This window comes from Crassostrea angulata, chromosome 6 (assembly GCF_025612915.1).
Source record: "Crassostrea angulata isolate pt1a10 chromosome 6, ASM2561291v2, whole genome shotgun sequence".
NCBI lineage: Eukaryota > Metazoa > Mollusca > Bivalvia > Ostreida > Ostreidae > Magallana > Magallana angulata.
In genome coordinates this window covers 58,597,672-58,669,760 of record NC_069116.1, presented here as the reverse complement: position 1 = coordinate 58,669,760, position 72,089 = coordinate 58,597,672, and the positions used below count along the sequence as shown (strand labels likewise).

The 72,089-nt window shown below is 34.6% G+C and overlaps 5 protein-coding genes and 1 long non-coding RNA gene across 12 annotated transcripts in view; 5 read left to right on the top strand and 1 right to left on the bottom strand.

The window, feature by feature from the left end:
• Positions 1 to 643, top strand: part of LOC128188186 (uncharacterized) — a 679-nt gene extending 36 nt beyond the window's left edge. The window contains exons 1-2 of the long non-coding RNA XR_008244130.1: positions 1 to 144; positions 321 to 643. The exon at positions 1 to 144 is cut by the window's left edge and continues 36 nt beyond it. This is a non-coding gene — a long non-coding RNA (uncharacterized LOC128188186). The remainder of the gene's footprint in view (positions 145 to 320) is intronic.
• A 2,217-nt stretch (positions 644 to 2,860) lies between these two features.
• Positions 2,861 to 12,677, top strand: LOC128188162 (beta-glucuronidase-like). Of its 2 annotated transcripts, XM_052859040.1 has the most exons (12): positions 2,861 to 3,093; positions 3,663 to 3,839; positions 4,039 to 4,211; positions 4,494 to 4,636; positions 4,971 to 5,170; positions 5,332 to 5,475; positions 5,723 to 5,895; positions 6,242 to 6,391; positions 6,750 to 6,834; positions 7,204 to 7,380; positions 7,809 to 7,944; positions 9,748 to 12,677. In XM_052859040.1, exons 1-12 carry the CDS (start codon positions 2,896 to 2,898, stop codon positions 9,936 to 9,938), a joined length of 1,947 nt encoding a protein of 648 aa, XP_052715000.1. In that variant the 5' UTR covers positions 2,861 to 2,895; the 3' UTR covers positions 9,939 to 12,677. The 2 variants fall into 2 exon arrangements, with proteins under 2 accessions (XP_052715000.1, XP_052715001.1); XM_052859041.1 differs by lacking the exons at positions 2,861 to 3,093; positions 3,663 to 3,839 and adding an exon at positions 3,853 to 3,882.
• Positions 12,678 to 12,688: 11 nt separating this feature from the next.
• LOC128188178 (uncharacterized) lies at positions 12,689 to 16,278 on the bottom strand. The gene is made up of 4 exons (XM_052859074.1): positions 16,202 to 16,278; positions 15,660 to 15,717; positions 14,884 to 15,234; positions 12,689 to 14,656 (listed from the first exon to the last, which is right to left on the bottom strand). Exons 2-4 carry the CDS (start codon positions 15,715 to 15,717, stop codon positions 14,313 to 14,315), a joined length of 753 nt encoding a protein of 250 aa, XP_052715034.1. The 5' UTR covers positions 16,202 to 16,278; the 3' UTR covers positions 12,689 to 14,312.
• A 12,785-nt stretch (positions 16,279 to 29,063) lies between these two features.
• Positions 29,064 to 37,905, top strand: LOC128188173 (uncharacterized). Of its 5 annotated transcripts, none has more exons than XM_052859068.1 (4): positions 29,064 to 29,251; positions 33,638 to 33,747; positions 33,952 to 34,689; positions 36,909 to 37,905. In XM_052859068.1, exons 3-4 carry the CDS (start codon positions 33,984 to 33,986, stop codon positions 37,286 to 37,288), a joined length of 1,086 nt encoding a protein of 361 aa, XP_052715028.1. In that variant the 5' UTR covers positions 29,064 to 29,251; positions 33,638 to 33,747; positions 33,952 to 33,983; the 3' UTR covers positions 37,289 to 37,905. The 5 variants fall into 5 exon arrangements, with proteins under 5 accessions (XP_052715028.1, XP_052715026.1, XP_052715025.1 ...); XM_052859066.1 differs by having other exon boundaries at positions 33,638 to 33,842; XM_052859065.1 differs by lacking the exon at positions 33,638 to 33,747.
• Positions 37,906 to 44,184: 6,279 nt separating this feature from the next.
• On the top strand, positions 44,185 to 47,652 carry LOC128188168 (uncharacterized). The gene has a single exon (XM_052859055.1). The coding sequence runs from the start codon at positions 44,968 to 44,970 to the stop codon at positions 46,420 to 46,422; it is 1,455 nt and encodes a 484-aa protein (XP_052715015.1). The 5' UTR covers positions 44,185 to 44,967; the 3' UTR covers positions 46,423 to 47,652.
• A 3,455-nt stretch (positions 47,653 to 51,107) lies between these two features.
• LOC128188177 (ryncolin-1-like) lies at positions 51,108 to 63,636 on the top strand. Of its 2 annotated transcripts, none has more exons than XM_052859073.1 (6): positions 51,108 to 51,243; positions 51,400 to 51,679; positions 56,889 to 57,019; positions 57,245 to 57,341; positions 59,271 to 59,435; positions 60,895 to 63,636. In XM_052859073.1, exons 2-6 carry the CDS (start codon positions 51,421 to 51,423, stop codon positions 61,140 to 61,142), a joined length of 900 nt encoding a protein of 299 aa, XP_052715033.1. In that variant the 5' UTR covers positions 51,108 to 51,243; positions 51,400 to 51,420; the 3' UTR covers positions 61,143 to 63,636. The 2 variants fall into 2 exon arrangements, with proteins under 2 accessions (XP_052715033.1, XP_052715032.1); XM_052859072.1 differs by having other exon boundaries at positions 51,129 to 51,190.
• Positions 63,637 to 72,089: the final 8,453 nt, after the last annotated feature.

The window sequence follows — 72,089 nt, the reverse complement described above, 5'->3', positions numbered from 1 at the left end:
GATTATTCAATTTATCCCTGAAACATTAACCTGTGTATATAAGGGCCCCAAAGAGTTTACAGGCCGCATTTGTTCATTGGATAGAATTCCTGTAACACAGCGATATGAAGGCATCTCTAGTTTTATTGGTATCGTTGGCTTTGGGTAGGTATAGAATTATAATATCAACTTTAGCATTACCAAAACTTTAAGTTGTTTTCAAGCAAGAAACTAAGTTTTGCATCATGAGCTTCTTTACTAGTAGATGTATTATTGAATATAATTCAACAGACTTTGCATGTTTTAAATTGTTATAACTGTCCTTTTCCACGTTTTACAAGTGTCCCTGGCGCTTGGTCAGCATCACAATTCATGCTTCAGTGACGCCGACTGTGATAAGATCTGCGGGGACGGGATGGTGGGTCACTGCGAATTCAACACGTGCCACTGCCACTTTGCGAACGAGTGCGTGCACGCCAGTGACTGCTCATGCGGTGGAGGTCAGATTGCCACGTGTGACAACCACCAATGTCACTGTCACCACCACCGGATGTGAGATATCACCTGCGTGCCGGATCGACATTCATCATGTATCCAAAACGTCATTGTTATCACACTTAAATTTGGATTATATTTCCTGGAAAATAAACCCAACTGAGATGTTTTTATTTTATTTTTAAATATTTAGTTTAGTCCCTGTTTTGTCTGCATGTATAATTGTTCGAGAAAAACTCTAGTAATAAATACAGAAAGCAATACAAGGTCATAAGTACGAAAAACAAAACAAGGATTCTATAAAACGTTGTATGATGTTACATTTGGTTCTCAGGCTCATATGTTACAAAGCATCAAGGTGTGGGGGGGGGGGGGGGGGCTTGTATACCTATCACGCCAATTTTCAATATTACTATTAATATTTTCTTGTTTTAATTTCAGTTCCTTACCATTCTACCGAAAGGGGGGGGGGGCTGGCCCCTTCCTGATGCTATGTGCCTGATGGTTTGGTCTAACTTTGCAAAAGAAAAGCCCCCCTTCCGGTTTTTCCGTTTTTCCGAGCCTGCCGGAAAGGCCAGAGAAGTTGCGATTGCCTGTAAAGTGCGAAACGAAATAAAAACAAAACGAAATTTACTGAAACGAAACAAAAAGGAAATTTTCCGAGAAGAATCGAAACACAACGAAACAATTTCGAAACAAAACGAAACGAAATCAAAATGAAACCTACCAAAATGAGATCAAGTGAATCTTGTAAAACGAATACCGATCGACTTGTACATTTTCCGTGGGTCACAGTATATCCCCCACTCGGATCAATGAAGACAAAAGAATTTCAATTTAAGTTAGAATATTAATTTTTGGCTTGTGTGTATTGTTTTTAGTATTAATTTCAAGATGGAAGTCAAGATTGTGCTTTCATTCTGTAAACACGACAGGTAGAGGTTTCCAAATTAAGCTGCACGGCGTTTTATGCCAAAATCTTGGACCATTTACTGTTCTAAATTGTAAAATTTAGGTATAAATGGGTCTTGACTCCATCCTAAAATTACTTTTATTTAAAGAAGAAGTTTCCATTTATTTTTATAATTGATTTATTAAAATTGAGTCTAGACCCATAATGTGTCAAATTCGTGGTTTTTTTACCAAAAATGTTTCACTTTATTAATTGTTGTCAAACAGTTAAATCTATTCACCTGTACTCTAATGTGTCAACGTAGCTCACTGTGATAGGCGGAGGCTCGTAGTCAATCCTTCCTGATTGAGAGGGTGTTCGAAAAGTGTAGACGGCGTTTTAGTTTTAATTCATTTGCTTTTGAGTTAAACATTTTTTGCTTTTTTTATTGAATTATTATAAAAAAAATATCCAATACAATTATTATGATGTTCATGTTCTGTACACAAAATGTCGGATAAAAATAGCGCTATCACAGATAAGAGATCATGCTGTAATGTTTAGAAAGCAAACAAATAAAACGAAGACAAGTACCAAGTACATGTATAAATGTATATTATTTATTCGTCAGAGAATGCATATTTATATTATACATGTACTGATACACTTTTTATATTATACATGTACTGATGCACTTTTTATATTATACATGTACTGATGCACTTTTTATATTATACATGTACCGATGCACTTTTTATATTATACATGTACTGATGCACTTTTTATATTATACATGTACTGATGCACTTTTTCAAATGTAAAGATTCTTTTATGCCATTTCAAAATCCTGGGTACGGGGGATTTGTCAGGCCTTGTACGCTCTTGTCCTTTATCTTCTTAATATTCAAGTGCAAAGAAGAAGACTGTCAAAGAATTAATTAATTTTTTCTATATAATCATTAGAGCCCCGCCCTAATACAAAAATCCCCGACCCAGGGGTCATGAAATTCATATTCTCGGACACGTGTTCAGGCTATAAATGGTTGTACATGTATATCTCATTAATCTGTCTTTTTTTCATCGATATTCATCTTTCTATCAAAGATCTAGAGATAAAAATAGCGCAAAATGTGATTTGTGTTATATCCGTGCATCTAGCGAAAATGATTCTTGGTAATAAACAGTCAATACTAAACAATTATTGCTGGAGTGTTTTTTTAAGGTCAATACGATGATTTAGCTACCTGAGAAGTACGAGCCGGTCGAGGCGAGGTGAATATTGTACTTTGAGGGTACAGTATATACATCTAAATCATCGTATTGGTCGAAAACAAAAACTCAGCAACGCTTATACTACAGTTATTGACTTGGTATGAGGACAACATATATGAATTGTTGTGCTTGAAGGTGAAAATGTTGCCTGAGGCGAATTTGAAGATTTCTACACACGTCCCAAAAAAAAGGAAGGGGGGGGGGGGGGGGGGGGTAGTCACATGATTCTTGTCATGTGACTTAAAATTATTTTCAAAATGGCTGCGCCCATAGGCTTCTTGTTTGTATTATGCTTACAAATAGTGTTAGTGTTTTCGGGGATGTTGTATCCAAGGAATTCGATGTCTCGCACAGTTTTTCAGAATATAGACGGCATGTGGAACTTTAGAATCGATGCATCAGAGAGTCGATTCCAGGGATTCAGTGAAAAATGGTACACAAGACCCCTTAAACAGGTACAAGCTATACATTGTTTACGTCCATTGTTTACATTCATTTATGATAAGCTACAAAATGGAAAAGAATAATCTAACATTGTGACTTTGACTTAGTACCAGTTTTCGCGTGCATACACAATAATTAAATGACGTGTCACTGTGTTTCTGTGGGTTTTTTTTTTAATTAACGTGGCTCACTATATACACTTTGAAATAGTTACTCAAATAAAACCCCAGTGAAAATTACTTGATTGTGAAAGATAGCATAATGTATAAGAAGTATATGTCAAATAGACGAAAAAATATGCAATTTTGAATAAAAGATAATGGTTTTCAAAAACTTGATTCATGCAGTGAATAATAAGACAATTAACCCCCAGGCAGGTTTATATAAATTGATATCTGCAGTTGACAAGTCTGATATTTTAACCTCTGAGATATTTATCTAATGAACTATATAATCTTTATAGTTCAGATTTAGTTTGGGGTTCCCTAGCTAGACCATAGTTTTGTTTTACAGTTTACTTTTTGTTCTTTTAATCTCTAACATGTTTCATTGAAATGTCGGACTTTTCCAATGTTTATAGAGTGGGCCAGTTATTCCTATGCCAGTCCCAGCCAGCTACAATGACATCACCCAGAGCAAAGAGCTGAGGGACTTTGTGGGATGGGCGTGGTACGACAACGAATTCTACGTCCCTCCAGAGCTTACAACAAAAAGAGTAGTGCTACGCATCGACAGTGCTCATTACAATACCATAGTTGTAAGTTCTACACACTGACAGTGCTCATTACAATACCATAGTCGTAAGTTCTACACAAGCCAGCATCTCTTTTAGAGACTTTTCTGATAACTTTATAACCTTCAGGTTATATTGTAAATTGCATGGTAAATAAGAACTTTTCACTTTAAAGTTTTAAGTGTTTGTGTAGAGTAGATTACAATGTCTGGATTCATTGCAGTGGGTGAATGGACAAGAGGTGATGCAACATTTTGGGGGGCACCTGCCGTTTGAGGTGGAGTTGACCAAGTATGATGTACAAGGTCCAAATAGAGTGACTGTAGCCATAAATAACACCCTGACCCCCACAACACTACCCCCGGGGACAATAGAATACAAAAATGACCCCCTTAAGTAAGTAGTAGGTAGTAACATTAGTATTGTATATTGCTCATTATCATACAAGTCAAGTATCTATGATATTCTGACTACCATTTAGATGATAAGGAAATTTATAATCATGCTGTTTTAATATCTTTAAAATTTGAATCAAGTTCTGTTTGAAATTCAAAGGTCCTTGGATTCATATAATGATTGATCATTGATTATTGATACATTCATGTAGTGCCGGCCTAATGATAGAATTACATCTCCAACTGTAGGCACGATTTTGACACATATTTTATTTATTCTTAGGTACCCAAAAGGATATTTTGTCCAAAATCTTCAGATGGATTTTTTCAATTATGCAGGAATTCACAGATCAGTTAAAGTATATACCACCCCAAAAGTTTATATTGATGACATCACCATAGTTACTGGAATTCAGGGAACCAATGGTAATATACCTTGTTACTTTATATAGACTTTATATAGATTATGTTTTGTATTAAACTTTAGGATCTATGATCTGAATGCTTTTTGCATGATGATGTCATGTAATTTTACATCAGCTTGTCTAGTATTACCGGTATGTTTTATTTGGCCTAAGCTTCTTTCACAGTCAGTCATCAAAAAGGCATTTCTTTTTATAGGTACATAATATCCTGTACTATAATGATAACTTTAGTACATGTATTATTTTACAGGAAATTATCTACCTACAAACTACAAAAAGAACTCTCTTTGATATTAAATGCTTGTCATCCATCACTTTTCTTCCCATCTGTGTAGGCGTGGTGAGTTATACAGTGAAGTCGACTCCAGCCTCCTCGGCCCAGTCTGTCCATGTGGTCATCTTGGATAGGGAGGGGAGATCCGTGGGAGAAAGCGGACAGAGTCAGGGGCAGATAACTGTTCACAATGCCAATCTATGGTGGCCCTACTCGATGGTTACTTCAGCCAATGAGACTGCTTACCTCTACACGTTCAAGGTCAGGTAACATAAGAGTGAATATCTGTAGATTAATTTGTTTAATTAATGAATAATCTGATATCAAGATTGAGCGAATTGAATAAGATAGAGATTTTTACCATATATACTGTTACAATAGAAATTTGCTACTATATTTTACAGTAGGATTTTTTTCTTCAGGTGACCTTGACCTCAAACTCGGGGGTGACTGACCAATACAGTCTACCATTTGGAATCCGCACTGTGTCAGCCACTAGCACTCAGCTACTTCTAAACAATAAACCGTTCTACTGCCACGGAGTGGCCAAGCATGAGGACGCAGATGTAAGAGTTGTTTTCTCTGTAAATTTCTGCTTCAAATTAGTTTACTTCTGAAAAATAAACTATGCAGTTGCTACAGAGTGGCCAAGCAGAGGCAGCTCAATTGTTTTCTTTAATTATATCTGCCCCTCTGAACAAACATTACTGATGTTGGAGTTATTTCCCTTTAGTCACATATAAATGCATTGATATAGCTACATTTTAACTTCTATGAAGTGAATTAAACCCTGCGTAATTCCTATTGACACAGATCAGAGGTAAAGGGCTGGACTTCCCTCTGATAGCCAAGGACTTTAACCTGCTGAGATGGCTGGGGGCCAACTGTATCCGGACCTCTCATTATCCGTACGCGGAGGAAATCATGGACCAAGCGGACCAGCAGGGAGTGGTGGTGATTGATGAAAGCCCCGGGGTGGGGATCCAGTGAGTACTTGCCACCTTAATACCTGTATACCTGTATAATCCACACACCTGACTGAAAACAAATCTGAATATTTCTAGATTAAAATGGGAAATTACTGTTATGAATAAAACTGTCTACTCTTTTTCTTTAACTCTAACATAAGTGTTATCATTAACTCTTTAAAAAAACTTTCTATATATATTTCATTATCTGAGACAAGTTTATTTATTTGTGTTCTCTTCTTTATGTACAATAATTTGAGAACGAAGATTATCACACATTATTATGATGTGTCTTGGTTCATACGAGTACATGTATCTGACAAGTCTTATCTATGTTAACATATTTTTATTTTGACTTGTTCAGTAAAGGAAATTTCGGGAACGAGTCTCTTTCGCACCACCTGCAGGTCATGGAGGAGATGATCCAGCGGGACAAGAATCGGCCGGCGGTCATCATGTGGTCCATGGCCAACGAACCCCAGTCTGGACTCCCTGAGGCAGAGTTTTATTTCAAGTAACAAAATAAGTCTTAATTCAAGTTAGAAATAAGTTTCATTTCATGTAACAAAATAAATATTTTTTGAAGTCTGACACACAATAGACATTATACAGTGTTTTATTTCAAGTATCAAAATTATGATTGCACAGTCTTATTCTAACTAATTAACAAAATAAACATTTAAGCTTCAGAGCCTCTCTGAAAAAAACATAGCTTTACAATCTGAAATCAGAGTTGTGTTTGATACTATTTATCATCTAAATTGTTGAATTTGCAATTGTTTTTCTTTTATCTCTAAGTTTGCCTGACTGAATAATAGTTTTCTTCAGTTGTATGATTTAATGTTCAATAAGATAAACATTTGATTTGACAGAACGATATCTCAGTTTGTCAAGAAGATGGACCCCACTCGACTCGTCACGTTCGTGGCTAATGCTGACTACCAGGAAGAGAAGGCTGTAAGATTTCTTATACAGTGAGAGATGTCTCTAACCAAGAATAAGGATAAAGAAATGATCTCAGAGGTTTCTGATTTCAGAGATAAAAAATCTCTTAGATCTATAAAAAGAGATATAGACAACATGTCAAGTTCAATTGTAGAATCTACTGTATCATCAACTAACATCAAATGTATATGTTAAATACATTTACATGTTCATACCACAGTATAAAATACATTTTATTTATCGATATACATTACCCAACATCACCTTTGAAAATGAATATTACTGTAATATAATGTAATTCAATTCCAATGATGTTTTGATTTTCTCTCACTAACCTACAAGTAGTTAGTTTCAGCTGAGTGTTTGTTTGTTTGTCTTAAGGCCCAGTACAATGACATTCTGTGTATCAACCGGTACTTTGCGTGGTACTCTGACTGTTCCCACACAGAGCTCATCAACCTACAACTGACCAATGACCTGCAAGCCTTCCACAGCAAATACAGAAAACCAGTTATTGTCACAGAGTATGGGGCAGACACCATTCCGGGACTTCACCAGGTGAGGTGACCCATGCATTAATGATTATTTCAAATAAATATATCCCTCATTAAAATCTAGAATTTGCATTTCTTGCTTGCCACTATAGCTAGTAATTTTGATTGGACATTTCTATTATAAAAAATCACCTGATCTAAAGTCTTGACTGAATTTATCTCATCAAAATCTGTATTGTTTATTATGCTCTGATCCCCCAGAACCAGGATTTTTGTGTGTTTTTAACCACATTAAGGGTTAAGGTAATAATATTAATAAGGAAATGTAGAGGATCATCCTATGAGAAATGTTACAAATAATTAATTACTCAGGTGAGCAATGTGGCCACCTAATTATAATTTACATAAAATGGACAACTTATTACCGGTACTATTTCTCATTCCATTAGCAAGCTAACAAAGGACATACCATGATTTTGGTTTTGTTTTCAGGATCCATCTTTCGTGTTTACAGAGGAATTTCAGGTGGAGTTTCTTACGGAATATCACAAGGTTTTTGACAGATTGAAGAAAGAGTTCTTGGTTGGTGAGATGGTGTGGAACTTTGCTGACTTCATGACACTGCAACGTACGTTTAATTTCTCATTGGCCAGAGAGCACAATTAAAATTGCGAAATGAATTTAAGGAATAAGAAATCACTTTTTGAGTATTATGAGGTGATAATTTTGGTTGGGGCAGGATCAAATCCAATAATTTATGATAGATTTGATCATGCTCTGACCAAATTTATCACCTCATAATATTCAAAGAATGATTCTTTATTCCTTATATTTAAATAGTTTTCAGCCATTGTATGGTTAAATGATTAAATATCAATAAGCAAATCCCGCTGGTGCCCCAATTTTTATGGCGTCGAGCGAAGCTCGAAAGCCATCTAGGGATCGTACGTCCGGAAGTTTGCAAATTTTTAAGGAGCCAAACAACTCAAATGAGTGCAAAGTTTTCTTACGTGTTTGAAGAAAAACAGATGACATACTTCAACTTCGAGCAGAACTGTACGTCAACAAAACGAGTCGGCAGATACGAAATGGTTGATGTCTATGAAAATGTTCATATTTTATTGTAAACAACATGTCTGGTGTTTCAGCAGTTCAGCGGACGAATACACTTGCACGGAGACACATGCGATAGTTAGGCCTACATACTCAATTTGGTTATGAAATATACCAGCCTGCAAATCAGATTATTTTGTATCCATATCGAATATTGACAATGCACAAAAGTTTGATCTTTTAGAAACAAAACTTCCTACATTGAGCGATAAGTATATCTACAACCAAAAGTTATTTTAAACCAACTAGTGAACTACTTTCACTTTGTAAACAACGTGAATGGGTGCTTTCTTTTATCTACCCCTGATGTTTTCGGCCCGTGTCATTTGGACCCATGTGAATTTTAAATCAAATTGATAATAAGAGACAGTGTGTTTATCAGCAGTATACAAATTACAATATATAGAATTAAACACAATCATAATTTAAATATTCAATTCTATATGAATAGAGAGAAAAAAATCTAACAACAATTTAAATCCTAAGATATTGATATTTCTAAACTTAGATTTTTAATTAACATTCAAAATTTTTTAAGAATTAGGTGAGTCAATTTGTAATGAATTGTAATTTAATTAGTTATGGGATAAAAACATAATTTTTTTTTATTTTTGAAAGTTGACTAATGTATTTGTCTTTATATTTGTTTTTAAAAAGTAAGTATAATTGATACCAATTTCTAAATGAATGGCCAATAACCAAATCAGATTGATTTTTGAAAATATAAAAAAAATGACACTTAATTTTAATATTTCTATTATTTTAGTTGACTGCGTAAAATTTATATTAAATTTCATTTTTGTTAAATTGACCGCCCAACTCAATTTTTATAAAATTAATCTCCAGCAAACAAGAAAAGTTGGTCTCATGTTAAGTACACACATTACTATTAAAGAGTTACAAAATCATGATCATACTTTGTTTTCAGGATTTTTTTTTAATCTACAGTAACTAAGTGTGCATTTGATCAATGAAGGAGAGCCATAAATAACAAAAATAAAAAATATATGTATTTTTGTAATAGTGGAGATTATTTTGACTTTTAAAAAAAATTATTTAGATTTTTATTCTTCAAATTAACTTTAACTCGACGCCATTGTGGCCCTTCAGGCCTTTGATTAATTATTGGAGTGTATTATACAAAATCATTATGTAGTATTATCACAGTCAAAGACACTGAAAAATGTAAATATTTGTATTTCTAGGTGTGGTGTAGGCTTAAGTTCAAAATTCTCTGTTACCGATACTGCTTCATGTATTCATGTTTCTTGCATCCATGTACAAGTAGTTAAATATCGCCACTCTTTCTGGATTTCAGAGATAACCCGTGTTGTCGGAAACAAGAAGGGTTTATTTACTCGGCAAAGACAGCCCAAGATGTCTGCTCACGTGATGAGGTCACGCTATCACGGTCTGATGCACTCCAACGCCACCCAACATAGCTACGCCCAGGGGCACGCAACAGTCAGTTCAAAGTTCACCCCACCAGTTGTATTTCCTGTCGGGTGAACTGAAGCAATTGCTGCTATTGCCTATTGTGTATAACAGAGAAAGTATTTTATGATTTGGGGGTTTGGTAGTGATGTCAAATCACGTGCGCAACATTGCTGTTGTCTTAAGGATCCTTGACACCCTGTGACTTCTACTTTTTATGACAGTACGTCACAACATGGCAATTTTAGCGCATTGTGAAACCGTTTATATTGGCAATGCCAAAATTGTTGTCTATCTCTGTGGCACAGTAGATGTTGCCTCGGTTAACTAACCAGCAGGTCCCAAGATTGAATACTGCAGGGACTTTTATTTTCGTCTACAGCGGTAAAATTTAAAAAGTAGATTTTTTCCCGGGATATTAAAATTTTTTTGGGGTCATTTTTAAGTCCACACACATGCTAAAAATCCATATCTTTAAGTAATTAGAAGAATGGGCTTGTATGCATAACTTTTCCCCAGAGGACTCTTAAAGAAGTATTGGGAGAAACTCTTTAACGTAGATGTAGCAAACTATGACTGATTTTATCATTGTGGCGAGTAAATTAGGGTAACATACCATGACATTAATGTCAACATTTGGGATTAAGGTGGTGATGCAATGTCTAGCTGACGTCATATATCCCAAAATGTGTTCTGCAACGATTTCATCATCAGTGATGTCAGGTTTATAGATAACAAATTATGATACTAATTTTATGATGGGGGTTATGGTATTTAACCAAGGTCGTGAGTTACCAATAATGACAATGGGGATAATGGCGTGTTGTTATATCATGTGTTGCACATCATAACAATATTTAATTGTTTGGGTATTGGAAGGGATGCAAAATTGTATACAACAAAATGTGACAATAATTTCATCATAAAGGGTCATAGTAATGAATCTAGGTTATATGAAACGGACATTGGCATTAATTCATCATTATGGCATCGGAAGGGCTGCCAGATCATGGTATTTAACCGTGATAATAATGTCATCACGGGATATTGGCAGTAAAGCACGGTTGTGTTGGATATATCATGACATGTAATAACCAGTGTTATGACAACAGTTCATCATTGAGGGCGTCTGTTGTGATGCTTGATCACGTATAACAATTTATGAATATAATTTTATCATTCAATTACCGGAGGCGTGTTCAACAGAGCGAGCGCTCGCCAAAATTTCCTATTCCCGCAGCGCAAATTTTGGCGAGCGCTCGCAAGCGCTCTCTCTGCTGAACACGCTCTGATATGGTGCTATGGACACGTGGTGTCTAATTTGGTTGTGTCAGCGAGATGCTTGCTAGTTTGTTAGAAACTGCGTTCACAAATTAAGCATGTAATAATCAGTTAAATAGTATTAGTGAGATAGGGACGACTGAATGATATAAATTTGTTCTTGATAGATAGAGTTTATGGCGAGATTCCTGTTTAGTGGGAGTATAGAATGAGATATTTGTTATTATAATAATGGGTGTTTAGTTTGGAGTACTGAGAGAAAGTGCTTGATATATAACCCAGGGTGAGAGACATTAAAAATCATATTACAAACACAGAGCGGTTCAGAATTACGTAAAATTGCGTTAGGAGTTTTGAGTGGATATGAATTACATGTATAAGTAAATTATATAAGTTAGGAGCAATAGATATGTTACGTGATATTAATGAGGAGTGTTGCCAGAGATGCACTATATACTGTAAATGAAATATTGAGAAACACCTGTTATATAATGATAAGAGTATTGGTTAGATAAGTGATAGTTTATTGTGCTTGATAGTTTTTTTTAAAAAATAGAAAATTAATTTTTTTTTAAATTATTTTGTGAAGTGATACACTGTATGACTCTTACATTGTAAACTTTGTAGAACAACGGTGAAACTCTACAAATTCATACTGTAACTATGCATGAAAAAATTATTGAACTTTATTTTAAAGGGGCATGGTCACGATTTTGGTCAAATTCTATTTTTATGTTTTTACTATTAACAATGCTTTAGAAATGCATTTCTAATGATCAAATAAAATTTGAGTCACTTGTAGAGTTATAAGCAAGATACTGGGCTCACAATTCTTTGTCATGTAAACAAGGCTCGTGCCCTGTTTTTGTTTACATAGGTTCAATATACCAGTAAAAAATCTTTTTCCAGCTTATTTATCTATCTTTTTATTCATTTTAAGCATAGATAAATAGTTCCTAGCATTTAATACATTCGTTTTAGGTTTAAAACTGAAAATTTTACTTCAACGTTCAAAATGTAAACAAACGCTTTGTTTACATAACGAAGAATTTCAAGCTCTGTAACTCGCTTATAAGTCAACAAATGACACTCAAACTTCGGTTGCCTATTAAAAATGCCTTTCGGAAGTATTGTAGATATTAAAATCGGAAAAATAATTTTTGACCAAAATCGTGACCATGCCCCTTTAAAGGGTATTTGTGAATACGCAATCAGTGTATGGATTTATTGACTAATCTGTGGGAAAAATAATCAAGAATAGTGAAAATCGCATTACGGATGTGAAAGGGTGGTAAATTTCTAATGGGAGTGAGTAAGTTTTCCAGTTCAGATTACTCATTTAGATTAGGATACTGGCGTTGCGTCGAGTGACTTAAATACTTGTAAACATTTACTTAGTGCATGTTTGTACATCCCTGTTTTGTTTTGTTTATGTTGGGATTACAATGTATATCACTGAACATTTGTATCAAGCCCGTGCCAAAGATGTCAAAATATGTACATTCATTCACAATAAAGTTGAAAAACATAAAATAGTAAATGTATTTTTTTTTTACATTTGCTTTTATTAATTTTTTGAACATTTATCATCAAATCATTTATAGGACACATAAATTATATGGCACACTCAAAAACCGTCCAATATGAATAGAAGTAGAGCAGTAGTCCCTGTACTGTGGGGACAAAGTTTCGTATCCAATGGACAACATTTCCTATAGTTCGACGCATCTTGGACACAAGACGACTGAATATTTCTGTAGTCGTAACGATAAATGCACGTGGATACTTCAAGGTCTGTAGTCGTAACGAAAAATGCAGGTGGATACTTCAAGGTCTGTAGTCGTAACGAAAAATGCAGGTGGATACTTCAAGGTCTGTAGTCGTAACGATAAATTCAGGTGGATACTTCAAGGTCTGTAGTCGGAACGATAAATTCAGGTGGATACTTCAAGGTATGTAGTCGTAACGATAAATGCACGTGGATACTTCAAGGTCTGTAGTCGTAACGAGAAATTCATGTGGATACTTCAAGGTCTGTAGTCGTAACGATAAATGCAGGTGGATACTTCAAGGTATGTAGTCGTAACTATAAATTCACGTGAATACTTCAAGGTCAGGGAAACGATAAATGCGGATGGATACTTGCATATGGTACTGGTTTGGCCATGGACTGTTAGAAATCGGCAGCGAGAGTTTAAATGTAACATTCACTATAGACGAATGTAATGTTGAATATGGCTTCATGGGGGTCAATAAAGGGTCCACACGAACATCTCCGAATTCATTTCACTTTTCACAGTTGACATTCAAACACAGAAAAAAATTCATGCGCTCTGATAGATTTCACTCAGCAAATCTTGTATGTTTGTGGTAGAAATAATATTATGCATTAACATGGCCACGAGTCCCTTACCACGTTTAGTAGTACATCTTTAAAAGCTTTTTTTAAAAAAAATTGGACCAAGCGGCTTTATAAAAAACTGGACGCAATGCCAAACCATGGACTAACATTTCTCATTAACAATAGTATTCGCATATAGCTCGGAGATAGTTGCTTCCCTTGAAGGGACATTGTACCTTGAGACCGCTCAGCTCACCCATCAGAAGCTCTTCTACATCACAAAATTGTTGACTATATTTGGCCTTAACAAGAGTTTTTTCCTCTATATACTAGTATATTGTGAATTTAGGAAATTTTAAAATGCTGTATTTTAAACTTTTCCCGTTAATGTACAAATGCACGTGTAAGTACTCGATCATTATGAACAGGAAAAATTTCAAAGTGGATGTAATATTTAGTCAATCCAATCTATGAGCTATAATTATAAATAATAACTTTTGTACGCCATACAAAGTACGGAGAAATCAGAAAATCACCTACCAAGTCTAGAGAAATATTTTTCATTCCAAATCAAACGTTAGCCTTTTGGAATAAAGAATTCAGCAAAACTTTGAAAGATGAAATGTTTTCATAACATTTTTCGATGATTCACAATGTGTGAAGATAACCTTTTTGCAATATAAATATATATACAAAACTAAGAGTTGATGGATTTTTTTCATAGATTAAATAACCTTAGATATTAAAAAAAAATGATTAAATGAATTCGAACACAAAAAGAGCACCAAAAATGGGCGCCATGATAGGGCCTAGTCATGCTTCTTGGACTAAATCATGTTGCTTATTCGCTTGGCTCCATCTGCTAATTTTAGGGAACATCCTTGCTTGTTTTGAAGAGAATCTATAATCTTTCGAGGGTCTCCCAACACGTGGAAATCGAACACACCGTGCCCGAATTTCTTCCGTCGTCCCGTGACCATTAGAAAGTCATTGCTGGATTTGTTGTAGCCGAACCGCTGGATGTGTCCGTACTTCCAGCTGTGGAGTGTTTCCAGTGTGTCGCACTGCTCAGCGTCAAGGGACTCCTCGGTCACGTGTAGGTAAAGCCTTCCCGACAACCCCAGCTGATCCGACGCCTCCGTGCAATTAACCAGGACTTCAAATCGCTTACCTACAAGTTTGTATTTCACGTCTATGATTAGACATTTCATACACAAACCAAAACCAAACATTACTAAAATATAAATAACTTTTTTTTTTTTCTTTTTAGATTTTGTAGTACGTACAATTATATCGACATAAAAAACCCTTTGCATTGGTATACATACTAGCAACTTACTCTTCTGATGGATATCAATGTCATTCCAGGGACGTTTATACATCCCTGGTAATACTCACTCTCTTGACTGTTAAGGGTACAGGGGGCGGGGCAAGGTTCCAAAGAATCGCCCGTTAACTGGTCCAGCTCCATCCCCGCCATTGGGTCGTTATCCGCTCCCGTACTGTCAATGAGGGGGTTTACAGACAACTTCTCTAAGACATCTTTGTCGTTGTACTTCCTCTTTCCCGAGGAAGACGAGCTGTCATCCTCGGATGATAATTCGGACTCATCCGTATCCGAGTCGGGTTTTACCTTGTGCGTCTCTTCCGATGAACGCCTGTCTTTCCCGGTTTCTTTGCTACACGTGGAGGTGGAGGACCTTTCGGATATCCTGTCCTCGGCCTGAAGTAATTCCTCTGTTTCTTCGGCTGTTTATGAAAATAAATTATTGAGGAAAATGAAATAGTGAGCATTCAGTCATTGATATGTACCTAGCGCTTCAGTGTCGACGACTCGAAGATTTCAAACTTCAATAATCGTACATTGCGTGAATCGTCATTCACCTCAAATACAGTGAGTACAATGGATAAGTGATCGATTCTCCTCGAAAAGAATAAATGAAGATATCAAGACAATAAATAACAAAAACCCCAAACTACATGTATATTACATGTTCACTAAAAAAGTGCACTCTATACAATACTTGTTTTATGCTATATCTAATTTCCTGATATATAACCACAGAACACTTAATAATAACATACTTTTGTTAAAATATATAATTCACAATCACAGATCTACTCGATTGCACGTAGACCTGCCGTACGTCACAGTTTTGATAACATGTACTTACAAATTTCGGACATGTTGCTGAAGAAACTAATCGTCAGACTTTTCTTCCGGCGTTTCATCTGTAAAAACCACAATGTGGAGAGTCAATGTCAGAACTTCCGGGATCAAGTCAGCCATATTGTGAACATCCTTCCTCGATGGAACACGCTGATCATGTTTAGTGCTGCTTGGTTTGATCGACTTATACAGATATTTCCGTTACATATATATTGATGATAAAAACTGTTTTTACGGTTTTTTGTTAGTTTGCCGTGTTTAGGTGACCTGTTTAATCCGCATTAGACTTCTACCGTAGTCGTGATTACAGTAACTATACATGACAACGGTTACAAATACCGCAGGTTCGGTTCCAGAAAATAAGCATTACACGAAAGTACGCTTTGCGAATTTGATATCTTGTATATTTAATTTCAAATAAATGAATTTAGATTTTGATATTGATTAAGCAAAATAAATGACAGGTGAGTAATAATTACTAAGCTTAAAAAGAAAAGTGAACCTAAAGAGGTATTATAAGGACAATAATCATGAAAATGTACTCACGTTTGTAATTGTATATTAATTTAACCCTGATGTTTTGCGACAGTGACATGCAATAGATGTACTGATTTCTGGTAAACAATTTGACGACGACTGTCGGAAATCCATAATTTCCTAGTCATGTGTCCGTTATTCGTTAATCGACCTCAAGAGACCCTCCCCATATTTTCCCCAAAGCCTGTTGCTCTTTGTATGGGACGGATACAAACAAAACTGAAATGTAATATCAAACTGCACTCACGTAATCATGTTATAATAATTATGTATCCCCCCAAACGTCCTTATCATTCAAAAAATAAAAAAAGCGTTGTTAAAATTACTATATTATATATATATATATATATATATTTTAATCTTAGATTATTTTTAAACTAAAAGTACTGTTTTATAATCACTACTGCAGTGCATTTTAATAAGCTCTGCCATTTTTAAAAATGAATAAAGTTACTTAGTGGACAAAACCACCCAAATTATAAATGACGCGGGTTGGTGGGACATCGTGTTAAAAAAGCCTTGTACTATAATGTTGTGTAAAGTACGTCCTTTTATTGATACTAGTATTGCGCTATCTCTGACGTCGTGTATCTAAAAGCAAAGGACGATGCTTAATTAAATTCAAGATATATATTAGAAAGGACATTTACGCCCACCCCCAGTCTATCCCCCTACCCCTCCGCTTTGTCCTCGCCCATTTTTACAAAATATCCATTGGTTCTTTCTATGTAATCATTGACTCTGAATGAAGACTATCGTGTTACTTGCAGCCTTTAAGAACACGTTTAACCAAACAACAATAAAATGATTAACATCAACCAATAAACAAACACATTAAAAAAAATCATCATACTTTTTATTAATTGGATTTGATTTTATTTTATTCATCAAATAAAAATAAAATTAAACACAATAACAATACATGCATGTGCAACACACAAATTCAAGGATATAATCACATTTTTAATCATCATGTGGATTAACTGTCCTCTTCCTGATCCTCATTATACCCCAACCATTCATCCTTGTCGCATTTAAAAAAAAATAATTTTAAGTATAAGGAAACGTTTGGTACATATGGTAATTTTGTTAACCTTGGAACATGCTATTTGCCATATAAATCATACGGTAAATAATCACCCACATATTGTACATCATGCCCTTAAGGGGAAACCCAGTAAAATAATTATTGTTTCTCCAAGTACATGCATTTCCATGTGCATTGTACATGTACATAGAATAAAATTTTAATTATGAATGTGAAAAAAAAATATTTCCTTTGGGCCTCTAAAATAATTTGATACATGTAACCTTGCAGCCTCTTTGATTAAGGACGACCAATTCAGATTCGTTATTTAGACACCCACGAAGTCAGTAGGGTCAAACCATTTATGACCTAAAGCTCTTCGCACCTGTAATTGATAATGAGAACGAAGACCCTAACGTCATCGCTAGACAAGTTCATGTATATTTTATGGGGTGATAAGTAAAGGGGGTCTTAATTGTTGTTGTTGTTGTTGTTGTTAATGAATGGGTAGAGCTACCTTGACCTTGACCAATTTATGCAACAACAATTGTAATAATGTGACCTTGATAAACTTTATTCAAATATTCGTTGTAAACAATTGGTATAGTGACCTGATCGTTCTAGATTTCATTGGGATATTATTGTCTGAAACAATGGCAGGTATTTGGCCTACCTTATGCATCAGTTCACAAGTAAAGAACAAAGGTACACATACCTACAAAGGGCATTTAGTAGAAATGAACTGTACTTGATTCACCAATATTTTTTTTACATAAAAAACTTCGTGCATTGGGACGCCGGAGGAGGGGAAGGGCTGGCCTAAGAAAGGTATTTTATTATCAAATCTTCCTTAAAATTTGATATATGATGTTTTTAGCCATTAACCTATATTTAGTAAAGAGAAATTTCTTATATATTAGACTTAAAATTTGAATATTATTTTATTTATATACAAAGCTCTTCTTTGAAAGGAGATCAATATACTAACATGAATTGTCAAGGAATATCCAGCCTTCTTATAGAGTCTAAAACGGATACCTTGAAGAGCTTGACTGCCCTGATGGTAGGCAATCCTTATCCCCTGACCATCCTATAGGTTATCAGAGTCTAACCATTTACATATGAATTGTGATAAGATGCTGTCAATTTCACCTGTTACCCTCCTAAACATGCACTATTTAATATGTAATGTTACAGTTGGGTTATAAACCCATTCATTAGGAAGACTATTCATTTTAAGCGTCAATTATCGCCATAACAAAGAAAGACAACTCTACTTGGCTTGTGGACAAATTAAATTTAAAACAAATAGCTTCACCCACTGAGAGTTTTCTCCACCTTTTCGATTGTTTTGAATTATTATTGAGTAATAAATTGTACATACCCTAAAATCAAAGTATTTCGTGTTTTCAATGTATAATAATTCAAACAATTCATTTTACTGTGGTCTATTGGTCTATGCTTTGGAAAATCTTGAAGTTTACCCAATCAAATTAAAATTTTATTGTAAGATATAACGTCAAGTTTCAAAACTGTATATTGCCAAATTTGAACAATGTTTGCGAAAGGGGAAATATTGAGCCTCAATCAATTCCTAGCCCACCCTGCCTCCCCCCTCCCCCCCCCCCAAAAAAAAACACAAAAACAACAACCCCAAAACATCCCCCCCCCCCCCAAAAAAAAAAAAAACAAAAAAAACAAAAACAAAAATTCGTGGAATCATTTTTCATGGGGGTCAATTTTCTCAAATATTTACAAAAGGAAATATGACTTTATTACCCTTATTAATCAATTCGTGGGGATGTTATTTCGTACCCACGAATTCCTCGAAAATTGAGCCATCACGAAATCTAATGATTCCACAGTATCTAATTGAAATGCAATGTTAAACTATTCTAAAGAATTCATTTGAAATTTGTATAACTATCGGTATTCATCCTTCGACATTTAATATATACCGGTACATGTATATCGGGATTGTTACAAACTAGATATGACTTGAGCATAACAGCTGCAGTGGTCTAATTTTATCAACACACTAATATTTGTAGATTTTAAGAAGTAAGACTCATATACTTGGCCCCCGTGTTCCCGGAAATAGGCATCGGTTATACTGAAAATGTAAAGTGGAATAGGATGGTTTCTTTTTACATGGACTTTAGAAATGCGTAATGAAGATATTTTTTGGTTTATTTTCCACATTTCCGGTGCAAAAGATAACGAGATCACGCATCCTTGAATTTTAAAATTCCTATTTTCTTTCAGTTTTTTTTTTTTGGGGGGGGGGGGGGGTAACTCATATTATATAATTATAGTGTTATTCAAATCATATCATGTTAATAGAATGTATAAATTTTAAAACCACATCATATCATTATGTACAATATTTATTCAAATCAACAAAAATATACAAATAAACCTCATGCAAGTAAGCACAATTGTAAAACTCAGAACTTGGGGTATTGCGAATTACATGTACATGTATTTACATGTACTTAAATATTAGTCTTAAAAATTTTCATTGTAAGCTAATAATCTGCAGTCCGCATTGCTAATTGAAGCATGAACATGTACATCTACCTCCAACCTCAGAAAAGATATTATTTTATCACTACATAGACGAAACTAATGAGTAAAAGATGTGATGTAAAGAGACAAGAAAAAATATTTTCACATGTCATTTTAAATTAGATAACTAGCCTAATTCCACATACACAAGCTCACGAATGGATGACTCCAACTGATCAAAATACATACATTTTATAAGGGGCCAAGTTCTCTTAATTCATCCAGTAACAGATTTGACCTTTTGAGAAAATCAAGATCCATTTACAATGTCTTTCAACCTGCATTGAATCCCACAGAGATTGAACTCATTAGCTGCTTATTGCAAGCGTTTGATGATCCACAATTGATTTTCTGCAATACTTTGTATACCTTAATTAAATGAAGTTACAATGTCAAACGTGTGTTTGGTCAACAATTGTCTTTCATATCTCTTTCGTTCAGAAACACAGAAGAATTTGCTTGTTTTTATCGACAAGAAACGCCTATATGCTATTGCATAATCAAAATAATGGTTTGCATAAATGTTAAGCCGTTCTTTTGATTTGAACATATCTAATTATCTAAATATATTACCACTAAATGGACTGGGCAGCAGGCATTGTCTATAAAGGCCATCTCTATGAGACAAGGTAAATACAGGTAATCCAATTACAGTTATTAATTTAGTGTTTTCTAATAAATGGATGTATGATAACATAACACCGCTTATTATGAATACAGTTACAGTAATGGTGCTAGTATATATGTTGCACTCAGAAATCTGCAACCTATGACTAGTTATATAGTACATGTATTTATACTAGGAGACGTTGAACTCAGAAATCTGCAACCTATGACTAGTTATATAGTACATGTATTTATACTGGGAGATGTTGCACTCAGAAATCTGCAACCTATGACTAGTTATATAGTACATGTATTTATACTAGGAGACGTTGAACTCAGAAATCTGCAACCTATGACTAGTTATATAGTACATGTATTTATACTGGGAGATGTTGCACTCAGAAATCTGCAACCTATGACTAGTTATATAGTACATGTATTTATACTAGGAGATGTTGAACTCAGAAATCTGCAACCTATGACTAGTTATATAGTACATGTATTTATACTGGGAGATGTTGAACTCAGAAATCTGCAACCTATGACTAGTTATATAGTACATGTATTTATACTAGGAGATGTTGAACTCAGAAATCTGCAACCTATGACTAGTTATATAGTACATGTATTTATACTGGGAGATGTTGAACTCAGAAATCTGCAACCTATGACTAGTTATATAGTACATGTATTTATACTAGGAGACGTTGAACTCAGAAATCTGCAACCTATGACTAGTTATATAGTACATGTATTAATACTAGGAGACGTTGAACTCAGAAATCTGCAACCTATGACTAGTTATAAAGTACATGTATTTATACTGGGAGATGTTGAACTCAGAAATCTGCAACCTATGACTAGTTATATAGTACATGTATTTATACTGGGAGATGTTGAACTCAGAAATCTGCAACCTATGACTAGTTATATAGTACATGTATTTATACTGGGAGATGTTGAACTCAGAAATCTGCAACCTATGACTAGTTATATAGTACATGTATTTATACTGGGAGATGTTGAACTCAGAAATCTGCAACCTATGACTAGTTATATAGTACATGTATTTATACTAGGAGATGTTGAACTCAGAAATTCTGCAACCTATGACTAGTTATATAGTACATGTATTTATACTAGGAGATGTTGCACTCAGAAATCTGCAACCTATGACTAGTTATATAGTACATGTATTTATACTGGGAGATGTTGAACTCAGAAATCTGCAACCTATGACTAGTTATATAGTACATGTATTTATACTAGGAGATGTTGCACTCAGAAATCTGCAACCTATGACTAGTTATATAGTACATGTATTTATACTAGGAGATGTTGAACTCAGAAATCTGCAACCTATGACTAGTTATATAGTACATGTATTTATACTAGGAGATGTTGCACTCAGAAATCTGCAACCTATGACTAGTTATATAGTACATGTATTTATACTAGGAGATGTTGAACTCAGAAATCTGCAACCTATGACTAGTTATATAGTACATGTATTTATACTAGGAGATGTTGCACTCAGAAATCTGCAACCTATGACTAGTTATATAGTACATGTATTTATACTAGGAGATGTTGCACTCAGAAATCTGCAACCTATGACTAGTTATATAGTACATGTATTTATACTGGGAGATGTTGCACTCAGAAATCTGCAACCTATGACTAGTTATATAGTACATGTATTTATACTGGGAGATGTTGAACTCAGAAATCTGCAACCTATGACTAGTTATATAGTACATGTATTTATACTAGGAGATGTTGCACTCAGAAATCTGCAACCTATGACTAGTTATATAGTACATGTATTTATACTAGGAGATGTTGCACTCAGAAATCTGCAACCTATGACTAGTTATATAGTACATGTATTTATACTAGGAGATGTTGCACTCAGAAATCTGCAACCTATGACTAGTTATATAGTACATGTATTTATACTGGGAGATGTTGCACTCAGAAATCTGCAACCTATGACTAGTTATATAGTACATGTATTTATACTGGGAGATGTTGCACTCAGAAATCTGCAACCTATGACTAGTTATATAGTACATGTATTTATACTAGGAGATGTTGCACTCAGAAATCTGCAACCTATGACTAGTTATATAGTACATGTATTTATACTGGGAGATGTTGAACTCAGAAATCTGCAACCTATGACTAGTTATATAGTACATGTATTTATACTAGGAGATGTTGCACTCAGAAATCTGCAACCTATGACTAGTTATATAGTACATGTATTTATACTAGGAGATGTTGCACTCAGAAATCTGCAACCTATGACTAGTTATATAGTACATGTATTTATACTAGGAGATGTTGCACTCAGAAATCTGCAACCTATGACTAGTTATATAGTACATGTATTTATACTGGGAGATGTTGCACTCAGAAATCTGCAACCTATGACTAGTTATATAGTACATGTATTTATACTGGGAGATGTTGCACTCAGAAATCTGCAACCTATGACTAGTTATATAGTACATGTATTTATACTAGGAGATGTTGCACTCAGAAATCTGCAACCTATGACTAGTTATATAGTACATGTATTTATACTAGGAGATGTTGCACTCAGAAATCTGCAACCTATGACTAGTTATATAGTACATGTATTTATACTAGGAGATGTTGCACTCAGAAATCTGCAACCTAAGACTAGTTATATAGTACATGTATTTATACTAGGAGATGTTGCACTCAGAAATCTGCAACCTATGACTAGTTATATAGTACATGTATTTATACTAGGAGATGTTGCACTCAGAAATCTGCAACCTATGACTAGTTATATAGTACATGTATTTATACTAGGAGATGTTGCACTCAGAAATCTGCAACCTATGACTAGTTATATAGTACATGTATTTATACTAGGAGATGTTGAACTCAGAAATCTGCAACCTATGACTAGTTATATAGTACATGTATTTATACTGGGAGATGTTGAACTCAGAAATCTGCAACCTATGACTAGTTATATAGTACATGTATTTATACTAGGAGATGTTGCACTCAGAAATCTGCAACCTATGACTAGTTATATAGTACATGTATTTATACTAGGAGATGTTGCACTCAGAAATCTGCAACCTAAGACTAGTTATATAGTACATGTATTTATACTAGGAGATGTTGCACTCAGAAATATGCAACCTATGACTAGTTATATAGTACATGTATTTATACTAGGAGATGTTGCACTCAGAAATCTGCAACCTATGACTAGTTATATAGTACATGTATTTATACTGGGAGATGTTGCACTCAGAAATCTGCAACCTATGACTAGTTATATAGTACATGTATTTATACTAGGAGATGTTGCACTCAGAAATCTGCAACCTATGACTAGTTATATAGTACATGTATTTATACTAGGAGATGTTGAACTCAGAAATCTGCAACCTATGACTAGTTATATAGTACATGTATTTATACTGGGAGATGTTGAACTCAGAAATCTGCAACCTATGACTAGTTATATAGTACATGTATTTATACTAGGAGATGTTGAACTCAGAAATTCTGCAACCTATGACTAGTTATATAGTACATGTATTTATACTAGGAGATGTTGAACTCAGAAATTCTGCAACCTATGACTAGTTATATAGTACATGTATTTATACTAGGAGATGTTGAACTCAGAAATCTGCAACCTATGACTAGTTATATAGTACATGTATTTATACTAGGAGATGTTGAACTCAGAAATCTGCAACCTATGACTAGTTATATAGTACATGTATTTATACTAGGAGATGTTGAACTCAGAAATCTGCAACCTATGACTAGTTATATAGTACATGTATTTATACTAGGAGATGTTGAACTCAGAAATCTGCAACCTATGACTAGTTATATAGTACATGTATTTATACAAGGAGATGTTGAACTCAGAAATCTGCAACCTATGACTAGTTATATAGTACATGTATTTATACTAGGAGATGTTGAACTCAGAAATCTGCAACCTATGACTAGTTATATAGTACATGTATTTATACTAGGAGATGTTGAACTCAGAAATCTGCAACCTATGACTAGTTATATAGTACATGTATTTATACTAGGAGATGTTGAACTCAGAAATCTGCAACCTATGACTAGTTATATAGTACATGTATTTATACTAGGAGATGTTGAACTCAGAAATCTGCAACCTATGACTAGTTATATAGTACATGTATTTATACTAGGAGATGTTGCACTCAGAAATCTGCAACCTATGACTAGTTATATAGTACATGTATTTATACTAGGAGATGTTGCACTCAGAAATCTGCAACCTATGACTAGTTATATAGTACATGTATTTATACTGGGAGATGTTGCACTCAGAAATCTGCAACCTATGACTAGTTATATAGTACATGTATTTATACTGGGAGATGTTGAACTCAGAAATCTGCAACCTATGACTAGTTATATAGTACATGTATTTATACTAGGAGATGTTGCACTCAGAAATCTGCAACCTATGACTAGTTATATAGTACATGTATTTATACTAGGAGATGTTGCACTCAGAAATCTGCAACCTATGACTAGTTATATAGTACATGTATTTATACTAGGAGATGTTGCACTCAGAAATCTGCAACCTATGACTAGTTATATAGTACATGTATTTATACTGGGAGATGTTGCACTCAGAAATCTGCAACCTATGACTAGTTATATAGTACATGTATTTATACTGGGAGATGTTGCACTCAGAAATCTGCAACCTATGACTAGTTATATAGTACATGTATTTATACTAGGAGATGTTGCACTCAGAAATCTGCAACCTATGACTAGTTATATAGTACATGTATTTATACTGGGAGATGTTGAACTCAGAAATCTGCAACCTATGACTAGTTATATAGTACATGTATTTATACTAGGAGATGTTGCACTCAGAAATCTGCAACCTATGACTAGTTATATAGTACATGTATTTATACTAGGAGATGTTGCACTCAGAAATCTGCAACCTATGACTAGTTATATAGTACATGTATTTATACTAGGAGATGTTGCACTCAGAAATCTGCAACCTATGACTAGTTATATAGTACATGTATTTATACTAGGAGATGTTGCACTCAGAAATCTGCAACCTATGACTAGTTATATAGTACATGTATTTATACTGGGAGATGTTGCACTCAGAAATCTGCAACCTATGACTAGTTATATAGTACATGTATTTATACTAGGAGATGTTGCACTCAGAAATCTGCAACCTATGACTAGTTATATAGTACATGTATTTATACTAGGAGATGTTGCACTCAGAAATCTGCAACCTATGACTAGTTATATAGTACATGTATTTATACTAGGAGATGTTGCACTCAGAAATCTGCAACCTATGACTAGTTATATAGTACATGTATTTATACTAGGAGATGTTGCACTCAGAAATCTGCAACCTATGACTAGTTATATAGTACATGTATTTATACTAGGAGATGTTGCACTCAGAAATCTGCAACCTATGACTAGTTATATAGTACATGTATTTATACTAGGAGATGTTGCACTCAGAAATCTGCAACCTATGACTAGTTATATAGTACATGTATTTATACTAGGAGATGTTGAACTCAGAAATCTGCAACCTATGACTAGTTATATAGTACATGTATTTATACTGGGAGATGTTGAACTCAGAAATCTGCAACCTATGACTAGTTATATAGTACATGTATTTATACTAGGAGATGTTGCACTCAGAAATCTGCAACCTATGACTAGTTATATAGTACATGTATTTATACTAGGAGATGTTGCACTCAGAAATCTGCAACCTAAGACTAGTTATATAGTACATGTATTTATACTAGGAGATGTTGCACTCAGAAATATGCAACCTATGACTAGTTATATAGTACATGTATTTATACTAGGAGATGTTGCACTCAGAAATCTGCAACCTATGACTAGTTATATAGTACATGTATTTATACTGGGAGATGTTGCACTCAGAAATCTGCAACCTATGACTAGTTATATAGTACATGTATTTATACTAGGAGATGTTGCACTCAGAAATCTGCAACCTATGACTAGTTATATAGTACATGTATTTATACTAGGAGATGTTGAACTCAGAAATCTGCAACCTATGACTAGTTATATAGTACATGTATTTATACTGGGAGATGTTGAACTCAGAAATCTGCAACCTATGACTAGTTATATAGTACATGTATTTATACTAGGAGATGTTGAACTCAGAAATTCTGCAACCTATGACTAGTTATATAGTACATGTATTTATACTAGGAGATGTTGAACTCAGAAATTCTGCAACCTATGACTAGTTATATAGTACATGTATTTATACTAGGAGATGTTGAACTCAGAAATCTGCAACCTATGACTAGTTATATAGTACATGTATTTATACTAGGAGATGTTGAACTCAGAAATCTGCAACCTATGACTAGTTATATAGTACATGTATTTATACTAGGAGATGTTGAACTCAGAAATCTGCAACCTATGACTAGTTATATAGTACATGTATTTATACTAGGAGATGTTGAACTCAGAAATCTGCAACCTATGACTAGTTATATAGTACATGTATTTATACAAGGAGATGTTGAACTCAGAAATCTGCAACCTATGACTAGTTATATAGTACATGTATTTATACTAGGAGATGTTGAACTCAGAAATCTGCAACCTATGACTAGTTATATAGTACATGTATTTATACTAGGAGATGTTGAACTCAGAAATCTGCAACCTATGACTAGTTATATAGTACATGTATTTATACTAGGAGATGTTGAACTCAGAAATCTGCAACCTATGACTAGTTATATAGTACATGTATTTATACTAGGAGATGTTGAACTCAGAAATCTGCAACCTATGACTAGTTATATAGTACATGTATTTATACTAGGAGATGTTGAACTCAGAAATCTGCAACCTATGACTAGTTATATAGTACATGTATTTATACTAGGAGATGTTGAACTCAGAAATCTGCAACCTATGACTAGTTATATAGTACATGTATTTATACTAGGAGATGTTGCACTCAGAAATTCTGCAACCTATGACTAGTTATATAGTACATGTATTTATACTAGGAGATGTTGAACTCAGAAATCTGCAACCTATGACTAGTTATATAGTACATGTATTTATACTAGGAGATGTTGCACTCAGAAATCTGCAACCTATGACTAGTTATATAGTACATGTATTTATACTAGGAGATGTTGCACTCAGAAATCTGCAACCTATGACTAGTTATATAGTACATGTATTTATACTAGGAGATGTTGCACTCAGAAATCTGCAACCTATGACTAGTTATATAGTACATGTATTTATACTAGGAGATGTTGCACTCAGAAATCTGCAACCTATGACTAGTTATATAGTACATGTATTTATACTGGGAGATGTTGCACTCAGAAATCTGCAACCTATGACTAGTTATATAGTACATGTATTTATACTAGGAGATATACTGGGAGATGTTGCACTCAGAAATCTGCAACCTATGACTAGTTATATAGTACATGTATTTATACTAGGAGATGTTGCACTCAGAAATCTGCAACCTATGACTAGTTATATAGTACATGTATTTATACTGGGAGATGTTGCACTCAGAAATCTGCAACCTATGACTAGTTATATAGTACATGTATTTATACTGGGAGATGTTGAACTCAGAAATCTGCAACCTATGACTAGTTATATAGTACATGTATTTATACTAGGAGATGTTGCACTCAGAAATCTGCAACCTATGACTAGTTATATAGTACATGTATTTATACTGGGAGATGTTGAACTCAGAAATCTGCAACCTATGACTAGTTATATAGTACATGTATTTATACTAGGAGATGTTGAACTCAGAAATCTGCAACCTATGACTAGTTATATAGTACATGTATTTATACTAGGAGATGTTGAACTCAGAAATCTGCAACCTATGACTAGTTATATAGTACATGTATTTATACTAGGAGACGTTGAACTCAGAAATTCTGCAACCTATGACTAGTTATATAGTACATGTATTTATACTAGGAGACGTTGAACTCAGAAATTCTGCAACCTATGACTAGTTATATAGTACGTGTATTTTTACTAGGAGATGTTGAACTCAGAAATTCTGCAACCTATGACTAGTTATATAGTACATGTATTTATACTGGGAAATGTTGAACTCAGAAATCTGCAACCTTTATGCCACAAAGTTTACAAAATGAAAGGCAGTACTACAGAGAAGATCAAAGACAGATGGTTATCAAAGGGTAATATAGCAGGTTTTTCTTCTTCAAAGAATAAGCATGTTCTAAGGGTGTTTGTTTGCTTGTAGTAGAATAATTAACCTATAATAAAGTAGGTAGCAGCTGTTTTATACATATCTATTATAAACGGATATAAAAATTGTATCTTTTAGTTATTTTATTTTAAAAAGTATTTTTCCGTGTGTAGAATATTCTTGTCGAGGAAATAAACTTGTATTTATATATAAAAGACGTGACTTTTTTCCATTTTAAGAATATCTTTCCGTGTGTACAATAATTTCTTGAGGAAACGCGCGTGATTTAGGTAATACATTCATGTACATGTATTATAAAGGCGGTCGGTGAGATATTTTGAGATATTAGCTAAACCACATCGTACTCTGTCACACGTCACTTGAAAAGACATTCGTTGTTCCACGTGCATTTACTCTTTGTCTTCGCAAATCAAGGCCAATATGTACGATTTTTGTCTCAGAAGAGAGCTATGCGGACTCCGGACCGTGGCTTGAGACCTAGACTTAACTTGGACACATCAAGATTGTGGTAATTTACTTGAATGTGTGTGTGTGTGTGTGCGCTCGCGAATGATTTGTTGAAATTTGTAATCATTTTCAGAGGATTGAAAGGTGGTGGTCATTTTTTAAACTATATATTTATCTCCTCTAAAGGAAAGCATGCACTCAATAGATGTACAGAAAAAAAAACTTACAAACGTAATTGTTGTCAATATTTTATGGCATAAAAATCATATCCATAATTCAAAGACAGATGTAATGGATATTTCGCTGATAATCCAGCCTCAATAAGCGAGATTCCAGTAAATTTATACAACTTGAATTTGAACTTTATTGAATGAATATGTACAAATCACAAAGTCTATATACACTATATATATATATTTGAATAATATACTTATAAGAAAGTAGTACACAGCTGACACTGTTGAGAACTTTTTTTTACATTCCTATACTAGTACATTGTATATCCGAGGTCAATACTATCTTAAAAGTTATGGAGAGAAAGAAACGTTGAAGGTTTTACATGATTCAGATTTTATTGAAATCCCCCCACCCCCCCCCCCCCCAAAAAAAAAAAAACCCCAAAAACAACAAAAAACAAAACAAAACAATGGAAATGGAAATGTTTCAACGGAAGAAAATCTTCGAATTTATAGGTATATCATATTTTTTTATTTAATGTTATAAAGCGACGTGTCCATTAATTGTTCTTACAAGACCTGAAGAGTTGGACCCGCCCAACTGCAGTCTGTGTCCATGGTCACCTGGAGAGGTCGTTCGTTAAGTAGGTGATACATTTATCTCCCGATTCACTTTGTAGGAAAGGTTTCCCCTGTCACTGAATCACCGTCACCTTTACTGTTAAGTGGCTTTACACAATAGTTCATCAATAACCCCCAACCTTGTACTTCTGACTACTTCACGGTGCGCATTTTAAATACACATCACCGGAAGTGTGACGGACGTCCTAGAAATGACCAGTTCACGCGCTGGATGACTGGGTTTGATGCTATCTGTCTCCACTTAATCTGGTTTTTAAATGATCTCAAGTTTGTGAAACACTAACCATCAATACTTATGTCTACTAGTTCAGGATACCCTAAAAGAATGTAAGTAAAAGTTTCCTTTTATTAATCCCTTTCCCAATTTAAAGTAAACGCATACATGAATTTTCTAAAAAAAAAAATTTATCTAAATATAAATACGAGGAAATAAATTCCTCTTTAAGAACGAGGTGTGACGAGATAAGATGTTCACTTTGCTAATCGTTGGAGTGTTTTTATTCGCAATGGAAACTACTTTAGACCAAAAGGGAGTAAAATTTAAAAACTACTGGATTTACACAAAAACGCATGTTATTATTATACTATCAACAATTTGTTTTTAAGAATGGGGGTATCAAGATATCTATAGAATATCGATACATGTACAGTGCGGAGAAAATCTCCGGGAAATCACGTTCCACTAAGATTATCAATGCTCCATCTGTCGACTTCTGAGATTTTATGACGACATTATTAGTATTAGTGTGTATAATGGATAGCTGATCTGCTTCGAGTCAAACCAGAGCAAAGCAAAGCGGCGCTCAGCATCAAACAGGCTGTTGGGTTCGTACATCTAATAGTTTCCTCACGGTTACATATTATATCTATGTACCCATCCGTGTACATTTCCTTTATTTGTTTAAGTTTTCTTGTTACAACGCTAACATATTACAATAATTTATCAATTTCTTAAACCGGATCTTCCAAAAATAAATAAATACCAGGTACACATTCATTTGTCTACTTGAAATTTCCACGAAATTTAGGAACATTAATAGAAATAAGGTCTCGCCGCGGGGTTTTCTATTTCTGCTTGAGTTTTTAATAACTCCTTGTGGCAAGTGAATTGTTGGCTGTCAGATTGACGTTGAATCGTGCAATGGTCAAAGGTTCGGAAGGAACATACATATCATTATCAAAAGATTATAATTTGATTGGTTGATCGAAAGTTGATCTGCCCAATACACTGTATGCCGCTATGGTTTTCAACTTTGAAAAGATGAAACTAATATGACGTTAATAGTTTTGCAAAGGTAGCGAAGGGTCTTGTCATGATATGAACTGAGATTAAGAAAAGATAAAGATTTTATTACAGATTTTCCAACCGCCAGGCGCTCGGAGTCACAAAATAAACAGAAAACCTACAAGATGTGATTGTGAAATGTTGGCCAAGTTGGGATGTGAACAGGGTAATCGATATTGAGCCAGCAGTTTTACAGTGAATGTCGCGCGATCCCCATTTTGTAGGAACGGAAGACCCACTTTTTCTTTCCACTATACATCTTGATATGAATCATACATCTTTCGTTTTATCAACTTAAGAAAAGGGTTCGTGTTTTTAAGAGGTTCCGATATCTATTTCTAATTATTTTACGAGTAAACTTTGATAAATTTGAATAAGGGGGAGGTTGCCTTAGATCCACGCATATAACAGACAAATCGTAATTACGGTCTATTATTTATCACAAAGGGCATCGTTAGTTGTAAAAGCTCTCAGGGTATTAACAAGGTTATTATTAGTAGTTCAAGTTACAGACACATTGCATCAAGGGAGGAGGGCCACGTCTCTTTTTTTGAGCAATTGATTTCATTGAGACATTTGTAAATAAAAAATAAATAAATATAGAAATTAACTGTCCCCATCAACACTATTTTATATAACAGTACAGCAATATAAAGACGATCTTGAATTTTATATTTTAAACAGATTACATGGAATGGTGAACATATCCTCCACTCGATTAATAATTTGAGTTTCGAAGAATTAGGTATCATGTATGTTTATTGCTTGTCAGATTTTGTAGGGAAATATGAATATATATGACAACATCTTCTGTAAGGCACATACATTTGATTAATTTGAGTGAAAACTCAAGACGTTACTTATCATAATACTATGGAATGATGGTGGGATAGTATTCCTTAAATTCATTGATGGAATCTTCACAATAGAAGCATATAGAAATCAATTATATTTCAAATTGAAACAAAATTGCTGATGGCTTATTGTCAGATCTTAAAAAGTGAACTTAAGACATGCTGCAATAGAGATAAAACCCTGCTGAGACAGTTTGAAAGGTTCTTTACATTTTCTAATTCACATCTTAACTACATAAGTGAATAGTTTACAGAACATCGTTGACTATTACCACCATTTAGACTGGGTGTAGGCTTTGTACGATTGTCGGTTATTGATGTATACTTAATTAGGTAGAACAATCGAACACGTCCATTGATTAACACTTAAAGATGCTTCGATCCCCTTGACCCACGTTAACAATGCTGTCTTTTGTTGTCATTAAACATGCATACACGTTTTCCATGGAGGATGTTTCAAGGTGTGAACATTGATTTACTCAAATAGTAAACACTATTATTTTTTGCTTAAATTTTTTTTTCTTCTCGTAAAAGTTGTCCAATTCCCTCAAGTTATTCCTTGTAGGCTTATCTAACGAATTTTTGTGAATTTGCGTTCAGAAATATTATATGATACATCTACCTTTATGTCAATAACTTCTTATGAGCTATACAGCTACAAAAATAAAATTTCATGTACTTTTAAAGTGTTTAGCACCATTCCACATAGTTTAAGACTCTGAGAAAACAGAAGATGGTCAAATGAGGCCCCCCCCCCCCGCCCCAACTTTCCCCAGGTCAATACTCGGCCTCAGTTCTAGCTTTTGACCTCAAATTTATGCACTTTTCTTTGATTTGAAAATTTAGTGACGGCGGTGCCAGATTTATCTTATCATTTTGAAATGGCTGGTTAAACGCTGATATGCAATTGGAACTATTTTTCTATGGAGTAAACGGCCCAAGCCCATTTAATTTCTATACAACACTGTTCCGGATAATTATGCCAGTGTCAAAATGAAACCTGACAGATGATAATATTCCCATAGGAGAAATAATTTTCATACAGGAAATATGAAAAATCCTTTAGGATTTTCTAAAAATCCTACAGGAATTATATTTTCTATACAGTTCCCGATCCTAACTTAAGAAATATTAGATAACGCAAGATACGATTTAGTTTTTAAAGTTAAATGATAATCTTTCCTTCTTAGAGGGACTAATTTCATAGATATTTTTTATATATTGTAGTAGAAACGAATGTGGTAACTTTTGTAATTGGGCGTTTTGTTTCCATTTTAAATATGTGTATACAGTAATATTATTAACAATTTAAATGGCAATTACTTATTACTCAAATATATGATTTTTTTTTGTCATGTTAAAATTTTCCGGGTATTTTTATTTTTGTTTGAAAAATTAAAAAACCCCAAAACAAAACAGAACAAAAACACGATTGTTTTTATACAAATTCCTTATAGAAAGAACATAAAATGTTTCCTTATTTTTATTAGCTATACATACTATATATGAACAAAGCCATTTAGCTGTGAGTGAAATTGGGTACCACAGCATAGCTATCGATTTCGCCAATTTACGGCATTCTCTTCATCGAAGGAGCGAGGTAAGATACAAAGCAGCAAAACCATCGACGTTAAGTTACAAATGTGGTAATCTCTTACAGCAGTTGAAGAGGCGGAAGATACGAAACTGACATCGGTGTGAAATTGGTTTACAGATGTTTACGCCAGTCGTTGACAACAATATTGTAACATGCCTTTCATAGAGATGATTTTATTATTTTTTTTGTGTTGTTTATATTTTGTAGCTATTGGTAGTACGATGAAATAACAGTAAACGATGTCATCGGCGGAACCGGAACCGACTACCAGCGCCACACCAGAAAATGAACCTTTCTCCTCCACAGCGGAGTTTGAACCCGAGCCCGTGGTAGCAGAACCGGAACCTGGATGGCCAGAGCCCGAGCCCGAGTGGTCAGTTGCGTTTGAAGAATGGGGAGCAGCCTGGTCGGTCCACACTTACTTCTTTGGCTGTGCTTTTCTGATTGCAGACATATTGGCCATTTGTTTCCTGTTTCGAGTGATAAAGGGCCACAATAGACAACAGAAGGGAAGCCTGTCAGGTTCTCTATTAGTGATGCTCATATTGTTTTGTTCACTGCGTTTCGTCTGTTTAATTGTGGACCCTTACCATACAGAGAACATTCTCCCCAGGTTGTGTTCGCGACTGTTATGGTCTCTCGGAAGCCCCTTCCTGCTCTCAGCTTTCAGTTTGGTTCTTTTGGCTCTCATTGACACCACCAAAATGAGCATCGGACCTCCGAGATTTCAGAAGTTGCCTGTCATTTTAGGATTCACGGGTTTCTATGTACTGTTGGTCATTTCTACGGACCTGGCCGTGTTTTTCGCCCCCGAGACGGACCCCCTCTTGGTGGTTTGCCAGGGCCTGTTCATTGTGTTCGGCTGTCTTATGTGTGTCGGCTATCTCTACGTGGGCCTGAAGATCAGAAAGAACCTTTCGTCAAGTTTCAGCAACATTCAAAATGGTCAGTAAACTATTACGAGTCAATGTTATACTTTTCTTTTAAACCGCTTTTTTAGAGTAAAAATTTGTATTATAAAAAAACCCGATTGTCTCTTCTGGGGTTTACCATCAATTTAGAAAGCTGTTTATCCCTTACAATTTCTAGAAACACAAAAGTGTTGTTAAGATCATGCCATGCCTTAGATCCCTGGAGGAACTGTAGCGTTTTGTTCAGGCTTTTTAACAATAAATGTTGGTCGTTGCCATTGGTAATACTTTTTCCTCAATCAATTAAAACTGAATTTATCCGTGTGATACAAAACATGTGAATTAGAGATATTTTACAGAATATAAGTGATTTTTATTGTGGAAAGATGTTAAAAATGACAAGTTGAGTTTTAAAGAGGTTCAAACAGGATTATCGTATGGAATATTTCACTGGCGGATTTAGAGGGGGCGGGGGCTCTTTTGATGATGAAAATTTTAGAAATATGTATGACCTATAGAAAAAGAATGCCAAATCAGTTTTTGTTGTTATTTATCGTTCTTATAATATGTCAAGTCTAACTAGAATAGCTTATAAAAGTATCTAAAAATATCTTAAAAACATGATGAGCTCCCGGCCGCTTCGCAACCCCCCCCCCCCCCTTTCAACAAATCCTGGATCCAACACTGTATTTGTCTACTCCCAGCCTCCCAGATACCCCCCCCCCTCCAAAAAACAAAACAAAACAAAAAACCAAAATAACAAAAAAAAATAAAATAAAATAACAAAATAAACCCACTTCAGTCAAAGGTGTGATCCAGTTACATTATAAAGGTTCAGTCATTGGATAATTGAATTCGGGGATGACAGGATGGCTTTACAATGTACTGATTCTTATTAAACAAATATTATTTAGATTTTAATTAGAGAACGGAAGTCTGATTCCAGCCGGTCCGATGATTCTTCAGTACTTGTTTTATTTATAATTATTCATCTATACAAAAGACGCCTGACATCAAAATGTTTCCATCATGTTAGGAAAGTCATGATATCATACTATCAAATAACCACTAAAATGATATTCTGCTTTTTTTGTGTACATTAAATTGCGTCCTGTGTATTCAAAACTGAAGCTTAATTAGTATAGCAGAAAAGTCTGGTCCTAATTGAGTTAATTGCGGTTAATGTTTACCTATCAATAACGTATCACGTCGCCACACTGTTAATGTGTTTGCTCCCAACACAGGAGGGCATAGGCAGCGCTACAATACCCACACATCAAAAGACTCAGTCTCAATAAGTCCCGGTCTCTCAGAGCTTTCCGCGGCCCGCCACGGGCGGTCGCTGTCAGTAGAACTTTGACTAGAACTGCGCAGGACTCAGCGCTCACAGCTTCCCGTCATGGTTCGTAAAGTCAGCCTTGAATTCCGAGTTTGAAGTTTTTACACTGAAATATGACGTTGAATCCAAAAACAAATTCATTATCAAACTGTACCCCTTAATTAAAAAGTTGCATATTTGAAGTTGGTTAAGCTGATCTTTGTCCATTCAGCGCCAGATCTTTGTCTATTTAGTACTCGCTGCTGTTGTGAAACATTTAGTCTTAATTTAAAGAAACTTCAAAATACATGTATATTTTACTGGTGGTTAGAATAATATGTGAATTTTAATGTCCTTGTCCTAACAATGCAAAAGAGGATGACACAAATTTTCTATATCATTTTTTCCTTTCTATTCTCCTATATTTCAATCAGAGATAGTAAAAACGAGGGGAAATGATTCCAGATTCAAATTATATGCTTTTGAAATTTGTTTATATTGTAAAAAGTGCACACCATTCAAGTGTTAGAATAGCATACGTGGTCTGCATGCTGCTTGTTGCCATCTTTTCTAGCCAAGGGTTCCCGATACTCTAATCATGGCTACAATGTGTATATAAAACCATTTGACAAGGCCTTGGACTCTCAGATGGGCGTAGCTATCCATTCCTTGCGTCAAAACAAGGTAAAAAGGATACAGATTGAAGCGAAATATGCACAGATAGCTAAAAAGCCAGACAAATCTTGTTTATTTCAAAGAGCCATGGTTGAGTGGCCAGCAATGAAATAGACAGACCTATGTCACATTGCTGTTTGACACAACTACATGTACCCAAGGCTCCTGTTATAATGGTCCTAGTGTATTGGAAATCCTTGGCTAGCGAAGATAGTTTGTTGCCTGTTTTAGTTACTCTTTGTAATGTCGATCTTTTACAGGTGACTCCGGAATTCTCCGACTTCTCGTGACATGTTACGTCTCTTCCGCCATTGGCTTCTCCATCATCGCTACACACATTTACGCTTCTTCCAGTGTATTCGGAGTCTACAGTGACGTCATATTCGTGGACGCCTGGTCATGGTGGGCACTACAAACCCTGATGCGTTCCGAAGAGCTAGCGGAAGTTATTGTGGTTATCTGTGTTGCTAAACGATCGATACTTCCGAAGGACGCTTTGAAAAGGTTAGCGTCGTGTCTGATCTGCCGGAAAAAGAACTCTGTCCGCAAAATACAGATTTTACCTCTGGATGACACGTTTGAACAAACTAAAACAATCAACACGGAGAATCTGTCGACTTGCGTCGAAACCAAACGATGATACAAGATTGCAATCTTATCAAAATGGCAACATCCATTTTCTGACAAAGATTGTTCATTCCAGAAAGCGTTCACTCTGCATATTAAACTAGTTTGAGAAGATGTACGAATTTAACTAAATAATGTGAATTCAAAGCACAGTTTTATAATATCGTGTTCCATATTTTTAAAACAATAAGCCTGATTTAAGAGTTGAATTTAAAAAAAAAAAAATTAATGGGACTTTCAAAACTTTTAACGCTCTAAACTTTTATTGTGGTCAGTAGAATTTAACAAAATTTAACAGAGCAAAATCCTACTTGATTTATTTATGCAATCGAATTATTTATGTATTATACATGTATTAATATTAGTCTGTGTGTTTCTCAGGAATCATTTTTAAAATATGTACACTGGGTTTTCGTTTTGTAATTTGTTTATTTTTGATTTCAACAACAATTGTTTAACTATTGGGGATTTTTGTTTCATGTATGAGACGTCTTCAGTTGGTTGTCAGCTGTATTTTAGACGTAAATGTTTGTGGTCTGCCACTAAAGATAATATGTGTGTCTATTTAATGAAAACAGTTAGATTGTATCAAAATGTTTGTTGAATTTTTTATTAAACAAATGTCGGGAATCTTGTGTTTTGTCGAGGATTCAAAATTTGATACTAGTATTTAATATGTATAATGGCAAATTCAAGCCAATTTTGAATTTGAAATCAGAGTGGTGGGCATTTTACTGCCTTATTGTTCCGCGTCCTTTTTTGGAAAGTCACCAAAATCAGGCCAATTAATTTTATTGTCGATCGAGGAAAGCCCCCATTCTTGAACCGTTAACAACATGCTTCTGTGAACAGATATCAGTGTGAAAGTACATTGTCTATAGCAGTTGGACTAATTGGGACATAGAAATGCAAAATAAAAAGATGTCGATACTCCGGCTACAGAACAGAATGGTTTGTAATTGGAGTATTCCAACCAGATAATATGAAAATCAAACCCGGCCTCGTTTGCAAACAAAAAAAAAATAATTTTAGAGAATTCGCTTTCAAACAAATTCCAGAAGAGACCGAGACAGTTAAAAACACAGAACTTTATTTCAGCGAACAATTTTAATCAAAGTACTGAAGTACTGAAAGCCGGGCTCTTTTGGTGTGTCTTAAGCATATTGTGTAGTAAAGACAAAATCTCTCTCTCTCTGTCTCTCTCTCTCTGTCTCTCTCTCTCATGCTTTTAATGTCGGCAAAGCATCAGAGAGCGACCACATTTTGTAAGCGGCTATAAACAAAAAATAAGTCTGTTTAGTAGAAGTTAAAAAGTTCAACAGTTGCTGCCTTGAATTTTGCAACAAGCATTATATATTCAATCCCCGTTTCTTCATCGTGCAGCAAAGTAGTTCTTGGAAATTCATGCGCATTGTATGAGTTCAAAATGCATAGTAATGTTTTAAAAACACGTTATTAATAAGAAAACTAAAAAAGATAGACAATTCATTCGAAATTTAAAAAAAGAAACAAAATGCCAACACTTTTGACAAAACGTGGCTCTTTGTGTAACTATTTGGTATAGCGGAAGCTTTACCTTGACGCTGTTTGGTTTTTTGTTTATTTGTGCTATCTATAGTAACATTGGCGATTGGCCTGCCTATAGCCAGGACTCTGCTTTCAGCAGAGCCCGGCTAAAAATGAACCGAATTCAGTCTCAACAAACGACCTTTGATTGCAATGCATGTGCAATTTACGTGCACCTGCTTTGATCACAGGCATATTATACCAGACAGTCCCAACGCTTATATTTGCATTGAATTGATGTTATCATGCCCCAAATGCAGCTAAAGCCTGCTCGTTGTATAATGGAAGCAAAATTTTCTCATTTTCACTTTAAACAGTCCATGTTTTTAAATGTGTCATCTGTATCAAGGTTGTTGCACATACTATATTCTGTCCCAAAAGATTTATGCAGCACATTTGGACGATTTTTAATAAGAATACACATACCTGTGAAAGAAGTACAATTAAAATTGATGAAAGGGAAAATTTCCAAGATAACTTCATTCACACAACATTTTCCCTCGTAAAAATTCACAGGAACGAAAACAGATTTCCTACGGAGATTTATAATGTGGAATGTTGACATCTTTTCTCCATTCAGAAGGCACTCGGAATACCTCGCACAATTTTTCAACGTTATCATCCGGGCTTACTTATGGCTGACGCAGTGCAAAATCCCCGTAGACTTTAATAATTTTGGCCGTGTTTTGAAACCTGACAACCTAGAGAGGACGTTTCAAAAGGGAAATCTAGGCATTATTTCATTTTAATGAATGAACATCGTCTGAATCAAGAGGTATTTAGAAATATCGAATGATTAAAAAACATACGCGGAAAATATCTTGGGACAGACTATAGCAAAGATTAGTGATGAAAAGTGTAGAAATCAATGTCAGATGGACACACTTGACATATATAAATGTATGATGTGAATATTTTACCAATGTGCATTTCTTCTGCTGAAACCCTTGTGAAGTATCGCATATCAAGCTTACTGACAGGTGTCCGACGCGATGTTTCTCGTTCTCAGGAATACTCTCGCTCTACTCTCTGATTGGCTCCTTCACATTGTGAAAGGAATCCAAATCATACGTTTTCGCGTAACGCTGTATACAATTGCATATTTAAAGGATAAGGAATCGTTCTTTGAGTATTATAAAATGATCTAATACAGTCGGTTGTGATCCAATTCAATATCGGCCGAAAGACTCTATGCTCTATACATGTATTTGATGACGCCTGGCCGTATTTGATCACCTTATGACATTCACAGAACAATGCCTTATTATACTTATATGATTTTCAGCAATTGTACGATTAAATATTAAAACAGTCATAAATAAAATGTGTTAGACTATACATTACAAAACAGATTCATAGTGTCATCAAAGACAAAGACACATGAAAATGTAATATTCTAAAAATTAAGCGATTCACTTCCTTATTTGTGGATTGAAAGTAGAACCGTGTTAACAAGAGCTTGGACTTTGGGCAGTAGGTGATAAACTCCGATTTGATGAAGGCGGGGTCTGTTCATTGTTAACTGTCCAGCCATTGGCTTATAAATCTGCATACATTGAACGCAATGACACTCGTCCGACTTCATCCAGGGATGTATATTTCGCTGAAACAGAGTCAGTTTCACACAGCAGAGCAACAATTTTGACAGTCTAAGAACATTAATGAGGTTCTCTTAACGAATTAGAAGAAAGGTGGTCAATATTTGAAAGCTTATTTTAATGAGCAAACTGGATTATAGTAACATCCCACCGAAAGTCCAAGCTCTTGTTAAAACGGTTCTAATAATTTAATGTTTTTAAAAACGAGAAAACTTTACGAGCATTTGATAGTCGCAGCCATTTTAATCTACGTGTATATCGATCACCTTAATAAAAAGATCTCTTTTTAAAGATATGGGAAAATATTTAAATTTTAAACTTTACAATTTTTTAAAAATACATGTAATTCAATATAAATCTGAAGGTTATTTTTTGACAACCTCGCCTCCTTAAGGTGGAATAACACACCTGGAAAAAGTCACTCGAATTAACTGTAAATTATTTGATTATGAAAGATATATTGATAAATAAACTATACATATGTCAAATAAGCGAAAAATTTGCAAATTGGGAATAAAAAATGAATAACTAAAAAAATCAATTCAGTAAATACTAGTAACAACAAAAGCTCCTGTGTGATTCGAACTCGGTATGTACGGATCAGAAGCCCGATACTTTATCCACTCGGCTATGAGGTAAGTTATAAATTACCGTCGAAAAATCCTTTTAATAAAACATAATGTCGTTTCGATCCGAGGTCAGCCATTTTGTGACGATGTGTTATTTCACCTTAAAGGGTGATCCATGAACGCGAGACAACTCATTGTTACATACTTACAGGACACGGTCTGTACCTCCCGGTCTAAAAAATTCGGATGGACGACCTGGAAGCTACAGTTGCGTGTTAAAGAGTTGCAATTTGTCATCAAACTATACCCACAGAGTCAGTCTGTTTTTTTTAAAGTAAAAAGGTTAGATAAAATGAAAAAAATTTGTTGGGTTACACATTAAAAAAAAATATCATATAATTACATTTAAATAAATACACCTGCGCGAAGCATCTACATGTATACACTTTCAAGTGTCTTTGTCTGTGATAGCACTACGATTTTGTACTATACAGACCAATAAATTCTATTGACGTATTGTTGGGGCGCCAGCGGGGTTTGCATTCTCAATATTATAATTTTTAATCGTATATTTGCGTATATAAATATAAGTAATAATGAATCATTCTTTGAATATTCTGAGGTGATTATTTCGGTCAGGCGTGATCAAATCTAACATAATACTCTTCGGACTTTATTGGATTTGAACACGCCCCGACCAAATTATCACCACTTAATACTCAAAGAATAATTCCTTATTGAGTAATTTTTATAGCCCTTTATATTTCTAAGTAAAGTTTACTGATACAGATACTTTTGGGGGGGGGGGGGGGGAGGGTCCAGAATTTTTTCCCGAGGGGGGGGGGGGGTCCGAGGCCTAGCTATTTTCGGTAAATTTACAATGTGAATCTAATATATTTTAACCCTCCCCCCGTCGACCCTAGATCCATAGATTTCTTTGTAATATTGCCTTAAACTAAACGTAACATTTACATATGCAAAATAAATTTATCGTTTTATGCAGCGTCCATAAAATATGATAGCGATGGGACAAACAGCTATAAACTACAGAATGGCAGACATTTTGACGAATGGTCTCTTATAAAATCGTTCAGTCAAAACTAAGAGCGATGATAAGAAAATTTAATAGAAAGCTTACCTTTTTCTAAACGGTCAAAGTGCTACTACATCAACCCTTAAAAAACTATTTAAAAGTCATTTTAATTTTTGTTTAACATTTCCTACTTTCAGTCCGTCAGCCTATTACAATGTACAGATTCAGTTATCTCGCTTGAGTCAAAACTTGGTGAACTTGGAATATACATGTATGTAAATGTCTTGCCGTCTTGTATGTTTATTTACAATAAAAAGAAAGCGTCTGATTGATCCGCCCTCTCTATAGATTTTTTGTATCAATATCATTGCGTACATTCAAAGTGGAGATTTTATTTCTCCTGAATCTGACATATGACACAACTGTATATATAAATGGTATACAAGCGTGTCTGGCATTTCGGCTTTTTACGTGGCGCTTGTGAAAACAAACAGCATTCCTCTGTTTCGATCCCGTCCCCTGTCGTCTACGTGAATTCCGGCAGACTGATCAGTCTGGGATATGTACGAGCTTCCGTTTGTCGTTCAATTGATCTCAGTTCTTGCAGATAATTGAACAAGGTGCACTTTAGTGCACTGAATAGATGCATGTTGACATATTCCTGTATTGGCGTTATCCGTTGTACAGTTGTTTGATTCATAGGATTATAAACGATTTTTTTAAATAAATGTCTGACTTTCAGAAATTTTCATATTTGTACTTTGTCATTACTCTATCAACGAAGATACATGAAACATATGTTAACTATTGTTTAGGATTATTTTTTGAATAAAAAGACAATAAGTCCATTTGATTTTATATATAAGCGGCTTTTTAAAAACCCTGTTTAGAAAAATAAGAATCTTTAACCAAGCGTGAATTAAATCTTTGAATGCGCCAGCGTTTGCCCAAACAAGCATGTTATAATTAAAGATTTTCTTAAGTTACTCATTTAAACAAATTCTTTGGTTGTTGAAAGGACAGGATTGTGCTGGGATTGTAGCGGTTTCAGATTTTTTACTTTTCTTACGTAATATATGCAGTTGAATAATTTCTGTTGACGAGAATTCACGGAACTTAAAAAAATGATTAATCAAAATTCTAATTCATGCATGAAGATTATACAAGTTAATGAGACAAAAAACGCCATAGTTCAACAAATAAAAGATCTCTCATTTATGAAATATTCCACAGCATTACGTTATAAAACTAAAGCTTTGTTGAGTTTTCTAAGTACATTTTAATGAATGTGACAAAATGGACTTGACGCAAATTATAAATTATGGTTATCGCTTTTGTAAGGAAATTTTATACTTGTAATTTATCAAAGAAATGTTATTTCTAAGAAAATAAAGTAATTTAAACAAACAAATGAATAAATGCACAACAAAGTTTGACATGAAGAACATCGCGGAGACTGATTGCATACCATTATCTTCACATCAGCTTACCTTAAGTCTGAAAATTAAAACAAAGATTTGAAAAATGAATATTAATGAAGTAGATACGAATTATACGCGTCTGTACCGCCGGGGTCACTTACACTCGTGTTCTCTATCGAAGGACCGCGGAATAATTTCTTGGATTACGGTTCACTAAAATTTATAGATGGTATAATTTTACGCGAACATTTTTTGATTGATATGCATGTATCATGATTCTAAAAACCAATCCTCAAGAAGAACTACAAATACAAACAATTCTATTATGTTCAAATTTTCTTTCTTTATTTAATTGTTGTCCTGGAGATGACGGGGGGTTTTGGAGATAATCCGTCCTATCGATCTTTTGATGTCTACCTGAGTCAACATACGACCATTCTGTGGAGTGCAGTATAAATAACACCCTCCCCGTACGTAACAACTTATCTATGTCTTACTTAACTGTCGCGAACCGCTCCAAAGATAAATCAAGTTGAATTCAACATACAAATGAGCATTTCTTTCTCGCAGTATAAAATCGATATATAGAGAATGTATAAAAATACTTTATTGAATTTAAGAAAAATACTTTTTCACAAATACATAATACAATATTGAAATGAATTGGAGTTTAAATGTTTTTCATTGCAGGCATGCTTCTCAGGGTTACATTTTTACACAAGTATGTTGCACCTGCGTGTACAATCATAAATTGCAATTGATTAGTACTTGCCTGTAGGAAAGACGGGGCCAGGTTCAGGCATCTATAACAAAGCGTGCTGTACTGTGTTACCGCGGGGTGCATGCTTACAGAAAGAGCAATGCGTCAGGCGCATGTACCTGGGTACAAGTAGGCCAGCAAAGTAAACAAAAGAAATCTTTAAAAGTATACAAAAGACAAAGACTAGCTGACAATGGCTATTTTTATTTGATAAATGGATTGCTTTGTACAGCATGTTTACTCACGATTAACTTGCCAATCTAACGTCTCGGCATAGGATTTTACTAAGTGAAAAGAAAAGATGTTAAAAAATTCGCTCCAACGGACACCTGCCCCTCGGAATGACGCGCCTGAGTGGCATTTTATTTGACCATGTGTAAAAGTCATCCACTTTTGGCATTCAGAATATGATAACAGCGACATAGCGCAGCGAGATGTTTACCAGACGGGAAAATCGCAGGTTATGTACCGTTCAACCAACATTACTCGGCGTGGCCTCAATCCAAAATTAGATATAGTCCTATCTCGCCAGGTAAAGCGGAACCCTCGGTGTGGAAGGTGAACTGATGAAATCGATATGTAAAATGTCAAATTGTGAGGGTTTCTCACACAAACCAACACGTGGGTACGTATGTCTTACCTTGGATATCAATGTGTGTTAAAGGAGAGATGGACAGGGTAACTCTCGTGTGTTTATTTTAGGACTGACTTCAAGTAACTTTCCATCTGTCAGACATTAAAAAACATGAGTGTGTGTCAATGTGAAAATCTGTCTTACCTTCTCGGGTTTGATGTACTGCAGTATTCACAACCTTTCCAAACAGACGATGGATTCGTAAAGTTTGTGAATTTTGACTTCGAACCCAAATACCGGACGAAACGGTTCCTTGTGTTCCCGGGCACCTTGCTTCCGGTGGGAGAGGATGACGGGTGTAACCGGGACGTGATCGTCAGAGTCCGGCGGGAACGTCCGGCTGCCGACGACTACTGGGGATTCTACTTCGCCAGGTCCGGACTCTCCCGGAACGTCCTGGCCCGCTTTGACCGTGTCGTTGACGAAGAGCTGGAACTGGACATTGAGTTTGTGAATGAGTACGAGGCCAAGTTCTCGGGGTACACTCAGTGGAATGAGTTTATGATGCAGTTCAAGGACTACAACCACCGGACACTGACCAACGGGGAACACATCGTCGTGGAGCCGTACCTACACGGTCAGTTCCAAAACTTTGATAAACACCCCGACGCCATCATGGACTCGCTGGCTCACTTCTCCTACCATTCCAGTCGGGGACAGTACCTACTGCACGGACTGAGAGGGGTGAAGCTGGACTCCAGCTACCGCCTGACAGTGCCCCTTGTTCACTCCATCAATAAAGATTTCGGTCCCCGGGACAAGGGTATGGAGGGGATAAATAGCTTCTTCAGGAACCACAACTGTACAGACATTTGTCATGGCTGGTCAAAGCCTGATACAACGGACATTAATATGAATACTAAGGATATTGACATCCCTCATAAAAGTGACCAGCGCCTTCACCAAGAGAAAAGGGCAGCCATCACTGAAACTGAGAGGAGGATCGCAGACGAGGGTATCTACAATTCTATCTCTGACCCAGAGGAGGATGGGCGGGGGAGGGGTGTGGACAGTGATGGGGGTAAGGGCAGAGGACAGTTACAGGTACCAGAGTACCATTACGCCGTGGTGAACAAAAAACCGAAAGACGTAGCCATGGAAGAAATCGATCTGCAAGAGAACATCGAAATGACGTCAGAAAATGCCAGCGTTTATGGGGGGTCCCAGGATACGGGGTATTCCTCCATTCGGGAACTGAAAGACTTTGAAAAAGACCCCCCTTGTGATGATTTTATGAACTCTGACCCCTGTGTGAACGACCCAGACGAGACGTCAGTTATTGGCCTGGGGAAGCTGAGTTTATACCACAACGAGAAATACGGCGGGAATTATAACGCAGGATATGTAGATATACATCAGACGCATCGAGACTTTTCACGGGATTATGAAAACGAGAAAATTGTCACCGCCATCATTCACACGGAGTACAAAGAGTGCGGGCCGGGGGACACGGGCACTGACTCCAGGGACGTGTACGATACTATAGAATCCGTGGGGGAGAAGCCCAGGGGCCAGGACAAACTCTCTGTGGGTGACCAGAAAGACGCGAAAAACACCGTGGTGTAAAACCGGGCAGGATTACCAGATTAATCTTAATCTGTTAATCCGACGTGTGACGTTTAACCTGTAAATGCCAACGAAACAATTGACTGTGAACACTACATAAGCAGACCACACGCAATATTCGGCAGTGTAGTACTAAGTGTTATGCTACCAAGTTAATTTACTGTCATCGGAGCGACGAGGAATGTTTGATCTCATTAATGACTCTAGGGCTCACCTGAGATATAGATCGCTACCTGGGGACGATTTATAAATAGAAATTGACCTATTTTGGCGTGGTCAGCCCTGAAAATTAAAAGCTTTTATCATAGCGTATCTATTTCTGTGTATAAGGGAAAATAAACCGAGAGATACGATTACTATAGACTCGTGTTGATTGATCAAGAGATGGTTCTAGTTTTACACTGGTACCGGTTAATGGGTATCTGGTCTACTGACCCAAGCACCACGATGTTCAGCTGATTTTGTCACAGAGAAGATTCGGTTTTGACTATCACACCCTAACCGTGTGACTTCACGGTGACGTCCCTCTGGGTTTTTAATAGACACGGGGTCAACTACTGGCATATAATTATTCGCCCAGCAGTGAGTCCAAAATGCTACACTGAATACACTGTGTTTTTAATATTTCATGGTGTCTATCTCATAAATTAAACATATCTTTTATACATCCATGCCTTGCCACTAGAATGTTTTGGTGGCGTTGAAGTTTTAGTTATGCGTGCATCGGTGTGGTTATGCTTTTTATTGTATTTTTATATACCACCTGAACGTGGGACATGTTAAAAATGTTAGAAAACAGATGCATTCATTGCGTTATCACCGATCACACATGTTTATGGTCTTTTACGATTACTCACTACTTTTACACGCTAGGTTTAATGCCAAATTTGTTTTAAATAGGTGAAGAAATTGTAACACACTAGGGGTTCTCATCCCTAGATTTACCTGTGCATCTATGTCAGTCTAACTTTTGTATGAGATACATATTATGCAAGGCGTTTTACACGAAACAGGATTGTATGGGGCACATGACAACATCTACCGTATGTTTAACAACAAAGTACTAACTTTATTTATCGCCTGATAAAAGAGATAAAAACGTTTTCACAAAAAGCTACATTTGTAATTTCAATAACAAAGCTACTTTATGATGTATCTTATTTTCGCTAAGTGCTTTGTCTGACATTATTACTTGCCGACTTCCGTAACTGATGAAATTATTCATTTTTTTTTAAAAAAAATCCCTACGTTATGCTTTTAAAATATTGAACAAGTTCAATATCATAGTCCTAATTGCAGGGGCTCATAAATGTCATGAACATAAAAAAACGAAGATCATATGATATACCCCCTCCAAATATTTCAAAGGTAAATTAATCATTAGACATGAATATATAATGGATCCCACATTCAATGTAAAGAGACTTCATGTGTGTGTTACATTAATTTTTTAAAATTCAGAGAATTCAAAACTATCTATAAACATTCTAAATTGTCATAGATAGTTTTGAATTCTCTGAATTTTGAAACTTTAATGTAACATGTGTACAATTGCAAAGTACCACAATACAACGTGGCGAACTCTTTTACCAGACCGGACAGTCAAACACTTCAACAATTAAAATGTACAGCATGATTAATGTATATCCATGTATATTTCATTTGATAAAATAAAGAATAACAGGAAAGACATAAGAACCTTTATGAAAACTGTACATAATGGTCAAACTTAGATTTTAGTGTTAAGAGAAAACACTGGACAAGAAAGATAACTCTGTCAGAGAATTATAACTTCAACAGTGTCCGCTGGAGATGTCTTCATTTCAAGGACGTACATATACGTACAGTGTATACTTACCAGTGGTGGGAAGGCCCTGGGGTTTGATGAATATAATCAATGGGGGGGGGGGGGGATAGAGGAGACCTAGGTTTCTTATATCTCAATACTGTAGAAACACATATTTTCGTTGGGTCAAAATTTCGTGTTTTAACCAAATAAAATTCCGTTGGCATTCAATTTCGTTATATTTTTATCTCTTTGTATTCATTAATAATTTGGTTAAAAATTTGCCATGGATTTAGTTTCGTTGATTTATACTGCCAACGAAAATAACGAAATTATATCCTCAACGAATATTTCTGATTCTACAGTACTTTGGATCTTATCCTGTTTTCTACAGCCATGAGTTTATGAATTATTATTAAGCAACTTACTTAATAATTGACATATAATGCAGCAGCTGAGGCCAACTTTAACCAAATTCACGAGAAAATATCAAAACATCATTAACAAACAAGAAAACAACACAAATAGAAAAAGTTTATCCCCCCCCCCCCCAAAAAAAAAAAAAATTAAAAAAAAACTCAGAAGGGAATTCGAAGCATTTGAAAAAAACCTCCGGTTCCCTTCCCTAGGCTGTGTCCGTTTGAAGCTCTATAGCTTCTGTATTATTGGTACATGGAATAAGAGTTATAGAGTATGTCTTACTCACTTTGTGTCCTCGTAGGTAATCGATTAAGGTTTACGTTTACCATTGATTTAAGTTGACCCCCCCCCCCCCAAAAAAAAACACCCCGAAAAACCCCAGAAACAAAATAAAACAAAAAACTAACGCATATACAAAACTAGACAAATGGCGTTCAAATTTTGGCTGACTATTAAGAATACTTCAGTGAAGTAAAAAAAAAAAACATTGACAAATTTTGAATTTTCAGCTGAAATCGTTTTCATTCTTCTTTAATATATGTCAATTTTACATTATTTAAAAAAATAATTGTTATGAAATGCTATTCGGTTCTGTTGAAAGTCACATTTGATGCACAGTCGTCTCCTCTTGAATGTAGAAATTTTGTCAAGTTAATTTTGAAAACATCGGTGCTCCCCAATCCTGGCTTTTGAATAAAGATTTTGATGGGACAATGAAAGCAAAAAGAAACCAAAAACTTTAAACAATCATAGATGCGAGCGTGAGTGATTCAGATGCATCATTTTTTGTGATCGGCCGAAAGTTGTGTTCGTATGAGGCATCCGACAAATTTTACGACAAGCGTATTGCGCCTTAATTGCGTTTTGTTGTATACTATGCAAATTGTAGAATTTAAAATAGTAAATCATTATATATTATTGTATCATTAACGGTTGACGTTCATCCTCTAGTGCGATAAAAATTATATCATTAAAGATCAACGATGTACTTATTTAGCGTTTTTTTATATAGTGGACGTGAATTTGACCCTTCATGATGCAGTTTTGAAATTATATCATTAGTGGATACTGTGTCATCAGATGTTGCTACATACATTGTAGGTAACGTTAACATATAAGAAGTATACATGTAAATCGTCTCTTTTTGTAACCTGCAAATTATTTTGGCACATAGATTACGAAAAGAAACTTGTACTCTACTAGTATTGGGAGAAGGAAGTTTCTAAAAAAAAACCCACACTATGGTGTTCCGATGGGGCCACTTCGACCTTCGCACTTTCGCCTTTAGGTCGAAGATGCGAGAGTGCGAAGTTGCGAAGGCGAAAGTGCGAGAGTGCGACGGCGAAGGAGCGAAAGTGCGAAGATGCGACGGCGAAGCGCGAAGATGCGAAGGCGAAAGTGCGAAGGTGCGAAGGCGAAGGAGCGATACTACTATCGCTCCCTCGCCTTCGCAACTTCGCACTCTCGCCTTCGCACTTTCGCACTTTCGCCTTCGCCTTTTTTGATAGCATTCAGAAAGTCTCGGTCTATTACATAGAATTTGATGCAGGCACCGTACTCGCAAAGGTTTTCCGATTAATCCATGATATCATTGGTACGCATGCGCTAAGCCATTGTGCTTACTATGAATGTTTATAAATAATTGTTATATACTCCATATAAAATGTAAGGTCCGCCATAATGTATACATATGCACTTCCAGACTCCTGTCACTTACCAGCTGTCTGTTTACCGTAGATCAAACACAGTAACATTCTAATTTCATTATGCGACACTCCTTGCTGATGTATGGATCTAGAGGTGGAGAGCCCCCCCCCCCCCCCCCCCCCCCCGGAAAATTCAATACTAATAACTTCACACATGCAGTAAAGGGAGAGAGAAGGTCCGGATCTCATCCCCCCGGAAAATTTAATTTTATTAATTATATATAATAAAATCTCCAAAATATGTCTCGGAACCCTCCCCCACCCCCGACAAATATAATTATTTATCCACCCCACCCCCTAGAAAAAGTTATGGATCTGCGCAGGCTGTTGAAAATAATTTCTAAAAAGTCCATCGTCTGCCTCAGATGTCCTTTTATACAGCTAAAATTGTCTTTAAACGATAGAGAGCTCCATAATTATAAAAAGGCGAAGGCGAAAGTGCGAAGATGCGAAGGCGAGAGTGCGAAGTTGCGATGGCGAGAGTGCGATAGTAGTATCGCTTCTTCGCCGTCGCAACTTCGCACTCTCGCCGTCGCAACTTCGCGCTTCGCCGTCGCATCTTCGCACTTTCGCTCCTTCGCCGTCGCACTCTCGCACTTTCGCCGTCGCAACTTCGCACTCTCGTACCTCGACCTAAAGGCGAAAGTGCGAAGGTCGAAGTGGCCCCATCGGAACACCATACCACACTGACGTTTCCTGTGACTCAGTCTAACAAGCTTTTATTGGTAAAATACATTTTCACTCCTTACTTGATCCTAAGCAGTTCACTCCCTGGTACATCGCAGATGTGTTAGACCGATTGAGAGGTTTGGTACTTTTGCAACAAAAGTTGATTAGACATACTTACATGAGGAAGGTGACTATTATATGATAAACCGTGTTTCATATTGAGTTGTCTGGGCTTAATTGGTAATGTAAAAACAATAATCTCTTTAGAAAAGTATTTGATATCATCCTTTATACATGCAAGATCTGAATACGCGGAGGAGTTAAATTTTCTAATAGATGTTAACTGAAAATTATTATAATGCAAATTATTTGTTTTCATAAATAAAATATTTGCAGATCCTAATCTGTAATTCAACAATGGAGGGAATGTTGAGCATTTTGATTTTGACTATGTTGTTGAAATCAACGAATGGACAATTGTTATACGATGATTTGGAGGAAGAGCAAAAATGTGTGAACGTGGCAACACACATTATAAAAAATGAACTACAACAATTTACCAAAAACATTGAAAGAATGGTGAAGCAAAATATGGAAGGAATAAAAAATCTCGACGCAAGTGTCAGGAATATAGGAGATAAATTAACCTGCAGTGATAGATTGACACCCATATTCGGTTTGTATTATGCATTTATCTTAAAATAATTCAGTACATATTGTGGAAATCAAGAACTGTATTACGTTTACCTATAATAGTTTGTAGTTGACCTAATATGATTCATACGTGGTCGGTAAATTCCATATGGGACTCTAGCTCCGCTCACGCGCTATATGGAATTTACTGACCACGTAAAAACCATATTTTAGGTCAACTACAGTAGTCTAGTCCGATTTAGTCGAAAAAAAGCTTTTTAACGGCAAATAATCATTATTTGGTCCAGTATGGTTTTTGAACATAATTAAAGTGTGCTGTTTCCTAAAAAATATGCTGGCCTTCACGAAAATGGCGTTAAGTAGCTCAAAATGGCGATTCAAAATGGCGGACAACCAAATTTTATATATTTTTTTTCTTAAAGTTTTTTCATTATTGACAAACAGTAAGGAAATGATCCAGCTTAGTATTTTATCATATTTAAAGTGTGCTAAGTTTGAAAAAAATTGCTGGCCTTCCCCAAAAAGCATAAATTAGGTCAACATGGCTATTCAAAATTACAGATATCCGGATTTTATATTTTTTTTCCTAAAAAAAATTACACTAAGGAAAACGCACAAAAAAACCCCAATTATTAATAAGTCCAGCAAAGTTATTTTTGCATATTAATTAAGGAATGCTTAGTCTGAAAAATATGACTAAAATGGCGCTAATTAGGTCAAAATGGCGGTCAAAATGGTCGACAGGCAAATTCTATAATTCTCTTAAGTCTTAAAAACTGAGGTAACAAACGATTATAAATTGGTTCAGCATAGCATTTTATCATAACTAAGGTGTGCTGAGTCCAACTTAATATGTTGATCTCGATAAATAGTTAAAAATGGTGGACAGCCAGATTTCATCATTTTTCGTCTCACAGTCTCTTCAATGGAAAAAAAATAACAATACAAAATCACAAATTGGTCTAGCAAACGGATTTATCATAATAAGGTTGTGCCAAGTTTGATGAAATGTGTTGGTCTTCATGAAAATGACGTTAATTTTGTCAAAATGGCAATTCAAATTGGTGTATATTAGTAGCCAAATTTCATTACTAGTAATCTCTATATAGACTACTAAAGGCCTCTTAAATGGGGACAATGTTTGAATATCATAATTTCAATACTAATGATGTAACTGACAATCAAATTTGAACACTTGTATTAATAGAAAAAACTCCACCAGTTTTTTATTTGGAAGAAATATGTCTGTTTGCCCTTATTTAGCTGCAGTATATAATTATGTTATTTATACAATCTTATTTTGAATGATAAAATTGTGATTTGAATTTACAAATGTCTTTAACCGGGAAGTAGGCACGTTTACATTCACACATAAAGGTTCTGCAAGCTTTAGGTATAATATCTTAAGGTCATAAGTTCCAGCAACAAACAACTTTATCCCATCTCGGCAATGTGTCTTGGTTATCCATATAAACAAAGAACTTCTCGAACTCTTTGATTTTTTGGTCAGTTTATTCCCCTTTTCATTCTTGTTTCTGTTCACTTATTATGTCGATTTTCTCGATATGCCGTAGAAATAAGAAGTTGTGTCACACCATATCAGTGAATGAAATGAACCAAGTGCTAATTCAAAGTTCTATAAAAGGGGAACATTTTCTCTTCAACAACACTGACAGGGATGTTTATCGGATTAAAGAGGTTCATACATCAATCAGCAAACTTAGTTGTGAGGATATGTTGCAAATTAACACTAGCATGGTCTAGCATAAAAAGCCTCAGCTTTTCCTCTGAATATAGACACACATTGCTATACTTTCCTCAGCTCATTTGGCCAAACACATGTTAACAATTTTGCAAGAGGTTCTTTTATCTTTAACGAAGACATACATGTAGACAACTACAATATATAAATTGTCCCTAGTAATGTTAAAGAAGAGTAAAATCCCTTGGGTTGCCCAAAACATATTGCGCGTATTTATTACTACTAGTATATATAAAGCTGTACGATATGTTGATCTCGGATCATTTTGAATCACAAGCTTTTCCAGTGTATATGATGATTTATTAGTTAGATGTATTTGCTGGAAAGGTATTAAAGGAAGAGACAGACATATACTAAAACAGTTCTTCATGTCGTACACTCTTTCTACATGTAAGTACCTGATTGTATCTCTGTTATCATATAAGCTTATGGCATCGATGTCTTTAAAGCCTAAAACACCAGTTTTATAGTGCAGAAGTATTTCTCCTCTCTCTTACTTTGTTTTGTAAGCAGTTGTTGTATTTCACGAACTTGCAGGTCGAAGAAATCGGTACGTAAAGTATAATCTTAAAACCCCCAGGAAAGGTTTAGGAACAAGACGGATATTGAAAACCATGAACATAGAATGTTTAAATAAGATACCGGTATACGCCTTAACAAGACAAAACGGAAAAAATTAACATATTTTAGTAAAATATGGAACTGTTCCTTTTCTTCATTAAAGTGTTCCAATCTAATTTTTCATGTGCATATTTGTATAATGTAATACTTAATACACGTTTCATCCCTGTAAACGGCTTTAAAAGAGAAGTATGAATTCTGGCTGTCGGTCATTTTGAAACGCCATTTTGACCCAAAATAACGCCATTTTTAGACGGAGGCTGTAGAACAGCCTCCGTATATTGTGATTGTCTTGCCCTTGACTCAAATAATGAGGATTCCCTAAGCACCATCTAGGGGTGGACGAAATAATAAATAATTATAAGATTCAATGAATAAACACGGTATGCTTCTTCGTTCGGGTATTTATTTATCAATTAATCTCTCGCGGAGACGTATCTTTCTTTTCCACTGCAACCCCCCCCCCTCAGAGAGAGAGAGAGAGAGAGAGAGAGAGAGAGAGAGAGAGAGAGAGAGAGAGAGAGAGAGAGAGAGAGAGATTTCTGTTGAGAAAAAAGAAGTATACAAATTAAACCTTAAAAAACACGGTAAATCAATCTTTAAATCAAACATCACAAACAGTATAAAATGCTACATTGTTAGGCATACTTCCTTTCTCTTTACTTGAAATCAAACATCACAAACAGATTAGAATACTACATTGTTAGGCATGCTTCCTTTCTCTTTACTTGAAATCAAACACCACAAACCGTGTAGAATACTACATTGTTAGGCATACTTCTTTTCTCTTTTCTTGAAATCAAACATCACAAACAGATTAGAATACTACATTGTTAGGCATGCTTCCTTTCTCTTTACTTGAAATCAAACATCACAAACAGTGTAGAATACTTTATTGTTACACATACTTCCTTTCTCCTTACTTGAAATGAAAACTTTTAGAACGAAACTTGTTCCCCTTATTTCGGAAAGATCACGTGGTGCACCTCGCGCGTTGATTTGATTTTAGGCCTAATTAACAGGGGTAACACGTGAACTCGGACTGAAACTGCATGCTGGATTCAATCACATCGTACTGTATTCTTTTGTGGATACTAAATTTATGAATATGTAATATTAGTATATTTCAAATGAATGTACGTAAAATTACGCCTAAATGATACCGTGTTTCTAAAGTTTAATTCGTATACTTCTTTTTTCTCAACAGAAATATCTCTCTCTCTCTCTCTCTCTCTCTCTCTCTCTCTCTCTCTCCGATCATAATATGATAATATCATGTAGAAAAGGGAGGGGGTGGGGTGTAGGGGTGGTTGTACGGTTAGACGAAGTAGTTTGCAATTTAGAGGCTATCTTTTGTCTTGAACAGGTGTGGGTTTGCAAGTCACTATACACAGGAAATATAATGAAACTTAATCTAATTTCACAAGAGTAATTCGAGTTGAATGCATTTAAAAACATGTAGAGTTTCCCATGTTATTTTGTGATGCAAACAAATTTCATCCTTCCTTTTTTGTAAAAAATAAACACCTTTAAGTAGTAATATAACAAGCTTATAAGGTTAAAATAAGAGAACAACAATAATTATTTTAATATTATTTACCTAACTCTGATGTCAACCTAAAAAAATATCCTCGCGCAATAATACTAAACCGCTTCGCGAATATTCTAACATGATAAGCGGTAAGCGCTGTCATTCCTTAAATAAAAAAAATAATAGTGTCAATAGTTTAATTTCCTCCAAAATGATGCCTCTGTCTGATAGTACTTTCAGTACTTTGATTATAAAGTTAGCATATATATCGTCAAACTCACTATACCCTAATTATGAATAAAAACTTTTTGATGGACCGGACTATAATTGTTGTAATGCTTTGTTTCTTGTTATAAAACTTAAATAGAAAGTGAAAAATCTGGCTGTTGGCCATTTGAAATCGCCATTTTGACCTACCGATATTTTACGGAATTTCAGTCACAGCTAGCATATTTCTTAAGACCCAGTATGTCTTAGTTATACATGTATTGATGAACTTTGCTGGACCAAATTAAACTTGTTGGTCTCATGCTTTTTTCCGTTTTAAGTAACTTTAAAGAAAAAAATACGAAATCTGGCTGTCCGCCATTTTGACATAAAAAGCATCGCTTTAGTGGAAACCATCATGATTCCATAGACTTAGCACGTCTTATTTATGATTTGAAAATTCATTAAAAAAATTATGATTGTTTATTTCTCGCTTTTTTCACCATTTAGGAAACTAAAGGGAAAAATATACAATCTGGATGTCCACCGTTATGAATCGCCATCTTTTCAAAATATAAATATAATTTACGACATTTTCTTGAAAAATGCATATTATTCCTGATTATTCACACCAACGTTATGATTAAAAACATAGCTGGACTGAATATTCATTGTTTGTCTCGCGCTTAATGTCCATTTCAGAAATATAAGACGAATTAACATAATTTTGTTATCCCCCATTTTAAATTGCCACTTTGACCTAATTAACCACATTTGTGGAAAGCCAGCACAATTTGTAAGACTCAGCACACATTGGATTTGAAGAAATACTATTTTGGATTAAATCATTAGTGTTTGTCATTATTTTTCCCATTGAAGAGACTTTAAGAGAAAAGTTTGAAGATTGGCTGTCCGCCATTTTGAATCGCCATTTTGATCTACTTAACGCCATTTTTAAGAAGGCCAGCATATTTTTTCAGACTCAGCATACTTTAATTATGATAAAACAACATGCTGGACCAAATAACAATTATTATTACGTATTTCTAGAGCTCTTTTTAGAAATTTTGTAAATAATAACACGTAATATGTACGAGAAGTCTTTTGCAGGCACCGACTGTGCTGACATTTTAAAGAGATACCCAGATACAAGATGGAAGAACGGGGTGTACGATATTTTTGGTTTAAACAGAACAAAGGCCGTGTACTGTGATATGACCACTGACAACGGAGGTTGGACGGTAAGCTCTCTCTCTCTCTCTCTCTCTCTCTCTCTCTCTCTCTCTCTCTCTCTCTCTCTCTCTCTAAAACAATGCAAGAATTATATTGGCTATGTTTTGAAAGTTCTCTAGTTTCACCAACAAGTCAAGCTACAATATGTAACTTATCATCGTGTAAGTTTTTTGACGAAACTTAATAATTTTGACAATTATACGTAAGTCAATAGTATGTATACATACGAACAGGTGATTCAGCGGAGAGTGGATGGATCGGTGGACTTTAACAATAACTGGACGGAATACAAGAACGGGTTTGGATTTGCTGATCATGAGTATTGGATAGGTACTATTTTTCATTTTTATATACACTAAATATACTAATAAAAGAAACGAAACTCAGTGATCATTTAGATAGATGTGAAAGTATTAGCACCAGCTTGGAAATTATAGGAATAGGAGAATTCGTGTCCAGGTATTCTGAAAGTTGGAGGTGTGTTTTGTTAATTGCTCATATGTTGTAATTGCCAAAAAGGGAATGGGACTTTTATTTATACGGTAAATTGTAGTATGTATAACGTTTATAAAGTAGAAAGCAAAACCTTAGCATTCACTAGTATTTCAGATATGAATATGGAAATATGACATAACTATATAATTATATATGAAAAAAAAAAATCAAATGCATGTACCAGTAACCTTTTAGTGAAGAAATTAAAACGGACGTCAAACAATCTAATTTGCATTGGTGTCGGAAGCAAAATGAAAGTGGGGGGTAGGGGGGTAGACTGATCATCAGAAATATTGACAAAGCTAAGAACAAGGGACGTTATTGGCTGAAATATGCCGTGTTTCAAATATGCACAGCACAAAACGTTTTAAAAAGCCTTGAATTTATCAAATCTAAGTTCTGTTTTTAGCAAGACGTCGAAATTTTAAACGCGCCATGCATATTTACGCAAGAAGTTTGTATGTGTTTTATAAACATACTGGTATCTGTGTATGAATTTCGGGCTTGTAAACAGCAGATCACAAGTTTAAATCTGCATACGGCCTATTTCATTTATAAGTTTTAAATACAAAATTGTATATATTTCGTCTACATGTATATGACTTACGTGTATATACTTCTGATGCATTATGCTACACTGGCGTCGGAAGCAAATTGAAAGTGGGGGGGGGGGGGGGGGTGGGTGGCTAGACTAATCCTCAGAAATATTAAGAAAAAAACTAATTCCCAAAATCATGGAAATCTTAATCCGGGGGGGGGGGGGGAGGGGAGGGGGGGGGAGGGGAGGAGACCTATAATTCCAAAGAAAAATATTATCTACCAAAATTTTTTCCCCAATCATGAAATTCCTAATCCGTGGGGGAGGGGGAGGGGGAGGGGGGGGGGGCTAGTATGCCTCTTAATCCAACTTCTCAATCTTTCAAGGTAAATTTAGGAACAATAATCTTTCCTGCGAGAAAATGTGTGGGGGGGGGGGGTACCCTTTATCATGCTATATGCCTAATGGTTAGGTCTAACTAGAAATTTTTTTAAAGCTTTCATGACCTTTCTGATCACAATTTTTAATTTTAAATGCATAAAGAATGAACTCGAAGAAGGTAAGGGAAAAGGGGGAGGGGGGTCCTTGACTGTCAGCAAGTTTGATAGGCAACCTCAATTAAAATATATCATAGGGCGTTATGATAATTTGTCTCCTCAACTGACGGCAGTTATTGAAACGAATACGGCATAGGAGTCGGAACCGGGGGGCTTTTTTGCTAAGTTAGACCTAACCATTATGCACATAGCAGAATAGAGGGTTCAGCCCCCCCCCCCCTCTCCCCACTTTTTTCGCAGGAAACATAATTGTTCCGTAATGTACGTTTGAAAGATTGAAAAGTTGGAGTCAAAGGCATACTAGCCCCCCCCCCCCCCTACGGATTAGGAATTTCGTTATTATTGAAAAAACGAAAATATGTGAGGTAAGATTTTTTTTTTATTGGAACTATAGGTATACTCCCCCCCCCCCCCTAAAATGGTATGGCCAGAAAGATTTTTTGTTTTCCACGGATTAGGATTTTAATGATTTTGGGAATTAGGTTTTTTTCTCTCAATATTTCTGAGGATCAGTCTAGCCCCCCCTTTCAATTTGCTTCCGACGCCAGTGTCTGACGTCAAAATTAATTGTATGCCAATATGGACATGACTTGTTATATGATTATTCCGGATTAATCTAGACAGTGCATGAAGAAGGCTATTTGATATCAAAGACCAATCATTTTTCAGGAAATGACATGCTACATAGACTGACGTCACAGAAGCTCCAGGAACTGCGAGTAGACATGGAGAGATTCAACGGAGAAAAGGCCTATGCTGTTTACTCACGGTTTGCTGTCGGTAACGAGACCAGTAAATATAAGTTGGAGGTGAATGGATACAGTGGAAATGCAGGTAAGTTATGGTACCATAGACATTTGGGATGATAGAATATGTACCCATGGAATTTTTAGCTATAATGAATAGCAATTTCGCTATAAAAATGCTTGTCGATAAGATCGTTTATTTAATAAAGTACCCATGAACAACAAGAGTTCAAGTTTTTATTAAAATTTGTCCATCAAAATATCACACGAACTGAACCAACAATTAGTCGTCAGCTGATCATTAATTTTCATCTTTGTGAATATTAATTAACGTATATTCTTTAAAAAAGGGGAAAACTAATCAATTTTACGGAAAAAATAGCTGAACGAAATATGACGTTCATAAGCTTATTAACAAACATGATGAAGAAGCATATCAAATTCAATGCTAGTATAATATTTTTTTTTCAATTACATTGTAATGCACAAAGTACGTTCTCAAATGTCCTTTTTTTTAGTTGATATTGCTTTAATGGCTGTACATATAACTATCAGACATCTTATTTGGAAATAATATATTTGGCTTGACTTTGAGAAGTGGATTTATGCTTAGATTTTTCATTTTACCATGGAAGAAGCTAATGATCTGTCAGTTTGATTTTGATATGACTAAATCTGTTGATTATAAGTTTAAGACATTGTAATGATGTTTGGGAAGACAAGTTGCTCGTGAATTTTTCAGGTAATCAAATGATATAATGGAAATGGGACTTTATCTTTGGTTGCCCCCTTCCTGCTCCCAAAAGTGTTAGACCATATTGAACAATATTCACAAAGAAGTGTAAACACTTAATCTGACTTTAAAAAAGTCTATTTTCTGTGACAAATAATAACATTTTAAAGTGCGTTAAGTGTCTAGATGATAAAATCTGTTGGTCTACACTCAGTATGCATTTTTAAAATTTTTCTTTAAGTGCGTTGTCCTAAATTTAACTTAATTTGAATTCATTTTCGAAAGTGCGTTATTTTTTCAAAATACGTTGCCACAATGCGTCGATATATTCAGTTACTGACTGTAATCAATGACTAACTGTCAATCATTAATGTTTCAATCAACCAAAGTGGCAATTGAAGTAAGCCTGATAACTGGGCTGGGATTTGAAAGTAAACAAAAGCAAGATTTAGATGTACCAAGTGAATTACCGTACATAATAGGGTGGGAAGGGTAGCGGTTGATTTTTGTTCAGGATGAAGTTGAGAAAGGGCGATGAACTGATTCATCTGCAATATATGTGCACCCAAAATGTGGCGTTTAAGTTAAGTCGGATTATCATTCAGTATCATCAAATGTCAAGGAAGACTCTAGGAACGCAAGTATAAAAAATAAAAGACATGCATAGTGGGAAGTAATATATAAAAGTGATTTATTTGTTATTTCACCATTAAAAAACTAAGTTAGTTATTTAAAAATGCATTGCTACTTATTAACATGGTAGTGATTATGACTTTAATTCAAATGATTCCATTTGTAACCAATGTGATTGTAGGGGATAGTCTGAAAGTACACAACAATAAGAAGTTCTCCACACCGGACCAGGATAACGACAATGACAGCCGTTCCTGTGGCACCACCTGGAGATCGGGATGGTGGTTCGACCATTGTTTCCAGGCCAACCCTAATGGACAGTACACCGACTCTGAGAAAACTGATTTTAAATATATTTCATGGTATCACTGGAGAAACTCGCATATATCTCTTAAAACGATGCAGTTGATGATTCGTCCTCGATTCTGACAACGAGATGTAACGTCAGATAGAGACATCATTACATGTTTAAAATATGGGCAAGTTTATCATTTTTACATAATGCTGCAATTGAATTTAAATACTTTCGTCACTTGTATGTAAGTTGTATTCATGTACATGTATTCTATTTTACGAGGATTATCAAACAAGAAGTGATAGAGTATCAGTTTTTAAGTTTTAGTAATGATAACTTTAAATAAAACATAAAATTGATGTCAGCGTTGTAAAGAGAAAGTATATTAATTTAATATAATGTCATCCTGATGCGCACTCAAGAATGATTTATTTTTTTATACATGTATAATATTCAGTCTACTTACCGATGCTCGTACATACACACACACATGTCAAAAAAGATCAAACTTCGGTAACTACACAGATTATAAATCAATTACAAATAAACTTTTTGTTATACATTATATCGGGCAAATCAAAAATACATTAATTTCACACACACACACACACACACACACACACACACACACACACACACACACACACACACACACACACACACACACACGTCAGGGTCCTGACAAACATTAATACATGTATATGCGTATAGAATACTATTTTTGATAAATAAAAACAAATAATATGTACAAAATTCAACTCTATTAAGCTTTTACCAATATATTGAACCAAAAGGCAGATCAGTTTGATGGCAGATTTGGAATTAAAAAAATGATTTTGTTTCTAAATGACTAAAGGTTTAATTACACACTGAGGTTTGAGAGGGCACAACACCTATTCCAATGCGACCTAGTAGTCTGGTGGAATTTATATTCGACAATATGACCGACGCTTCTCCTACTTATCTAGACATTTCATATTATTTAACACATAATCGCCATTTCGTTTAAGGTCTTTTATTATTTGGAGTAGTTACCTTTTATAATTACTTTTAACTTAGAGTAGTTTCCTTTTAGAACAGACTAAAATGACATGCAGCGTCCAGATTAGTTCATACCCCCACAAAGGGAAGTAACAAAACGCTTAAATTAAATAGCTACAAAACAAACATGCAGTGACGATACTGAAAGAGTATTTGAAAGGTGAAATTGACCATTTTGAAGGGTTCGTCTCTATGTAGATTTGAACGATATATATCCTTACCGCTTTAACCTGAAATTGCATTGTTCATCGCTTTTAGTAAATAAAAGTCTCACCTAATAGTCCACAGGAACACAAAACACTTTACCTCGCCATCTTTAGGATTTATCAACCCGTCAGTCGGTAACAAACCAATGCATGTATGAATTAAATTGAGACTGAATTCTCTGAGATATATTATCAAATAAAAAATGATCATGATGAACAAAATCATATATTGTGAATGAACTCTGCATACAATCAGGTATTACAATATTTTGTTGCGTAAATATATCTATAGATTGTTGTTAATATGGAGATACATTTATATGATATATCTCTAAATGTATAAATATATGATTTAGCACATGTAGAAATTGCAAGGAAGTAATTGTTTATGTAAGAGCAATAATTTATTTAATTATGTACGTCGTGTAATTATTGTATATAAATCAAATTGTCTACATATTGTTTATCATTTTTATGTTATGCATATTATAAGGCATATTCTCATTGTATATTTCAGGGTTTCCGTTTTAATACAGCATATAAATCATTACTACAAGGGTTGATCCAAAAGTAATGTCATACTATGCACTGCGCTTCTCAATGATGTGTTATTGTCTAAAATGATACATCAAATTTTCCTTATTAAAAATTAATTTCGAATCAAAATTTTTATTATATTTCGTTGAACAATTAACAAGATATTGATGTTTATAGCATTATATATATACGTGACATCGCCGCGTCATGAGTTTACATCTTTTCTAAGGTTTGTACATATTAATAAAGTACATGCTTCAAAATTTGAAAATGGCTATAACACCACAATATTTCAAAATAGATATATTATTAACTGTTTTAAAAAATAAGGGACCGTTACTGTCCATTTCGGATATCTACCCAATGAATGTTGTCTCTAGATCAAGGGATAAAAAGGCTGGACATGCAAATAGTGATACGATGTATTTTTTGCTTCGATGGATAGAAATCACTGGAAAATGTACTGAATTGATATATCAACCTAAAATTGTGAATGAGTGAACAGGGTACCTTAAACGTGGCTCCAATAATTATAATAAAAGCATATGTCATGTTAATAAATAAATTACATGTAGATAGACAGAAGACATACGCTCTGAAAGGAAAATTAAAGCTGGGTTCTTACAATGGCTATATCATAAAGCTCCGTTCATGACTTCTTTAAGAGACCTGAACAAACTGATCGCACATTAGATTACACACACATAGATCGCACATTACTTTTGGACCAACCCTCGTATGATTCAAACCACCTGTATTGTTATTTTGGCCCAAATTGTAACGCTAATTCAAATTTTTCATCAACTTTCCTTACTTATGTAGCAATAAACCTGTATCAACTGCTTATGAAGTTTTTGTCTTTTAGTGTAATTCAATACGCAAGGGCATAGCTCTACGTATGAAAATGTTTTAAAACGAGCCAAGCAACTGACAAAGAAGTTGATAAAACAAGATTATGAACAGTCTCCATTGAAGTCATCATTTCGTGAGCTCTATGGTCGATACAACGACCTTGTCAGCAAATAACCTGGATTCCTTTCCCTATTAAAGAGGCTCGGGCACGATTTTAGATCAAAATTCTATTTTTGATATTCTATGAATAAAATGCTTTATTTGCACATTTTTAATAATAAACTAAAATTGGAATGTTAGAATTCAAGTTACAGGTAAAATGTTTTTGTTATGTAAACAGAGTTCATCTTATAATATGCAAAGCTGTTTTTAATTAGTCTTTTCCATTAAGAAGGCTGGGTAGCTATTTTAGGACCATATTGATCTCCTTAGATATAAAGATATAGAGAATTATTATTCAAATTTCAAACTTAAAATATATGGAAATTTTCTTATTTAAACAATACTTTTTAGCTTTAGAAATCGTATCTAAATACTTCAGTATATGTGATGGTTAATGATTTTACAATTAAACCTTAAGGGGACCTAGACATTATTTCAGATGAAAATTTTATTTTCGACTTCTATGTTAAAAATAGGTTACTTTTGTAATTTGAATGATTCACCAAAAGTTTGAATATTAGAAGTCATGTTACAAGCAAGATACAGAGGAAAGAAGTTGTTGTTATGTAAACAAAGCTTGAGTCTTATATTTGTTTACAAATACTGTTAAGTAAAGAAATTGCCATTTCTTTATCAAAATAACTTGTGGAAATAAGATTGACTGATTCAAAGAGTTCATAAATAATTTGATCACAACAAACAACAACATTAGATTGAAACTTATACCAATACAACAAATATGTAAACATTAAGAGGACTCGAGCTTTGTTTACAAAACAAAGAATTCTAACCGCTGTTATCTCTTGCAACTCGATATTGGACTTTCAAATTTTGCCAAAGCATTGAAAATATCTATATTAACAATTCTAGCCATAACAATTGAAAAAATGAATTTTGAGTTCAAATCGTGTCCAAGTTTTTTTATAAGGAACTAGACACACTTTCAGATCAAAAGGTTTTAAATATTTGATTTGTTATTTTTTAAATTGTTCACTTGTGCGTTGTGAGTTTTTGACAAAATATTTGAGTGTGAGAAGTCAAGTTATAAGAGATATACAGAAGAAAAACTCATTGTTTAGTAAACAAAGCTCGAGTCATATTTTTTTTTGCAAATAATACTAAGCACTAAGTACAGAAACAACCCTTTATTTGACAGAATTTAATGTGTTCAAAAAATATAATTTCCATAGAATAAAACAAAATAAGCAACATTTGATTGAAATTCATATCAATTAACACATATGTTAACAATAATAACTAGAGGTTTGTTTCCATCACAAAGAAAATCTAACTCTTTATCTCGCTTGTATTTCAATATTTGACTTTCAGAATTTGACGAATCATTAAAAATACCCATGATTACATTTCTAAATTCTTCAAATGGAATAACAAAAATGAAAACTATGAGCTAAAATTAAGTCTCTTTACAAAGGACGGCTAAAGGTGGCTCTATACACCAATGAATTATTTGAAGGATCGATTGAGAATCATTTTAAAGAAAGGATTATACAAAAATGACACCGATATCGGATTTCATTTTTTTATTTGAATTTTTTTGCTTTACCTTAAAAATACTTAAAACATCTTGTAAAATGTATACAGGATATCTTAGAGCTAAAAATTATAAATTAAACAATGAGCAATACATTATCTTTTAAAGACGGCCATAAGACTTTATAATATTTTGTAATGAAAAACAAGAAAAGAAGATATTTAATAATTCATATCATTCCCATCAATTCCCCAGAATAAACCTCAGTATTTTTGTAAAATTGATATTTTAAAATAACCTCTGATTTGGATAAGATTTTTTCAATCGGGATCGGTTCAAATGTGATAAATAGCAACTTTTTTATAGTATCGCATTCTTCCTTCAATTTCTTTGTAAAATATCATTGTTATATAAGTACTTTTTGTGACTATTTGTAATTCTTTAAGTTAAAAAAGATAAAAAGGAATTACAACCTTGATTTACAGAAATAATTTTTTAATTAGAAAATTGAATAAATAGGCCAAATGATCTTTTGCATATATTTGTTCATGAATATATCGCACTTTAAATGACACAAAGTTTTAAACTCTAAAATACACTGTTGGTTTCAAACCAGTTTTTTTCTATTTCACTGGGAAAAAAAATACGAAAACAATCTTTAAAACTAGACTCTTGTTGCAAAAGCAACAAAAAGGTCTTCCGTTTTGACATACATGTATCAATTTAACTGTAAGACATTGCTTCTCTAATAGAGAAAAAAGTGGATATGATAATTATTGTGAATGATATGTCCAGACGTTACTTACATTTAAAACAAGAAGAATGAAAAAGAAATTAATTTTTGAAGAACTTTCTGTGACGACCGGAAGTAACGCCGACATAAACAAAAATGTTAACCATTTGTACAATCATAAGTCAATCTTTCCACAAAGTTTGGTTATTTACGTCTCTGCCAAATTTAAGATCTCTTTGAAACAATATTTTTTGTCTTGGGACCGGAAACGGACAAACGGATGTGATTAATAAAAACAAAAGCTGGTATTTCTCGTACATTTGCTTAGCGTACATCACTATTTATCAGGCTAGATGAACCACCCAAGAGAGTCAGTTAAACTTGTTAAAAACATCATTTGTTTGAACCCTTCCGGTAAGAACCGGAAGTGACAGTTAACAAAATTAAACCCGTTAAACACATCCCCAATCAAATTTCTATCAATCATGAAAGCTTCGTGTCTCAATCACTTACAGTGACAAAAATCTCGCTGACATCAAGTTTTGTAAAAAGGAAAGCTACATAAGGATATTTGAGATATCTCACCGGAAGTAAACTTTATTGGCTAATTTAACGTTATAAAAATGACATATGTAAGATTGTATACTTATATTTTCATTTTATGTAAAATGAATAAAATATGAAAAAAAAAATTGTTTTGAAGTGCTTCCGGTGACGACCGGAAGTTACGCCGAACAAAACAAAAAAATGTAAACACATGTACATATATAGGTCTATTATCTCACAAAGTTTGATTGTTCAAGGCGTCACCATTTCTGAGATCTCTAGGAATCAAGGTTTTTTGTCTCGGGGCAGGAAACGGACAAAAGGAAGTGCTCAATGTAAATTGTATTAAATATTTCTTGTATACTTGCCTTTTGTACATTATTGTCAATCGAGCTAACTACAAATATAAAAGGAAAACAGTTAAACTGATAAAAAATTTGATTTGTTTGAACTCTTCTTGTGTGGACCGGAAGTGACGGAAGACAAAATGAAACCGGTTAAACATATCTTCAATAAACTGTCTATCATCCATGAACGTTTTGTGCTTTGATCACTTATAGTTTCTGAGAACTCGTTTGTACATAATGTGTTTCATAAAAGCTACCTGAGATATTTGAGATATCTCACTGGAAGTAAAATTGTTGTTGTTGATATAACATTACATTGATAACCTATGTAAAGATTTATACCTACATATCTATTCTATGGCAAAAGAATTATGCGTACAAGTAGTTATTTTTGAAGTGCTTCCGGTGACGACCGGAAGTTACGCCGAACAAATCAGAATAGTGTAAACACATGTCCATACATAGGTCTATTATCCCACAAAGTTTTATTTTTCAAGTCGTCACCGTTTTTTAGATCTCATCTAAATAAGGTTTTTTGTCTCGGGACAGGAAACGGACAAACGGAAGTGCTCAATGTAAATTTAATTAAATATGTTTTGTATACTTGCCCTTTGTATTTTATTGTTCATCGAGCACGTCACAGATATCAAAGACAAAAAGTTAAACTGATTAACAGCTCGATTTGCTTAAATTCTTCCTGTGTGGACCGGAAGTGACGGAAGACAAAATGAAACCAGTTAAACACATCCCCAATCAAATGTCTATCATCCATGAAAATCTTGTACTTAGATCACTTATAGTCTCTGATATCTCATTTGTACAAAATATGTTTCAAAAGAGCTACCTAAGATATTTGAGATATCTCACCGGAAGTTGAATTTTGTTGTTGATATAACATTGCAAAGATTACTTTTGTGTAGATTTATGCTTAGATATTTATTCTATTGAAAAGGAATTAAATGCGTAAAAGTAGTTAATTTTGGAGTACTTCCGGTGACGACCGGAAGTTACGACGAACAAAACAAAATAGTTTAAACACATCTACAACTATAGGTCTATCATCCCTCAAAGTTTAGTTGTTCAAGTCGTCACCGTTTTTGAGATCTCTAGGAATCAAGGTTTTTTGTCTCGGGACAGGAAACGGACAAACGGAAGTGCTCAATCTAAATTGTATATAACAATTTTTTTGTACCTGCCCTTTCTACTTAATTGTTCATCGACTTCACTACACATATCAAAGAAAAGCAGTTAAACTGATAAACAGCTCTATTTGTTTTAACTCTTCCTGTGTGGACCGGAAGTGACGGAAGACAAAACGAAACCGGTTAAACACATCTTCATTCAAATGTCTATCATCCATGAAAGATTTGTGCTTTGATCACTTATAGTTTTTGAGATCTCGTTTGTACAAAATGTGTTTAAAAAAAGCTACCTGAGATATTTGAGATATCTCACCGGAAGTAGAATTTTTTTGTTGATATAACATCGCATAGATACCTATGCATAGATTTATACTTAAATATTTTTATTTTAACGAAAAGGAATTTTATGCGAAAAAGTAGTTATTTTTGAAGTTCTTCTGGTGATGACCGGAAGTTACGACGAACAAAACAAAAGTGTTTAAACACATCTACAACTATAGGTCTATCATCCCACAAAGTTTGGATGTTCAAGTTTTTACCGATTCTGAGATCTCGTTGGTACAAGCTTTTTAAACGCGGGACAGGAAACGGACGACCGGAAACGATTTTTGACAAAATGAAAAAAACGCCTTGAGATATTGTCATTCTCTTCTATTCCAGAAAATTTCACATAAATCTATTCAGTCATATCTGAGAAATCTTGTGGACAAAACTGGGAAAAAAATAATAATAATAAACTAGACTCTTGTTGCAAAAGCAACAAAAAGGTCTTCCGTTTTGATATACATGTATCAATTTAACTGTAAGACATTGCTTCTCTCAGTATTTCATAACCATTAGACAACAGGACTTAATTGACAATCAATTTGTCTTACTTTGTCAAACAGAAGCAGTAAATCTCTTAAACAACATGAATTGTTTGAACTCTTCCGGTGTGGACCGGAAGTGACGGTTGACAAAATAAAAACGGATAAACACATCTTCTATCAAATGTCTATCATCCGTGTAAGTTTTGTGTCTTGGTCACTTACAGTTTCTGAGACTTCGCTGTCATAATATTTGTTTTAAAAAGACTACCTGAGATATTTGAGATATCTCACCGGAAGTAATTTTTTTTGTTTATTAATCATCGGATAGATGACATATAAAAGCGTTTATACCTTTATATCATTTCAGTGTTAAACAAATAAAATGCGTAAAAACATAATTTTTGAAGTTCTTCCGGTGACGACCGGAAGTAACGACGAACAAAACAAAATAGTTTCAACACATCTACAGCTATAGGTCTATCATCCCTCAAAGTTTGGATGATCAAGTCTTTATCGTTTTTCTGAGATCTCATTGTCCATAGCTTTTTATCGCGGGACAGGAAACGGACGACAGGAAGGGAATTTTGAAAAAATGAAAAAAATGCCTAAAGATATTTTCGTTCTCTATCAGTCCTATAAATTTCAAGAAAATCCATCCATGCATCTCTGAAAAATCGAGTTAAACTTTTAAAAAACTTGATTTGTTTGAACTCTTCCTGTGTGGACTGGAAGTGACGGTCGACCAAATAAAAACAGTTAAACACATCTTCTATCAAATGTCTATCATCCCTGTAAGTTTCGTGTTTTGATCACTTACAGTTTCTGAGATCTCGGGGTTCAAACATTTACTTTAAAAAAGACTACCTGAGATATTTGAGATATCTCACCGGAAGTAATTTTTTTTGTTTATTAATCATCGGATAGATGACATATGAAAGCGTTTATACCTTTATATCATTTCAGTGTTAAACAAATAAAATGCGTAAAAACATAATTTTTGAAGTTCTTCCGGTGACGACCGGAAGTAACGACGAACAAAACAAAATAGTTTAAACACATCTACAGCTATAGGTCTATCATCCCTCAAAGTTTGGATGATCAAGTCTTTATCGTTTTTCTGAGATCTCATTGTCCATAGCTTTTTATCGCGGGACAGGAAACGGACGACAGGAAGGGAATTTTGAAAAAATGAAAAAAATGCCTAAAGATATTTTCGTTCTCTATCAGTCCTATAAATTTCAAGAAAATCCATCCATGCATCTCTGAAAAATCGAGTTAAACTTTTAAAAAACTTGATTTGTTTGAACTCTTCCTGTGTGGACCGGAAGTGACGGTCGACCAAATAAAAACGGTTAAACACATCTTCTATCAAATGTCTATCATCCCTGTAAGTTTCGTGTTTTGATCACTTACAGTTTCTGAGATCTCGGGGTTCAAACATTTACTTTAAAAAAGGCTTCATGAGATATTTGAGATATCTCACCGGAAGTAGAATTTTTATGTTTATTAATCATCGGATAGATGACATATGTAAGCATTTATACTTATATTTCAATTCTCCAAGAAATGTATTAAATGCGTAAAAGCATAATTTTTGAAGAGCTTCCAGTGACGACCGGAAGTTATGACGAACAAAACAAAATAGTTTAAACACATCTACAACTATAGGTCTATCATCCCTCAAAGTTTGGATGTTCAAGTCTTTATCGTTTCTGAGATCTCATTGTCCATAGCTTTTTATCGCGGGACAGGAAACGGACGACAGGAAGGGAATTTTGAAAAAATGAAAAAAACGCCTAAAGATATTTTCGTTCTCTATCAGTCCTATAAATTTCAAGAAAATCCATCCATGCATCTCTGAAAAATCGAGTTAAACTTTTAAAAAAATTGATTTGTTTGAACTCTTCCTGTGTGGACCGGAAGTGACGGTCGACCAAATAAAAACAGTTAAACACATCTTCTATCAAATGTCTATCATCCCTGTAAGTTTCGTGTTTTGATCACTTACAGTTTCTGAGATCTCGGGGTTCAAACATTTACTTTAAAAAAGGCTTCATGAGATATTTGAGATATCTCACCGGAAGTAGAATTTTTATGTTTATTAATCATCGGATAGATGACATATGTAAGCATTTATACTTATATTTCAATTCTCCAAGAAATATATTAAATGCGTAAAAGCATAATTTTTGAAGAGCTTCCGGTGACGACCGGAAGTTACGACGAACAAAACAAAATAGTTTAAACACATCTACAACTATAGGTCTATCATCCCTCAAAGTTTGGATGTTCAAGTCTTTATCGTTTCTGAGATCTCATTGTCCATAGCTTTTTGTCGCGGGACAGGAAACGGACGACAGGAAGTGAATTTTGAAAAAATGAAAAAAACGCCTGGAGATATTATCATTTTCTGTCAGTCCTGAAAATTTCAAGAAAATCCATCCAGCCATCTCTGAGAAATCTTGTGGACAAAAAACGGACAAAAAAAAAAATAATAATAACTAGACTCTTGTTGCTATAGCAACAAAAAGGTCTTCCGTTCCTCATGTATTAATCTGCACAAAAAATCCAGTTATCTTGTAAACCAAAAAATGGATATAATATATATAAGCTTTGTGTCTTGATCTATCACAGTTTCTGAGATCTTATTTATACTTTGTTTTTAAAAAAGAAGGCTATCTGAGATATATGAGATGTCTCACCGGAAGTAGAACTTTTTTTTACCATGTGTAGATGACTTTTTGTATTTCTATAGCTAAATGTTACTTCAATGCTAAATAACCAAAATATTTTAAAAAAATCAAAATTGGGTGTACTTCCTGTGACGACCGGAAGTTACGCCGGATAAAACAAAATAGTGTTAACACATGTACATACATAGGTCTATCATCCCACAAAGTTTGGTTGTTCAAGTCGTTACTGTTTTTGAGATCTCGTCGAAATAAGGTTTATGGTTTCTGGACAGGAAACGGGCAAACGGAAGTGTTCAATCTGAATTGTATTCAATATTTCTTGTATACTTGCCATTTGTACATTAGTTTTCATTTATCTAACTAAAAAATATCAAAGAAAAACAGTTAAACTGATAAACAGCTCGATTTTTTTAACTCTTCCGGTATGGACCGGAAGTGACGGAAGACAAAATGAAACCGGTTAAACACATCTTCAATCAAACGTCTATCATCCATGAAAGTTTCGTGTCTTGATCGCTTAT

What these genes read in the sequence shown, in the direction of transcription:
- LOC128188162 (XM_052859040.1), top strand. Translation starts at nt 2,896, where the DNA reads ATGGCTGCGCCCATAGGCTTCTTGTTTGTATTATGCTTACAAATAGTG. An exon ending in CTTACCTCTACACGTTCAAG is followed by an intron (nt 5,171 to 5,331) that starts GTCAGGTAACAT and finishes TTTTTTCTTCAG; the next exon opens with GTGACCTTGACCTCAAACTC. An exon ending in GAGGCAGAGTTTTATTTCAA is followed by an intron (nt 6,392 to 6,749) that starts GTAACAAAATAA and finishes TTGATTTGACAG; the next exon opens with AACGATATCTCAGTTTGTCA.
- LOC128188178 (XM_052859074.1), bottom strand. Translation starts at nt 15,717, where the DNA reads ATGAAACGCCGGAAGAAAAGTCTGACGATTAGTTTCTTCAGCAACATG. An exon ending in CAGCAACATGTCCGAAATTT is followed by an intron (nt 15,235 to 15,659) that starts GTAAGTACATGT and finishes TTTCATAAACAG; the next exon opens with CCGAAGAAACAGAGGAATTA. An exon ending in TACCCTTAACAGTCAAGAGA is followed by an intron (nt 14,657 to 14,883) that starts GTGAGTATTACC and finishes ACAAACTTGTAG; the next exon opens with GTAAGCGATTTGAAGTCCTG.
- LOC128188173 (XM_052859065.1), top strand. Translation starts at nt 33,984, where the DNA reads ATGTCATCGGCGGAACCGGAACCGACTACCAGCGCCACACCAGAAAAT. An exon ending in TTTCAGCAACATTCAAAATG is followed by an intron (nt 34,690 to 36,908) that starts GTCAGTAAACTA and finishes GATCTTTTACAG; the next exon opens with GTGACTCCGGAATTCTCCGA.
- LOC128188168 (XM_052859055.1), top strand. Translation starts at nt 44,968, where the DNA reads ATGAGTGTGTGTCAATGTGAAAATCTGTCTTACCTTCTCGGGTTTGAT.
- LOC128188177 (XM_052859072.1), top strand. An exon ending in TGATCATGAGTATTGGATAG is followed by an intron (nt 57,342 to 59,270) that starts GTACTATTTTTC and finishes ATCATTTTTCAG; the next exon opens with GAAATGACATGCTACATAGA. An exon ending in TGGATACAGTGGAAATGCAG is followed by an intron (nt 59,436 to 60,894) that starts GTAAGTTATGGT and finishes ATGTGATTGTAG; the next exon opens with GGGATAGTCTGAAAGTACAC.